At 41.0% G+C, this 72,089-nt stretch overlaps 5 protein-coding genes and 2 pseudogenes across 5 annotated transcripts; all 7 read right to left on the bottom strand.

The window, feature by feature from the left end:
* Nucleotides 1–2,087: 2,087 nt before the first annotated feature.
* Nucleotides 2,088–2,791, bottom strand: LOC128509082 (C-X-C chemokine receptor type 2-like; annotated as a pseudogene).
* Nucleotides 2,792–6,222: 3,431 nt separating this feature from the next.
* Nucleotides 6,223–7,122, bottom strand: LOC128509659 (leukotriene B4 receptor 1-like). The gene has a single exon (XM_053481479.1). It carries the CDS (start codon nt 7,114–7,116, stop codon nt 6,223–6,225), a length of 894 nt encoding a protein of 297 aa, XP_053337454.1. The 5' UTR covers nt 7,117–7,122.
* A 30,004-nt stretch (nt 7,123–37,126) lies between these two features.
* Nucleotides 37,127–38,023, bottom strand: LOC128509632 (leukotriene B4 receptor 1-like). Its single transcript, XM_053481444.1, has one exon. It carries the CDS (start codon nt 38,018–38,020, stop codon nt 37,127–37,129), a length of 894 nt encoding a protein of 297 aa, XP_053337419.1. The 5' UTR covers nt 38,021–38,023.
* A 7,545-nt stretch (nt 38,024–45,568) lies between these two features.
* Nucleotides 45,569–46,468, bottom strand: LOC128509622 (leukotriene B4 receptor 1-like). The gene has a single exon (XM_053481428.1). The coding sequence runs from the start codon at nt 46,457–46,459 to the stop codon at nt 45,569–45,571; it is 891 nt and encodes a 296-aa protein (XP_053337403.1). The 5' UTR covers nt 46,460–46,468.
* A 4,674-nt stretch (nt 46,469–51,142) lies between these two features.
* LOC128509408 (leukotriene B4 receptor 1-like) lies at nt 51,143–52,033 on the bottom strand. Its single transcript, XM_053481144.1, has one exon. The coding sequence runs from the start codon at nt 52,031–52,033 to the stop codon at nt 51,143–51,145; it is 891 nt and encodes a 296-aa protein (XP_053337119.1).
* A 6,828-nt stretch (nt 52,034–58,861) lies between these two features.
* LOC128509409 (atypical chemokine receptor 2-like) lies at nt 58,862–59,496 on the bottom strand (annotated as a pseudogene).
* Nucleotides 59,461–61,473, bottom strand: LOC128509410 (C-X-C chemokine receptor type 4-like). The gene is made up of 2 exons (XM_053481145.1): nt 60,536–61,473; nt 59,461–59,591 (listed from the first exon to the last, which is right to left on the bottom strand). The coding sequence occupies exon 1, from the start codon at nt 61,456–61,458 to the stop codon at nt 60,568–60,570; it is 891 nt and encodes a 296-aa protein (XP_053337120.1). The 5' UTR covers nt 61,459–61,473; the 3' UTR covers nt 59,461–59,591; nt 60,536–60,567.
* Nucleotides 61,474–72,089: the final 10,616 nt, after the last annotated feature.

Here is a 72,089-nt window from a genome sequence, read left to right as displayed (position 1 = left end):
GTGGACATTCTGGGGCCGTTCCCCATCTCCGATCGCGGGAATCGTTATGTGCTGGTGGCCATGGATTATTTCACCAAGTGGCCGGAGGCGTTTGCTGTTCCTGATCAGAGCCCTTCCACCACAGCTCGAGTGCTGGTGGATGAGGAAAGACCCGCACCACGCCCCTGCATCTACAAAGTGACGGCCTCGTGGAACGCTTCAACCGAACACTCACCACCCAACTCGCCGTGCTTACCAGCGATCGCCAGAAGGATTGGGACGAGCATTTTCCTCTCGTGCTTTGGGCTTATCGTACCACAGTGCAGAAGTCCTCACAACTGACGCCAGCTGCGTTAATGTTCGGTCGCGAGTTGCGCACGCCTGTGGATCTGGTGTTCGGGCCCCCTCCACAAGTGGATTTACACACAAAACCGGGTTTGGATTATTTTTTTTCGTTGAAAGACAGACTGTGCCGTGTCCACGAGTTGGCGCGTAGACACTTGGCGGACGCCGGGGTTAAGCAGCGCCGCGTGTACGATACTCACAGCCGGGGGCGGAACTTTGCTACTGGGGAGCAAGTTTGGGTGTATTCCCCCGGAAGGAAAAGGGGGCTTTCACCTAAGCTTATGTCGCACTGGGTGGGCCCCTGCACGGTCGTTGCACAGCTCTCTGAAGTGGTCTACCGGGTGCGGTTGACGGGGCGGTCGCGATTGGTCGTGCTCCACAGGGACCGTCTGGCTCCTTATCAGCCCCACGCCAGGGCATCGTCGGATTCTGTGGAGGCCAGTCCGCCTCAGGAGGAGGGCGACGGCCCCCCTTCCCCCGCAAAAAGTCTCCGGCGTTCCCAACGCCAGCGCCGACCACCGTCACGCCTGTTAGACTGAGTGCGCCGTGGTGACCGGGGACGGTCACAGCTCGGGTGGGGGCAATGTGGCGTGGGCGGGGTTTCGTTTGGGAACCATCATGCTTTGCGGGAGGGGTTGTTATGTTGTCACCCTGTTGGGGAAAGGTGTTTGAATTAGTGGGTTCGGCCAGGTTGTGTGTGTGAGGGCTAGAAAGTGTGTCTTATGTTTGTGACTGTTATAGTGAATGTGCCGTTGTGTTCGAAACCAATTAAAAATACTCCCAGCCATTGCATTGGGCAGCCAGGAAGCTCACTTGTCTCTCCAAGTTTCCTTGTAGCAGTGAAAAACGCTACAATATATATATATATATATATATATATATATATATATATATATATATATATATATATATATATAGTAAAACTTTCACTTTCACATTTTTTTATTTTTTATAGTAGTTTAACCAGAATTGGCTTTGAGTCTACCTTGGAAAATATTAAGTGAACACAATATACTGCCCTGTATATTTGGATAGACATTACACAAATGTAAAACAAAATGTAAAATTAAACCATAAAAGGAACCAAATAGACAATATTGCATCCTTATGCATGCCATATAGGTTGCAGTTATAGCATGTTACAGTTGTGCTGCAAGATGCACCCAATTAGAAAATTGTCAAATGTATTGTGGTTTATAGCTCTAGATCTAAGTATTTAGAAATCTTAAAAACATTTTAATGTCAATCAAACCCATATAAAGTTAGGAACATACAGCAATATATACTGTATCATACAAACCCGCACACTTCTGTACTTTTAACAATGTTTACCCTTAAATTCAAAGTGACATGAATCTAGAATTCATGCCAGAATTGCAACAGTAGTGAAATCTTAAGCCAGTTTTTTGTTGACAGTCTTCTTTATACAGTTCAAAATGAAATACAGTAAATTCCATCATATTGAACAATCCAGAAACCTGCATACAGTATATTCATTAAAACCTAATAATGCAAAAAGTGCTAAAAATGCTCTGGGTTTTAAACTGAAAACAATCACCCGTTATAATGCAGACTCACTAAAAACTGACTTCATTAATCTGCTATAGAAGATGCTGTAAGCTATGATAATTGACTGAAAGTATAAGCTATTTTTAGGTATATCTTTATGTAGTGTATAAACTGTCTATCTTCATGTGTAAAATCTGTCATTGGCTTTCAGAGAACATATACAAAATCTCTAAAACCTCCAAGTAATAAGAGAACTAAATGTTTTCTGTTCCAGCTGTTTGCTGTCGTGGAGCCCGAGCAGAAAAGGCATATACTGTAGAAAGGGGTTCATAGAACTTTTAATGAAAGTCAGAGCTTTCTGACCAGTCTGACCAGATTCTGCTAATTCTAAGAGACTGTTATTCCTTAGCAACATAGCAGTGATGATTACACATTGGAGATGTGAAACGAGATTCAATAAATAAAGACACATGCCACAATTCTGGTCACCAGCTTTGTCAATGAGCGACTGCTAAAGAAAGCTTAGTTATTTACTTCACAGTAAAGATGAAAGTAGAAGTAAGTGACTGTGCAGGACAGAAGTGCAACAACTGTAATCTCCCAGATTAAAGTAGCCACTCTTTCACATAATTTCTGTAGCATCGCTTGCACTGAAACTGTCCTTCTCTGTCTTGGATTACAGTGCGCTGTACGGGAGTATAGCAAGATAATAGTCCACTTAGGATCCACATTCCACTCAGGAGGATCTTTTTTATTTTTCTGCCAAGCTTATTCCATCTCTCAGGGTGCATCTGAACACTCATCAAGATTACACAAGTATGCTGCAGTAGATACTGAAGTACACCATTTGGGAGAGAAGCTTACACAGGACCAAGCCAACAACCCAGCCATGCAGAGCTTTTCTCTGTGGTACTGTATTAATGCCAAAAAAGGCATGTCTAGTGTATGAGAAATACATTTATGAAAGGCACGTCACAAAATGTACAGTTGAGGAAGATGACCAGAATGTCTATTTTATATGATAATTCTAGATCTTCTGTAATCAATCTATAGTGAACTTAATATCTACAGTACAAGCTAGGTAAAGGTATTTATTCATTTACTTATTAATTGCTTTTTTTTTTCGGGAGTCTACAATGAGTACAGGCAGGTCATATCTGAGCAAAAAATAACCTATACTACACAAATAATTAAATATTGTAGATCCTTTACAACTTATAAAAGACAATACTGTAAAGTACTGTGATATTATCGGGGACTCTAAGTACAGTTTGAAGCAAACTGCCAGCACACTACTGGCAATCAGGTTTTCGATTGAGACAGAGGCAGTGATTGAGCTGTTTGATGAGTTGAGTGGCAGCATTGTTAAATACTGTATTGTGGCTTGGAGGAAACTTTACTTAATAGCGTAAGCAGCACTCTAGCTGTTTGTGGTTTTCAATGTCAATACAAATAGCATTTATGAAGACGAAGGTACACTTCCTGAAGTCATGAAAAAAGATAAATAGTCTAGCAAGGTATTTTGCAGTTCTGAATGCATATGTTTTGACATTGTAAACATTTTAATATTTATACCATTTTAAATTTATTGCAAAATTCATTTACTGGGGCCGTACTCCAGTATTGAGCTGCTGTACCCCAGTGTAAACTCATGTTCAAGTATTTACAAGCTCTACAGTATATTTGGCAGTGGATTCATTTTTATTGATATGATTATTGTGGAATTCAGAAGAAATGCAAATATATAGCAGGTTTACCAAAAGTAAGGTAGTGTTGTGAAAATTTTTATCGGATCTTACCAAAGTTTAAACAAATCCAAACAACTTTGAGGTAGAGAAAAAGCAAAGAAGTTTATTGAAGACACACGTAGACAGCAGTGGGGTGACAGAAAGACAGACACCCCACTAAGCTCTTACAACGAAGTCCCCGGAGTCCATCTCTTACCTATTTTACATAGGTTTATATACCTGACAAGGGTTTCATTGCTCCTACTTGTTTTATTCGATTTTTATTTAACATTCAATAGGTATATGTTAATATGTTCTGCCTAGTGGTGTGGTAACTCCAAGTCCATACTCTTTCCCCTATTACCTCATCTTTTTCTTATTATTTATTCATACCTGGGTCGTGCCTCCAAAAATTACATTCTCCTTTTCCTCTTTTCCTATTTAGGATATGAACAACTAGTGCTGATGACTTAATTTTTCATCTGAGAAAGTTTCGAGCTTTTTTTAAGATGCGTAATAATCTTATTCTTATTTTCCTTTATTCCTATTCCTTTCCCAACAGTCATGTCTTACCTGTCCTTAGTATGCTTAAAATTATTTAAATAATTGATTTGTTAATTCATTTTTTCAATTATTATTATTATTATTATTATTATTATTATTATTATTATTATTATTATACAGTATGTTATTTATTTATTATTTTATGATCTCAAAATTATAGCCTATAGATCATATAATTAACTTATATGTTATAATTAACTTATGGTTAGGGTCAATAAGATTCATTTTGTCAAAGCTTGATTGCATTAGATTATATTATTTTAAATATTATTATAATTGCATAATTATTGTAATTATTTTTTCTTATTTAAAAGACTGATCATTAAAATTTTAATTCATAAAATAATCCTATTTTTAAATCATAATTTGATTATCAACCTATATGATATTAAACATTGATGTACGTATACATTATGGATTAGTAATTATAGTTACATTAGTTCATATAATTTATTAATGAACAACCTTGATTGATTGAATTTTGGTTATGTAGTTCAAAATAGAGTGTAGTAAGGGATAGTAATGGATTTGATTAGTAACTATTGATCCCTTTGTTTCTTAGCTTTAAAAAAGGGAAGCCTGGCCATCTGTGCTCCGTGTCCAGAAAAAAACGGGGAAAAACGTTGTTGTTTTTTTGTACTTTTCCTAAGCGTCTTTGTTAATCTTATGTTGGCAAAGTACTTTCTGCACTTTTCCATTATGTTCTGCCTGCTTAAAAGTTCCTTATTTCTTGCATGCTGTGTATACGGGTCATCCTTTGGTTACGCTCTTGTAGCGTTTTCTACTTGAGTAAAGTTAGAAAAGGGGTGTAATAATATAAAATAAGATAAAATTAGTAAGTATTTAGTATATTGTTAGTTTAGATATTATATTAGATTATAATATTACTATTAAAGTTGTTTGGAGAGTTTGTCTCCGCCTCTTGCCTTTATATCCCTTCACTTCCCTAACTTGAGTGTCTGCACGGCCTACAGTATGGTTTTCTCTAATGCAACAGAAGAACAAAGGGCCTGCTCTTTCACAGAGGCCTTCTGAGTAATAAACATTACAGTAAACCTATTTTAAACAGGACATTGGCTTACTTAGAGTACTAAATCCCTAAAATATAATTGAAATTCAATAAGAATTTCCCACAGTAGTGGCAGTAATAGTGGGTTAAACAAGGAAAGTTTGTGTGTCATACATTCAACATACATTCAAGAAAACATTATTGCATAGTTTGAGTAACAGGGACATGCAACACTGCTGGTAAATCGACCTATGATCTACACGTTTGAAACTGAAATGGTATTACGTTATAGTGACTTTTGAGCAACCTCTTGTACATTAGATAACTGACTACATGCATTTTGGAGGTCAGATTACCTAGGGAAGCAAGCCCTAAATGTCTAATTGAACCACTGTTCATACAAGAATAAAAAAGGGAAAATAAGCTGCTCTACCTGTTCTCTGTGGTTGAGATGGAACCATGTAATGTCCTTTAAATGAGACGATACCAAAAGGCCAACCTAACCTTCAGCTGCCCTGGAAAATATAACATGATAATCCTTTTCCAACATAGCTTTTTTTTTTCTTTGATAAAGTTTACTTATTGCAAGTCGGAAAGTGTTTACCTCTATACCACTCAAGCTGCACCCATGCTTTCTTAAAATTTTACAGATGCACCATTTAGAAACATTACTTTTTTTATGTCTCTGTGGTGTATAGCACCAAATATAAGCTTTCAACCTCTTTTGATTTCACTTAAAACCAAGAAAGGCTAGTAATATTAAGTACACACACATACAAAAAAAAACAACAACAGAAACTGTACTTTTTATAATCAAGGAATTAAACATTTAAACTTTTACATTGCAGGCTGAAAAACGTATAAATCTTGGAAAGATTATAAAATAAAATAAAATTTAAACATACAGCTTCATTATGAACTGATCACAGTCATCTACAAAAATATACACAATTAGAAGGGGCCACAAACAATAATATAGAGAAGCAAAGATGTTGAGAATGATAAGATCTTAAAAATTGCAACAGCTACCAGTGGTTTCAAAGAAAATCCATTTACGCTACTATTAAAAACCTCTTCATGATAAAGAAACTAAGCATTTTGTATTCCAGCTGTTTGCTTCTGCAGAGCCCGAGCAGAGAAGGCATACAGAAATGGGTTCGCACAACTGTTAATCAAAGTCATAACTGAAGTAACACTGTCACCAGCTACTGCAGATTTTAACAGACTGTCATTCCCAAGCAGCACAGCAGCAATGATCACAATGTTGGAGATTTGTAATGGGATCCAAAAAAGAATAAAACAAGTGACAATTCTAGTCACAAGCTTTGTCAATGGGCGACTGCTGAAGAAAGCCGAGTTATTAACTCCCCGGTAAAGATGAATGTAAAGGTAAGTCAGTGTGGGGAACAAAACCACAAACAGTATAATCTCCCAGATTGAAGTAGCCACTCTTTCAGCATTATTGCGACCACGCATGCATTGAATCATTCCTTTTCTGTCTTTTTCTATGGTCCGATGTAAAAGAGCATAAGATGATAATATTCCACTTAACATCCACACCCCACTGAGGAGGATCGTCTGTCCTTTCCTGCCAAGCTTGTTCCATTTCTCAGGATGCAGCACTTGCATGTATCGCTGGACACTCATCAACATCACACACAGTAAGCTGCAGTGGAGGCTAAAGTACACCAAATAAGCAAGACCCTTACACAGTACCAAATTAAAGTCCCAGCCATGCAGAGCAGCCCAAATCCAAACTGGCATAGAAAGCAGAGAGAGCAGATCTGATATAGCCAGGCTTAGCATCAGTCTCGGGGTAAAACTGCCTCCTTTTAGCCATCCAGTAAGACGTACTATTACTGTTATGTTTGCAGGGACTCCCAGTATGAAGCAAACTGCCATCACACTACTGGCAATCAGGTATTCAGTTGGGACTGGAGAAGTGAATGAGCTGTTTGTTTCAGTTGAGTTCAGGTGCTGCATGGTCAAATGTTGTGATGCAGGTGGGTGAACGCTCTAGATAATCAAGTCAAGGGAAGTCTGCTGTTTGTGGTTTTTAAATGGAGATTTAAAAAAAAAAACATTGGTAGGTGTGGGCTGCTGATACTGTGCCTAAAGGGTAACATTCTGTGGTTGTCGTAACTGAAAATGCGTGCCTACCTTATGAGCAACACATTTCCTAAGGTCATAGTGACAAATGTTAAGGTTAAAAATGGAGTAAAAAAAGTCAAATTAATTTATATTTGATCATTAAAAAATCACCATCTAGCAAAGATGAATAGAATCAGTCATCTAAAATAAACATAGCATTAACAGTACAGACTGAGAAGAGTCGAGCAAGAATTAACCTCCACCAAACATTTTTTAGGTATGGTAGATTATTCAAAACTTATAAAACTGTTTTTTATTCACTGATTTTAATGGTGTTCATCAGATGAACAGATGTTTTTGTGGTCATGTCACAGTGTGAATTATTCTTTTATTTATTTCTTTATTTTTTCGTCCAACCTGCATAAAAAATATTTGATTGATAGTTACAAAGAAGAATTATTACAGAATTTATTAACAAAAAAAAGCCTTTACATCAGATTGCAGAAAAAAAGTAGGTTTAGTAGATACTTTAATATGTTACTAACTTTTAGAAAAAATAAAAGTCATAAAATCTCTTAAACCTAAGCATTTTTAACTATATCTGTTCTAGCTGTGTGCTGTTGTAGAGCCAGAGTAGAGAAAGCCTACAGGAAGGGTTATCCAGCCATAATGGAAGACAGAGCTGCAGCCATATTATATTATATTATTAGCCCTCTTACAATGTAATTTTTTTTTTTTAATAAACAGGCCACGTAACGTAAAAAAAAAAAAAAAAGCTTGCACAGCTGTTTTAAGTTTACTCAATTTTTGAGAAATTTGCTGGCCAAACTAAATATTTCACATTGCTGTTTAGTTGACACATTGTGTACCCAGTTCAAAATCTTAAGTTGATCCAAATTGTAACTCAAATAATCAAGTCAGCTTAAGTAGTAGTATTGGTTGTGGGCTCAATCAGTTATATTTCTTTAGGGTTCGCTTAGCCTAAATTTCATCTACTCAAAAAGATAACTTGTCTCCCATTGATGTAGTTTATTAAAGTGATTGTTTTTCTATAAAAACAGGTAGGCCTAACAATACTCCGACAATTAAAACACACAAACATTATTAAAAAAAACTTTAATCCTCCAAAACCTGTCAAGGTTAAAACAGTGATCTGCATAAAACAGAAGAATACACATTCTATTTTGCTTAAAACATAAATAAAATATCTGGAGACCGCCAGATGCTTATCACTATCTTACTGATTCTTTTACATTACATCATAACCATTTTTAAAAACTAGCCTACCTTATGAGCCACACATTTCCTAAGTTCATAGTGACAAATGTCACAGTTAAAAATGGAGTAAAAAAAAAAGTAAAAAATAATTTGTATTTGATAGTTGTGGATGCTCTTCGAGCATCAAAACTTAAAAAGAAAAATCACCATCTAAAAAACCTGAATAGAATCAGTCAAATAAACATTGCAATAACAGTACAGACTGAGAAAAGCCGAGCAAGAATTAACCTGCACCACACATTTTTTAGGTATGGTAAATTATTCACAGCTTATAAAACTGTTTTTATTCACTGATTTCAATGGTCTTTATCAGATGAACATTATTAAAAAATACTTTAATCTTCCAAAACCTGACAAAGTTAAAACAGTGATCTGCATAAAACAGAAGAATACACATTCTATTTTGCTTAAAACATTGATAAAACACCTGGAGACCACCAGATGCTTATCAGTATCTTACTGATTCTTTTATATTATAACCATTTTTAAAAACTAGCAAAGATTTTACTTTTAAAGACTATTTTTCCCAATGCATCAGACATACACAAAAAAAGAGTCTCTATCACAACAGGAGTTTCTCTAAGTCCAATAATAATCATTCGGATGGCTTTATAGGTGTATGTTAGCAAGGCACTTAATGTTTAAAGCATAGACCTGAACAAACATCACTCCCATAGTTGCTGCATTGTCACCCAGACCCTCAAAGACTACAGTCCACTCCAACAGCTTGTTCATGCACCTCATGTAGCTCCAAGGCTATATACAACCAGGGAGTGTAACACACTGTTTCTGGAAGTCTAATGATGTTTTAAAGCTATGCATTGATTTATATATTTTCAAGGGTTTTACTTTGTCATTCTCAGGAGTAACTAACTATATATGTTTGAAGTGAAGTTTTAATTGACCAGGTATTTACTCAATTCGGTTTTCATACAGATAAGTGAACCAATATAACACGAGTAGATGTAGCCAAACTAACACGGATATGATTATGAATATTTAGCTCCTTAGCTCTGTACAGTGTACCTAACATTAGCTAAGCTCATCTCAGTAATGGGTGCCTCAGTATAACAATGATAAGTGAAAACACACCGGCCTCATATATAACACTAACTGTCTAAAATACCTGTAGGCTAACTGAAACATATTTTTATTTAAAAAAATAAAACAAATACTCGCCAGGATAATAAAGAGTCCACAAAACGTCCATCTTTACCCCTTCACTGCAGTTTGATAGCGTCTGTTTGGCAGGGCAGAGTTGTTGATGTGAAAGATTTTTCAAAAGTTTTTAAAGTGTTACTGTACATTTCTGGTCACCAGTTTTAGTCATTAAGTTACTAGTAAACAAAGCTGAGTTATGAACTCTCCGGTATAGGTAAAGGTAGAAATGAGCTATTCCTAGAAAATAATATAATCTCCCATGTAATCTTTTAACATTAGTCTGACAGCCTTGTCCTGCTTAAAGCATACTGTCCAAGCTTAAAGTACACTGTACAAGAGCAGGGGATGATAATATTCCACTTAGGATTCAGGTCCCACTTAAAATGATCTTCTTTTCTTTTATGCCAAACTTGTTTATTTTAACAGGATGCATACATGTGTATGTATCACACGGGGGAAGCAGACTTAGTACTAGTTGGGGTAAAACTGCCTTGCTTTAGCCAGTTATTAAAAAATACTGTACACTACTGACTACTGAAGTATTTACTGTAGAGACTCTAAATACTGCCAGCACACTACTGGAAATCAGGTTTCCAGTTGAGACAGGAGAAGTGAGTGTGATGTTGGATGAGTTGTGTTCCGACATTGTTAGGTGCTATATTGTGACTCTCAGGAAACTTTACCTAATGGAATAAGCAGCAGTCTTGCTGTTTGTGGCTTTCAATGTCAATAAAAATAGTATTAATGACGACAGAGGTACACACCCTGAAGTCATGAGGAAAAAAAATAGAAATAGTCCAGCAATATATTTTGTTGTACTGAATGCATATGTTTTGACATTTAAACCATTTAATATTCATATTATTTAAAATGTATTGAGCTTCTTGTTCTTAGCTGACATGAGTGGCGCCAGGTTAGCCTATCTGCTCAAGCAGAGATGCTCTTTGGGTTTTTTTTTTAAGAGATGATAAAGAGATGTTATTTGCATAACTGGATATTTTCTTTTTTTTTCTAGACCATTCTCTGTAAATCTTGTAAGGGCATGGAAATCTCAGTTGGCAAGAGATGGTTGGGCATAAAAATCTCAGTCGATTAACAGTTTCAAAAATATTTAAACCAGCCCATGGTTGGCACCAACAAGCATAATATGTTCAAAGTAGTTTATATTACATTTCTTCCAAGTTTTGATACTCAGTTTCAGCAGACTATCTTTACCATGTTTACATGTCTAAATGAACTGTTTTGCTGCAATGTGATTAGATATTTGCATTAAGGAGTAGTTGTACACATGACCTTAATGAGGTGTCCAATAAATGTGAGTGTGTTTAAGTATAAGTCTTTGATTTAAACAGGACAGAATTGTATTCTTACACACTCTGTATCAGTATCATCATTTCTTTCTTGGCTATTTAACAGTTTAGTTTTTTAGTGGGTGTGTTTCTTTTCTGCCTCAGTGCTGGTATCTGTCTCTATTCTTAATTTTTTGAGAACCTATTAAGCAAAATGTTGTATCAGTTATACCGTGTTACAATTGTGCAGCAAGTTGCACCAATTTACTCAATCTCTATACTGCTTATTCTGTACAGGGTCATGGGTGGCCTGGAGCCTATCCCAGAAGACTCAGGACACAACGCTGGGTACACCCTGCATAGTGTGCCAACCCATCACAGGGCACCCAAGCACAGGTGCACACCCACCCACCCACACTTACTCACACAATACACAAAATAGTCTAACCTGCATTTCTTGGGCTTTGAGAAGAATCTGGAGTACCCAGAGGAAACCTACCAAACACTGAGAAAACTGTGCAAACTCTATGCACACAGGAATCAAACCATCGACCCCGGAGGTGTGGGGGCCACAGTGTTAACCATTAGACCACCCTAGGTGCACCCATGCTTTCATAACATTTTGACCCATTTAGGAATATCTAGATAATCAAGCAAGAGTTTCTCAACATGTAAATCTGAGAAACTCTAATAATAATAATGTAAGTCTAATAAAAATAATTTGGATGGCTTTATAGGTGTCTGTCCAGTCCTTTTAAAATTCAATGTTCAGATCACCGACCTGACCAAACACCACTCCTAAAACTACTGCATTTAGTCCTAAGGGACTACAGTCCTCTTCAACACCACAGCAACTTTACCAGCTTGTTCATGCTCCTCCAGTAGCTCCAAAACCCCCATCACCCCTCTGACCCATCCTCCAAAGCAGTGTTCTGGTTACAAAAAACAAGAGAAGTCTTAAAAAGATAAAGAAAAAGAAATTTTACAAAACATCTAGTTATAACAAAAATTAAAGATATTAATAAGTCTGTATACCACAAGAAAGTGTAAAAGACTGTTTTAGGAATTCTAATGATGTTTTAAAAAAACTGAATACCTACAGTACAGTACTCAATACGGTTTCGATACAAATAAGTTAACCAATATAGCCAAACTAACCCTGATATAATATATCTCTTAACTTATTGAGTACTGAACTGTTAAATGCTTTAGGGTTTTTCTTGAACTTTCGTTCAAGGCCATGTACTGTATGCTGGGGTGGAGCAACACACTGATGCTGGACAAACTAAGAAATTATGTCAGGGAAGAAGAAACATAGGAAATGTAAAATTAATGAGAGTGTTGTCTCTGCGGCTTTAAATCGCAAGGGAGGCATCCTGGACGGCATTTCGTCTCCAAGCTGTTCTCCATTGTTTTGGACTGTGATTTTTAGAAATTGGGATTCTTCACCATCACATCTTTACAGGACATACATTTTTTTATCATTGTACTCCTGAACTGATTAATTGAAACCAGTGTGGCCAACTCATTTCTCCTGTACCCCCACACACATAAAATATACTGAACATTTTATACATTTACTTACACACTGAAAAGATTGTATGTAATTGTAAATATTGGTATCTGGTGCACTGCAGTGTCTATTTTTTGTAAAATACACGTTTCCGTGAATGAATCCATTGGTCCATTTGTAAATTTGTAACCTAAGTGGCCAAGGCTATGTTTCCCATGTGTTCAACTGGATTAAAGTCTGATTAATATAAAGAATATAGCATCATAGTGGCATGAAGATGTGGGCAGGTCATCCTAGAATAAATTATTCTTACCAGCATATACTGCTTTATCATAGAATAAAGATGTTCAGTGGTTGATTGACAAATGTTTTTGAAATCATGAGTGTACACAAAGTCCAAAGGCACACTTGCAGTATTGAACCACTAGGGGGTAACCCTGACAAATATTTTTTGCCCATGCTCTTAAAGAATACAAATAATTTTAAATTTAACTGCATACACTCAAATGCTCTGTATGCAGGGTAACAGACAAAATATACATTTCCAGGTGAACAAAAATCCCCTTAACCCCTACTGCCTTTTAACTGAAAGGCATTTGAAAATATTTTTTTTTCATCTATAATATTTCTCAGTAAATTTGTCTCAGAGTCACCGCTGAAACAGTGGCTACATGTTATAACTCACTTATGTGATGTTATTGATATGCAGTAATTAATGCCAACCTGGTCCAACCTGGGGTCCTGGAACAGTGCTTTGGGGCACCCAAGACTGATGCTTGTGAGGAGTGAAGACTAGTCCTGTCTAGTGCAATTTCGCCAAAGTCGTACTGTAGCACAAATTGCTGGAAATGTTAATGCTGACTATGACCAAATTTGTGTATTGTTTCATTAACTGGGCTATTTGATCTTTCAAGCTTGCTAGGAATTTGCAGTTGGCAGTGGTAGGTAAAGGACTGCAGCGACTTTTTGTGTGAGGAATGAGAAGTGCATTCAGCCTGCCACCACATACAGTACAGTATGAATTCCTATTTTTTGCTGCCTTCATTTAACCTCTAAACAAAATAGATTCAAATATGATGATTACAGACAGACGGGAGTAAGCAAAACTGAGTTTAAGGCCATTTGCACCTGCTTAAACAAATAACCGGCATTCAGGAAAAATCCATAAACACTATCTCTTTAAACTCTGTTCTAGTGGTGAAATGAAAGTAAAAAATATGCAGCATCCCATTTTTCAGGGAACAGGGTTACAGCAAAGTAACCTGAGACGTTCCCTTTCCAAAGGTACACTCGATGCTGCGTGAAAACGCTATGGGAACGAGAATACCAACGCCGCCGCACTGCAAGTGTCTGGACCCCTAGGGTTGTGTTGCGTTTGCGCACAATAGCCAAGGAGGTCTCAGACCTAGGTCTGGGAGGCTGACTTGAGGACTTGTGAGCCTGGAGTAGCCTAAACATCCAAACTATAAAATTTAACATGTGTGCGAAGAGGAACAACCTGCCGCATCACACATTTGCTGCAGAGGGACTCCTTCTGCCAGTGCAATAGATGAGGCAATCCCCCTGGTTGAATGAGCCCTAATCCCTAGACCATACGCCTCGTAGGCTAGAGCAATGGCATCTCTCACCCAATGTGACAGTGTTTGTCTAGTGGCGGCCGCCCCCCGGTTCCGGCCCCCGTAGCATATGAAAAGCTGCTCTGACTTATGCCACTGGCTGGTGCGGTGGACGTAAATCTGAAGAGCACGTACTGGACACAGTAAGTGAAATTTTTCCTGCTCCGGAGCTGTAAAAGGCGGAGGACAGAATGCTTTGAGAACCACTGGATGCATGGCTGAAAATGGAACTTTCGGAAGATAGTTCGAGTGAGGATACAAAATAGCTTTGACTAGCCCAGGGGCAAAGTCTAGGCAGGGTAGGGAGACTGACAAAGCCTGCAGATCCCCAATTCTTTTCAAGGTAGTAATGGCAATAAGAAAAACCATCTTGAAAGTCAGAAGCCTGGCGGGCGCTGACTCCAGTGGTTCGAAAGGGGTGTTGATCAGACCTTCGAGCACAATAGCTAAGTCCGAAGAAGGGACCGTCGCTCTGGTGGGCGGCCTTAACCATTTAGCTCCACAGATAAACAGGCAACTAAAGAGTGCTTCCCCACAGAAACCCCATCGTTCAGAAAATGACGAGCTGAAATAGTGGCTACGCACCAACTTTCAATACACTCCATTTGAGGGCCTAAGTTCTACTAGTGGAGGGAGCCTTGGCACTTAAAATAGTTTCGATGACACTGGCTGGTAGACCAGCATCTCTTAATTGGTCCCCCTCAGGGGCTAGATGTGAAGGTTCCAGAGCTCGGGATGGGGATAAAATATTGTCCCCTGCGCCTGAGACAAAAGATCCCTCCTCATTGGAATCGCCCACGGCGAGCTGTCGAGAAGAGATATTAGGTCTGAGAACCACACTCTGGTCGGCCAATGGGGGCTATCAGTAAGAGGCGCAGGCGCTGTTGACGGACCATCGCCAGGACTCCCAGGAGCAAAGCTATCGGTGGAAACGCATAAAGGCGTGATCTAAGCCACATATGGGCCATAGCATCCAGACCCAGGGGAGCTGGAGGAGTCAAAGAGTAGTAAAGGGGACATTGTGCTGTTTCTTGCGAGGCAAAGTGGTCCACCTCTGCTACCTGAAATCTCTCCCAGATTTGGCTGACTACTACGGGGTGGAGTTTCCATTACCTGTGTGTTACAGCTTATCTGGACAGCAAATCTGCTTCCACATTCATATGCCCTGGAATGTAAATCATCCTGAGGGACAAGAACTTGTCCTGTGTCCAAAGCTAAACCTGGTGCGCTAGCTTGTTTAAGTGACGCGAACACAGTCCGCCCTGGCTTTTTATATACGAGACTCCTGGAGGAAGTGTTTCAGGGCCCGAAATAGAGCCATCATTTCGTGGCAATTGATGTGCCACGCAAGAAGATGACCTCTTTAGCTCCCTTTGGCTGGACGGCCATCCAAGACCGCACCCAGCCCGTGAGGAAAGCGTCTGTCGCTTGCATCTTGCAATGACAAGACAGACCTAGAGTGGGACCCAGAGTCAGTAACCAAGGTCTGAACCACATAGAAAGGGTACGAAGCCCCTAGCGCGTAACACTTATTTACCTCTGGGGATTGGCCCTCGAGTAAAACCCCCTGGCTTTTAGCCACAACTGAAACGCTCTCATGTGCAGAAGGCCCAAAGGTATCACAGTGGACGCAGCTGCCATGAGACCTAAGGATCTCTGAAAGTGATGAACAGTCACTTTTTGGACTATCTTGATTTCCTTGAAAGTGGATTCGACACGAGCGGGAGACAGCTGTGCCCGCATTGCGATTGAGTCCCATGTGACACCCAAATATGTTGTCCTCTGAACAGGAAAAAGCACACTTTTTGTGGCATTAAGCCTCAATCCTGAAGAAACAGAGATGATCTAGGACGACATCCAATGTCGAAGCGCTAGCTCCTGAGACTGAGCCAGAATATGTCATTAAAAATACAAATGCCCTGGAGTCGTAAAGGAGCCAGAACTGCATTCATGCATTTCGTGTATGTGCGAGGTGAGAGAGCTAGACCAAATACCAGATACTGATAAGCTTTACCCCTGTAAGCGAACCTCAGGAACTTCCTGTGTTGTGGCAATATTTCTATGTAAAAATATGCATCCTTCATACCGATTGTCACAAACCAATCCCTTGGTTGGATTTGAGAAACAATAATTTTGACAGTTAACATTTTGAACATGTATTTTTTCAGATCTAAAAGAAGATCTAAAATTGGACGCAGCCCTCCGTTCTTTTTGGAAACCAAGAAATACCAACTGTAGTAGCCTGACTCTCTGTCTGGTAGGGAAACATGTTCTATGGCCCCTTTTCCCAGCAACGTCTGTAACTCCAGAGTCAGCAGACTTCGCTTTTTGGTTTGACGCAAGTGGAGACCATGCCGTTGAAACACGGAGGGCGATGTGAGAACTCGATCCTGTAACCTCTCTCTACAGTGCTTAGTACTCAAAAAGATATACTTGGCAGTAGCTTCCATGCTGCCAGTTTTTCTGAAAGGGGCAAAAGTGGGTTGGTCACACAGGGGGGTCTTAGCTGTTCGGCATCCTGCAACATGGCAGGAAAACTAACATTTCGTTGTCCAAAACACCAGTGGTGCCGGAGCATGAACACCGACCTTCTGGGGGTGCCAGGGAAAGCACTTTATTCTCGAAGGAAATTCTACATGCCCCTTCCCTTCCTGAGCAAATGAGCGTCTTTGTGAAAAAGACAATACGCCGGTCCGACTTCTTTGAGGCGGATTGCGAAGCGTGGCGCCGCAGCCCAGTATTTACGAGGGGGTGCCCGGCTCAAAACACTTTTCTTTTGTGCTTCACGCCTCGCGAGAGTCAGACCTGGTCGTGACTGGGTGGCCGACAGTCTCGACTCTTGAGCACGGTGGAGAAGGAATTTCCCAAAGGCTTGTTTGTATAGCTTCGCCTCCCTAAACCTGGTGGCGACCGAGTTAATGACATCGCCAAACAGGCCGGAAGGCGAGATGGGGGCATCAAGGAGGAATGCATGATCCTTATCTTTGATGCCCGTGAGATTCAGCCACAAGTGCCTCTCCGCGGAAACGCGTCTATGGCTCTACGTAATTCCAAGAATGCCTATCATCAAGAGCTCCGCCAGTACTCAAGTCTTGCAGCAGGTCAGCCTGGTAAGCCTGCAAAACTGCCATGGTGTGCAGTGCAGCATCAGCTTGACCTGCTGCCTGAAAAGCTGTTCCCCCCCAAGGAGGATGAAAGTCTACACAGCTTAGAAGGAAGTGTTGGCTTTTTCAGGGAGGATGATGTCCCAGGAGAGAGATAGCCTGCAAGCGTTTCTTCTATCTGAGGCATCATCGTATAACCCGCTCTTCCGCATCAATGATATTTGATTAAATCGAAGTCGATGGCACGAAAACACGGGATGAATATGGCTTGCTCCATAAAAGAGTTAACTCATCAGGCCAGTCGAAATGCAGCCGCTTGACCGCATGCGTTAATACATCGAGTAAATTCTCATACGTTCTGTCTTCACTAGAAGAGCGCTCTGAGGTGGCTATCTCCATCTTTGCAGAAGCGAGAGAGGATGTCTCTCCTGCCCATTTACCAGGAGCGCCGGGGCATGCTTGAGAAGCGGGCGGAGGAATTTCCCAATCCGGAAAATCCCGGTCCGTCTGCATGGGTTCCCGAAAGACATCGTCCTGGACAGGGGGCCCCAGTTCACTGCTCGGTTCTGGAAGGCCTTCTGCCGTCTGATCAATTCCACCTGTAGTCTCTCATCTGGATACCATCCCCAGACTAACGGTCAGACAGAGCGGACCAACCAACAACTGGAGCGCTATCTGAGATGCTTCATCACCGATCGTCAGCGCTCCTAAGCCCGCTACCTCATCTGGGCAGAGCTGTCACACAACCTTCATGTCTCATCCGCCACAAATCTAAGCCTATTTGAGGTATACCACAGTTTCCAGCCTTCGATGTTCGAACACCAAGAACCAGAGGTTGACTTACCGTCGGCCCACTTGGTCTGCAAGTGTCGGTGGCTGTGGAACCAAGCCAACCGAGCCATTCAGCAAGCCAACGCCCGCTACGCCACTGAACATCGCCGTCGACACCCTCCGGGACGATTGTACAACGTAGGTGACAAAGTGTGGCTGTCAAAAAGAATCTTTATCTCCACACTTAATCAAGGAAACTGTCACCCAGGTTCATCGGCCCTTACCGCATCACCCCTTCGAATCAACCCTGTCACCTACTGGCTCCAGCTGCCTGCGGCGCTCCGGATCCACCCGGTATACCACACCTCACAACTGAAACCCTTCACCACATCTCCCATGGTTTCACCCACCCCCCTGCTCCTCCTCCCCAGATCATCGACAGGGGCCCTGCCTACACCATACGCTGGATCCTCGATTCGCGCCCTCGGGGCAGAGGCATCCAATACCTAGTCGACTGGGAGGGCTACGGCCCCGAGTAGCAGGCTTGGATCCGGCCCGGTTTATCCTCGACCCCGAGTTCATCAGGGACCTCCGTCGTCGGTATCCCCCACCCCAGGACCAGCAGGAGCCGGTCCTGGACAAGGGGGTACTGTCATGCACATTGACTCCGCGACTGGCACTAGGACCCTGAAGTAGTACAGTCGCGACGTTTACCTGCCGAATCGTGAGTACTCACTATTACTGGGTTTATCTCCTGACCGAGTGTGTGTTGTTAGAACGCGGGTTTATTTGTGTAAACTCTTGCTCTTGCTGCGAGAGAGTTCTAATAAAAATTTGCGTGGTTATCCTGCCTGTTCGCGCTGCTTCCGCGTTTGGGTTTACCATCCATGCTACACGGGCCAACTGCTAAGTCTTCTGTTGTCGTTACAGAGCATCATGTACCATGCGTGCACTTCTTGTTTTGACGCCGAACGTCACGTGGTCACAACTGTGCCAATGGGTTTTCTCTCTCGCTCACTGCAGAATTGTAGGTAATCATCTCCCCTGCTTGGTCTTAGTGCTCTTACTGATATAATAATTATCCGTGCGTGTGTGTACTGTTTACTAGAACACTGTGACTACATGTGTGTGCATAAAAAATATATTTGATTTTGTGTTTGTTTGCATGTGTGTGTGTACAGCACGTGTGTACTGTTTTTTATATCACACGTGTGCGCGTGTGTAAAGCAAAAGCAACTGTCATTAGAGAGGTTAAAGATCCATTTTCTCTCTCTTTGTCAGTCTGCACTTTGAGTCTGTGTGCAGGTGCATCACTGGACGCCGTGCCCCTTAACACACACCCCTTCTTCTCTTGCCTTCACACACACAACCCTCCTCCCCTCACCTTCACACACAGACATACACACTCACTCTCTCTCTCTCTCTCTCTAATGGAATCACTACTCTGTTGCGATTTTTTCCAAAGGTAAAGTGCAGGTTAATTTGTTTTACTGTTATTTTACAGCAGTGATTCCGTTAGCATGCGCTTATTCAAGTGTCATTAGAGATAATTGTTCATTTTCCCGATACGGCAGTGTGTGTGAAAAACTCAAATAACAGAGGAGGAAGGGTTACTATGTAAGAGGGGGAAGGGGCTCATTCAAGGTTCCACTGTATGTCAAATATGCTTGAACTGTTTTCTTGGCCATTGCGAAAATGCGAACAGCGCAAAGGATGATGCACACTTGCATGAGCTTGTGAGCAGTGCCTTACAATATTGAATTCTGATTGGCTAATAGCCATTATCCATAGTTTGTAGAGGACCATACATAGAGAGCTTTTATATTGAATTTTCATGACAAATTTTACATAATACACAGCATTATTAATATAAAACGGATGGCAATGGGGATGGTGGTTTTACATAATATATATAAAATTAGCTGGTCTTTACACTGTAAAACCGACGCCATCTTTTTTATGTAAAACCGCTGTAGCGGTTGACCAGTCATAAATCACCGCGCCATCTGACCAAACTGCTTCACACGAGTCGTTTACGAATCATTTAGAACTGGCCTAAAATTAAATCTAAAGAGAAAACTAAAGTGTTTTTTTGACCTTGCATACATGTAAACCTGTTTTAAGAGACTCATTAAGCAATATTAGCAACCTTTAAAATGGCATAATTGAACCTCTTTAAAGTAACTTGTGTGCAATGATCCAGAAATGAAAACATAAATATGTAAGTTTAAGTGTGCATGAATGTGTTCATAAGTGCCCATGAATGTCCAGGATGAGTGCAAAAAGACAGTGTCATAATTGTGGATGTTTAAAAAAAAATGGTATTAGTCCTGGGTGGTGTTGCAGTTGAGAGACCTTACTTTATCGCTTGCGGGAAGAAGCTCCTACTCAGTCTCTCCTTGTTGCCCTTCAGGGAGCGAAAACGCTCCCTGGAAAGTCTGGTCCTTTTCAGACTGCAACAGAGTCCTTCACAATCTTCCTGGCCTTGGTCTAGCACCACTTGCTGTAGATTGAGTGCAGGTCAGGGAATCCGGTGCGGATGATGCGCTCAGCTGATTGCACCACCCTTAGTAGAGATTGTCTGTCCTGCATGGTGCTGTTTCCAAACCAGGCCGTGATGTTTCCCATCAGGATGCTCTCTATGATGCAGTAGTAGAAATTCGTAAGACCCTGGAGGGCAGTCTAAAGTCTCTTAAGCATCTAAGGTGGAAGAGAAGCTGCCGAGCCTTTTTTACCACAGTGTTGATGTGACAGGACCATAACAGGTCCTGCGTGATGTGAACACTGAGGTATCTGAAGCTGTCCACTCTCTCCACTGGCCTTCTTTTAATGACTGGGGTCTGGTAGTTCCTCTCCTGCAGTCTCCTAAAGTCCAATATCAGCTCCTTTGTCTTGCTGACGTTCAGGAGAAGATTGTTTTGATTGTCTTTTTTTGCAAGATGGCGCCGGTGAGGTCGGCTGCCGTCGCGACTGCTCCGACCACCTTTTCTTTGTTTTTGTTCTTTAAGTTAGTTTACAGCGTTTTAAAACCGGCAAAATTACCACCATGGGGTACATTAGTTATGATAGAGACACTCTTGTTTCTATTGGTATACAATGTACTCACAATTCGACGTTTTTAACTCCGGATCCGAGCTGGCCGAGTGAGATCCTGAGGGACAACAAAGGACGCGACGCGAAGCGGCGGCCCCGAGGGAAACGAGCCGGCGTCAGGAACAGGCTGAGAGCCCGTGCACACCGCACACCTCTGCCTAGCATCCTGCTCGCCAACGTCCAGTCACTGGAAAACAAGCTCGATGACCTCAGGGCCAGGATAAAGTTCCAGAGAGACATTCGGGACTGCAACCTCCTCTGCTTCACTGAGACATGGCTGAACCCAGCGGTGCTGGACCACGCCATCCAGCCGGCCGAGTTCTTCTCGGTTCACCGCATGGACAGGACGCGGGACTCGGGGAAGTCAAGGGGAGGCGGCGTGTGTTTAATGGTGAACAGCAGCTGGTGCAACAGCGCGAGCGTTGTTCCTCTCACACGCTCCTGCACACCAAACCTGGAACTACTGTCCATCATGTGTCGTCCTTTTTACCTTCCTCGGGAGTTTACATCGGTCATAATCAGCGCCGTTTATATTCCACCACAAGCGGACACGGACACTGCCTTATGCGAGCTGCATGAGGCACTCACACAGCACCAGACACAACACCGGGACGCTGCGCTTATTGTGGCGGGGGACTTTAATAGTGCCAACCTCAAACGTGCAGCGCCAAACTTTTATCAGCACATCACCTGCCCCACCAGGGGCGAAAGAACACTGGATCATTGCTACACCACAGTCAAGGACGGCTACAAGGCACAATCTTGCCCACCGTTTGGTAAATCCGACCACGCCGCCATCTTCCTCATGCCAAAATGCAAACAAAGGCTGAAACAGGAAGTTCCGGTTCAGAGGGAGGTCGCGTGCTGGACGGACCAATCGGTGGCCGCGTTACAGGACGCACTCGATGACGCAGACTGGGACATGTTTAGAAACAGCTCCGACGATGACGTCAGCGTGTTTACGGAAGCGGTTGTGGGATTCATCGGGAAACTAGCGGACGATACCGTAGAAAAAAAGACTATTAAAACGTTTCCCAACCAGAAGCCGTGGGTGGATAAAACCATCCGCGACGCTCTGAGATCTCGCACCGCTGCCTACAACACAGGACTCACGTCGGGGGACATGGAACCGTACAAGGCTGCGTCATACAGCGTCCGGAAGGCGGTGAAAGAGGCGAAGCAGCGCTACGGGAGGAAACTAGAGTCACAACTCCAACAGAGGGACTCTAGGAGCCTGTGGCAGGGATTAAGGACAATAACGGATTATAAAGCACCAACATCCGGTATGATAAACGCAGACGTGTCTCTGGCAGACGAGTTGAACACTTTCTATGCTCGCTTCGAGGCTGCAGCTAAAGACGCTAGCGATGCTAATGCTAGCGGCGCTAACGGCTGCAGACAGGAAGTCACTGCCAGCACCGGAAGCGCGTTCATCATCACCGAGCATGACGTGAGGAGAGCCTTCAAGAGAGTGAACACCAGGAAAGCAGCAGGACCAGACGGCATCTCAGGCCGCATTCTCAGAGCCTGCGCAGACCAGCTAGCACCTGTGTTCACTAAAATATTCAACATCTCTTTATCTCAGTCGGTGATCCCCACATGCTTCAAAGAATCCATCATTGTTCCTGTCCCAAAGAAACCTCATCCTGCTTCCCTCAATGATTATCGCCCTGTAGCCCTCACCTCAGTAGTGATGAAGTGCTTTGAACGCCTGGTCAGAGACTTCATCATCTCTTCACTACCAGACACACTCGACCCACTACAGTTTGCTTATCGTCCAAACCGTTCCACGGACGATGCAATCTCTCATCTCCTCCATACATCTCTCACTCACCTGGACTCTCAGAGGGGGAATTATGTGAAAATGCTCTTCATCGACTACAGTTCTGCATTTAATACCATAATTCCCTCCACACTTACCACCAAGCTGGAGCACCTGGGACTCAGCTCATCCATGTGTCAGTGGATCTCCAATTTTCTGACTGGCAGACCACAGGCAGTAAGGATGGGCGGACATGTCTCAGCCTCCCTCACTCTCAGCACTGGAGCCCCCCAGGGTTGTGTTCTGAGCCCCCTGTTGTACTCTCTGTACACCCACGACTGCGTGGCCACTACCAGCTCCTCCACCATCATCAAGTTTGCTGACGACACTGTTGTGGTGGGCCTGATCACGAACAACGATGAGACGGCCTACCTGGAGGAGGTTGGAAATCTGGAGAACTGGTGCCAGAGAAACAATCTCCTCCTGAACATCAGTAAGACAAAGGAGCTGATAGTGGACTTCAGTACAAAGCAGGTGAGGAACTACCAGACCCCCGTCATCAACAGGAGCCCAGTGGAGAGAGTGGACAGCTTCAGATACCTTGGTGTTCACATCACGCAGGACCTGGCATGGTCCTGTCACATAAACACCGTGGTAAAAAAGGCCCGGCAGCGTCTCTACCACCTCAGACGCTTGAGAGACTTTAGACTGCCCTCCAAGGTGCTCAGGAATTTCTACTCCTGCACCATAGAGAGCATCCTGACGGGAAATATCACGACCTGGTTCGGGAACAGCACCATGCAGGACAGACGAGCTCTACAGAGGGTGGTGCGATCAGCTGAGCGCATCATCCGCATCGAGCTCCCTGACCTGCAATCGATTTACAGCAAGCGGTGCTTGACCAAGGCCAGGAAGATCGTGAAGGACCTCAGTCACCCCAATAACGGACTGTTTACTCTGTTGCGGTCTGGGAAGCGATTCCGCTCCTTGAAGACCAACACAGAGAGACTAAGGAGGAGCTTCTTCCCGCAGGCGATAAGGTCACTCAACCACAACCACGAACTAACACAATCTTTCCATAATTGATCAAATCTATCAATCCTTTTACATCCATGAACACTATGGACAATTACACGCTCACCTTCCCTCATATCTACACTACATTTTGTACATCTACATCCTGGACCATTGCACAAAGACACTTTAATAACTTTGCACACCTACCTTCACAACTACACTACATGTTTACGTTTACATCCTGGACCAGTGCACAAAGACACTTTAATAACCTCTGCACAAAGACACTTTCTTCTATGCATATTTGCACACCAGTACAGTATATTTCAATTTGTACAGTATATTTCTATTTTTATGCACATCATATTTCTATGTACAGTATATTTCTATTTTTATGCATATCATATTTCTATTTTTATTTTTAGTTCCATTTTTTTCTAGCACATTTCTATTTTTATTTTTAGTTCTATTTTTTCCTAGTTTAATTTAATTTATTTTTTTTTATTTTTTTTTATCGTATTCTTTTATTTATATTTATTTCTTATTTGTAAACTTTAATTCTCTTTTAGGGTCAATAGCAGTCGTATAATACATTTCACTACATTTCGTACTGTGTATGTTTGTGTATGTGACAAATAAAATTTGAATTTGAATTTGAATTTGTTCCTCTGGCACCATTTCTCCAGATTTCCAATCACCTCTAGGTAGGCCATCTCATCGTTGGTGGTGATCAGGCTCACCACTACAGTGTTGTCAGCAAACTTGATGACAGTGGTGGAGTTGGTAGTGGCCATGTTTCTTTGGTATCATGGTATGTGTACAAAGAATACAGCAGGGGGCTCAGAACACAACCCTGGGGGGCTTCAGTGCTGAGAGTGAGGGAGGCTGAGACATGTCCACCCATTCTTACTGCCTGTGGTCTGCCAGTTAAACAATTGGAGATCCACTGACACATAGATGAGCTGAGTCCCAGGTGCTCCTGCTTGGTGGTGAGTGTGGAGGTAATTTTGGTATTAAATGCTGAGCTGTAGTCGACAAAGAGCATTTTAACATAATTTTCCTTCCGAGTGTCCAGGTGAGTGAGTGATGTATGGAGAAGATGATAGATGGCACCATCTGTAGAGCGGTTCAGGCCCTATGCAATGGGTCCAGTGTGTCAAGTAGTAAAGAAATGATGAAGTCTCTGACCAGCCGTTCAATCACTACTGAGGTGAGGGCTAAAAGGTGATAGTCATTGAGGAAAGCAGGACGGGGTTTCTTCGGGACAGGAACAATGATGGAGTACTTAAGGCATGTGGGAACTGAGGACAGTCTCACCGAATAAGATAAGGAGATGGTAAATATCTCTGTAAACACAGGTGCTAGCTGGTCTGCGCAGGCTCTGAGGACACGACCTGAGATGCAGTCTGGTCCTGCTGCTTTTCTGGTGTTCACTCTCCTGAAGGCTCTCCTCATGTCATGCTCGGAGATGATGAATGCGTTTCCGGTGCTGGCAGTGTCTTTCTGTCTGCAGTTGTTGGCGCTTCTAGGATTAGCATTGCTAGCGTCTTTAGCTGCAGCCTTGAAGCAAGCATAGAATGTGTTCAGCTTGTCTGGCAGAGTCATGTCCGCGTTCGTCATACTGGATGTTGGTGCTTTGTAGTTCGTTATTGTCCTAAGCTTCTTCCTCTTAGTCCCTTCCTATCTCTCAGATAGACAATTTTATATTTCTGAAGGATTTTCGATCGTCATTCCCCTAAAGCGAGGTGTTCCCCAGGGATCTGTTCTTGGCCCACTATTATTCACAATTTACATAATCTCACGCTGTCTGATTCTTCAACGTCATGGTCTTAACGATCTCTTTTATGCCAACGACATTCAACTTTATTCTATCTGTACACCGACTTTATCTGCCCAAATTGACACAATCTTTGCTTGCGTGAAGGACATTAGAGATTGGCTTAACTTAAACTTTCTGAAACAAACATGGACAAAACTGAAATAATTTTTACCCCAGCACTCACCAGCAACCTTCCCACCAATTTCACCTGAGAGATTGGCTCTCACATCAAAACATCTACTTCTGTCAAAAATTTTGGAGTAATCTTTGACTCTCCACTCTCCTTTCAGCCTCACATTCAATCTGTCACTAATACTGAAAGTCTGCTGAATCTGTCATCCATCCATTCATCTGGTCACGGATTGATTTCTGTAATGCCCTTTTTATTGGTCTACCCGCCGTTTTATCTCCGGATTACAATATATTTGCGGCTAGAATACTCACTCATACCAAACGCTCTGCTCATATAACCCCAATCTTGTATGATCTCCATTGGCTCCCAGTTGCCTACCGTATCAAATTAAAAATTCTTCTCTTTGTTTTTAAATCTGTAAATGGCTTAGCTCCCACTTATCTCTTCAATCTGCTTGCCCCTCACATTCCGACTCATTCACTACATTCCTCCGATTGTGGCTTTTTTTGCTGTCCCTCGGTACCGCCTCTCTTCAATGGGCGGCAGATTATTTAGTGTTATTGCACCCAAACTTTGGAACTCTGTTAATAACATATCAGTATTTAAATCTTTACTCAAAACTTACATGTTTTCCGAATGTTTCACCTGAATCCACCTGTCCTCTGCATGTCTGTCCTTTTTTTCTGTTTGTTGACTTAATTGTTTTCTACTTCAGTTCTTTAATGTCTGTTTGTATTTGTATCTTATTTTGTTTTCACTTATTGTAAAGTGTCTTTGAGCTCTGGAAAGGCGCTATATAAATAAAAATTATTATTATTATTAGTAGTAGTAGTAGTCCCTGACACAGACTCCTAGAGTCACTCTGTTGAAGCTGAAGTTTTCTCCTGTAGCATTTGTTACGTCCCAGGTCTAGGGTCCAGGAGCAACATAAATAATAAATCTTTACAATAAATGTGTTGGTTTTCTCTCTTTTTTTTTTTTACAACAAGCTTTTAAGCTTCAGGGTTGGGCCAAGGCCAAAGCAATAAACAAAAATATTGTCTCAAAGAAAAAAGCCAAACAAAAAAACACAGGGACCAAACTGACTCCCTAACTATTCAAACAAAACATGAGAAAACGAGTTTGTTAAAGAAAATGGCACCCAACCCCTACAGCTTCCCAAGCACACACATACACAGAAACAAAGGATGTATTTACACTATTTACAATACATACAACTCAACAGCGGGCAAAAACCTCCAGCAATGCTAACAGAAAGAAAACCATAAGAAAAAAAAAGCTATCACCACTCGGAAATCGTACCACTGGCGCGACACAACAGTATATTTGTAAATGCAAAGAGTCTTGGCACATCAGACCACCATCAACACCCCGCGCACTTCCGGCTCTCGTCGTCACTTTTTTAAAGACAGGTCCAAGGACACCCAACCACGGGGCACGTAGCGGCCTTTCAATTAGGGCGGGGCCACCTGTAAGAAAGGAAGAGCAAGAGAGAGAGCAAGAGCGCGTGCGCGCTGCAACAAGTAGCTATAAATGCAACACATACATGCCACGCTGCCATACAACAGCACGTTGCTTCACCTCTTTGACCACCTTTCAGATGTTGTATGACCCAGTCTTGTACGATGTCCCCCAACGCAAGCCCCGCGTTATAGGCAGCGGTGCGAAGTCCCCCGCCACAATAAGTGCACCGTCTCGGTGTTGTGTCTGGTGCTGTGTGAGTGCCTCTTGCACCTCGCATTAGGCAGTGACCGTGTACGCTTGTGATGAAATATAAAAACTGCTGATTATGACCGATGTAAATTCCAGAGGAAGGTAAAAAGGACGACATTTGATGGTCAATAGCTCCAGGTTGGATGTGCAGAAGCAGTTAAGAGGAACTGTTGCACCAGCTGTTGTTCACCATTAAACACCATTGCGGTAATCAAAGAAGAACTCAACAGGCTGGATGGCATGGTCTGGCACCGCTGGGTTCAGCCATGTCTCGGTGAAGGAAAGAAAATTGTAGTCCCAAATGTCTTTCTGGAACTTTACCCTGGCCCTGAGGTCATAGAGTTTATTCTTCACGGACGGGCACAGGCTCTCAGCCTGTTCCTGACGCCTGCTTGTTTCCTTCAGGGCCACGGCTTCGCATTGCATCCTTTGTTCTCCCCCAAGATCTGACTTGGCCAGCTTAAAGTCTGGAGTTGAAAACCTTGAATTGTAAGTACATTGTATACCAATAGAAACAAGGTGTCTCTATCATACCTAATGTACTCAATGGTGATAAATTTGTCGGTTTTAGATCACTGAAAACTAACTTAAAGAACAAAAACAAAAAAAAGCTATCTTGAATACTAAGCTGAGTATAGGACAATAATGTTACATTTGATACTTGACATAACACATGATATGTCTTGCCATTAGTCTTAGAGTAAAACTACTTATCTCCATCTAGCAAAAAACATTGCTACAGCAATACTACTAGGATCCAGCAGCATGAACCAGCATGCTGCCAGCATGCTGCTGACAATCAAGTAGTCAGTGGGCTGTTGAGTTGTTCACTTGCTGCATTGTTAAATGTTATATTTTGAAGGAAGTGTGAAATGTTGCAAAATGGTTGCATTTAGTTTGCAAGCATAGGAACACATAGCATGTCACACATTACCCACAATATTTCCAGTAGCATGACAATCAGATGAATCTTACCTATAATCGCATTCACTAAACTGCTATTGTCACAGAGGACACAGAATAAATAAATAAATAAATAAATAAATAAATGTAAACTAAAGATATTAAACTACAGAAGTTTTTAAATATAAATAAGTAGGTTTGGGGCATAAATCCTGATGAGATTTTGTAACTGATAAACTTTGGACTCCACAGTAAACCATGTTGACAGATTGATATTTCCACCTTGCATTTCCATTAATTAGTGTAGTTTGTTCCGCTACCATTACAAAGTGACAACAGGGCCAACTTAGACAGAATGAAAAATAGGTGCAATAAACCCAAAATATAATGTCTCAGGTGATTAAAAACTATTTCATATTTATACAGTTTTGTTTTTATCATTAATTAATCTTTAATCACAAAACCTACATGATTACCGATAAAATTAAAATTGAAATGTTAGTGAGATATAATTACTTGCAGTTTGAATAGCGGTAATTACATCAGTGAGACCTTATAAAGCCTATTTTTATCACTGTTTTACAGTTCACCTGACTGAAATAGAACCACCTTATATAGGGAGGTGAGTATTCAACATCACAGATCTCACTGTGAAAGAGTTCCTGTTTTTGAATCATTTACCTTAAGTTTCTCACTTGTATCAGGATTTAAATTATACTGCTTTTTAACAGTTTTATCAAACAATCAACAGTTTAGCATTTTTTATTTATTTTAGTGCATCTTGACCTATGGCCATTTTTGAAGAGTACTTTAGTTGCTCTGTCTAAAAACAGGAAGAGATATCTATCTATGCCAAATCCAACTAGAGTAAATACCAGCAACAAAACCCAGACTAAGGTATGTTACAGTAAATGCTCTTCAAGGCCAACACTGAACTCTGAGTATGTGGAGTGCAGGATGCTTATTCATTCTTCCTCTTTTATTAGTAATCACTGCATCTGTGATAAGTGTTTATTAGTTAGCACTTTGATGGAAAAGAATGTAGAATTTGAGGAGTGCATCTAAACGTTAGACAGAGTGTATGTTTTCTTTGTAGAAGAAACTCTGGGTTAACCATAAAAACAAACCGCTTGAAAGCTAGAATAGTAATAGTGTCAAACTAAATTGGTAGTATTTCAAATACTATAATATACATATAATGTATCTCACCACTCTTATAGGACATTAGAAAAAATTTATTCTAATTTAAGGAATACTACTACCACAGAAACATGTAAGTCAAGTAGTGTGGGCTAACAATATTTAAAATTATCATGCAAAATAATCAGCATTTAAAACCAGACAATTTCAAAAATATTAATGTAGATGATAATGTAACTATATAGGATCAGCTCTTAGAATAGTTAACGTCCCTATACAAGACTGAACTAATTTCACAAATCAACATGTGTACTAGATCCAGTACCTACAAATATAATAAAATTATACAGTACCAGAAATAACTGAACCCTTTTTAAAAATAGATAACTCTTACTGTACCTCAGCAGTGGCTATGTTCCTAACTCTTTTAAAATAGTTACTAAACCCCTAATTAAGAAACTTCACCCAGCAGCTGTCCAACTATAAGCCAATATTAAATCTCTTCTTTTTCTCCAAGATCCTAGAAAAGGTCATAATCCATCAGCTATGATCATATCTACATATTCATTCATGTAATGTATCAGTCACGTTTTAGGCCTTCACAGTGCAGAGAAAGTGCTGGCTAAAGTGGTAAATCACCTACTACTGGCTTTTGGTAAGCATTGTGTCCTTGCTTGTGTTGCTTGTCCTAGACACCATAGATCATACTATTTTGCTTGTTAGTTTTAAAAATGTTGTAGGAGTTAAGGGAATGGCCTTCTCCTGGCTCAGGTCCTATTGGCAAATGATCAGTTTCTAGATGTATTGTAAATGGTGACCATCTATTTAGTACTAACTGTACTAAAGTGAAGTTTGGTGTTCTTCTGTTTTAGACCCAATGTTTTTTTTTTTTCTCTTTTACATGCTTCCACTGGCCATCATAATTCATAGACACAGTATTAGCTTCTACTGTTATGCGGATGACACATCGTTACATGTCTCAACAAAGCCAAATAAGAGACATTACCTTAACAAAGTTGAGAAATGTGTGAAAGACATTAGACACTAGTGCTTATTAACTTCCTCCTTCTTAATCCTGACAAGACAGGAGTATTGGTACAAGGACCATAATAAATCTATATTAATCCCAAGAGAAATTACGGTTGTGCAGCAGCACCGAATAATAGTCAGACAGCCAAAACATACACAAGTACAAAGGGAAACAAAAAAGGATACAATTAAATTAAATAAACCAAGTACACAAAATTACTATTTAAACCTGCAATTCTACACAGTGGTTGTAATTGTAAAAAAAAAATAAAAAATTAAAGGGGGTGGTATGGTCAATTTTTTTTAACTAACCATAAATAAATTATTGCAAAATATGGTTAATTTTAAAAATTTAAAGAACAGTTTTATTAACAAAATATAAGCTTAATTACACATGCATTTAAACATGCACTTGTCAAAAATCAGTTGATCCTTTCCATGGCTTTCATCTGGGGAGGATTATATAAAAATCTACACTTGATAAACATTAGTAATTAACTAATTTAATTGAATAGTATTGTAGCTTTGTATGACTATGCACTAGTGTCTTTGTCTCCATCTATTTCTGACCCCTTTGTACCCAAGCATGTGGGTGAAGCCACAAAGTCTGAAAAAAAAGCTGCTTCAATTTGAGAATGAAGTTACATAAATTGGGTAAAGAACATGTCTTTCATAATCATTAAAGCTGTCAGTTATTTTTAAAACTCCTGTATTAAATTGAATATTTAGTTTTCATCGCATCTCCGCTGAGGGGATTTGTGCGTATGCATCATACCTTCAGTTCTCTCCTTTTTTAAATATGTCAAAAGTCAATTTGCGAAAATGCAAACATCGCAAAAAATTACGCGAACTTGTGTGAGCTTGTAAGCAGCACATTACAGTATTGAATTCTGATTGGTTAATCGCCGTTATGATCACATAAAGAGAGTTTTAAGATATCATTTTTATGACAAATGGCATTCCCCCTCAACTCAAGCCCTGCTTGTACAGGAAAGTAGTATGTCTACAGAACATAATTGTGCAAATATTGTGCATGCTGTTTGTAAGATTGTTCAGCAGCTGCATGAATAAACATATAAAACGGTGGCAATCCTTGTCTCATTAGCAACAAGGAGGTCTATAATATCCCCGTCTTGCAGGGACTCATTAAAGAGCCTAATGGGTGCAGATATAAACAACCTTCCATAACACTTCTATAACAGAGCAGCGAATCTGTCTTAGTCTATTACTGATTATTTCGTTTGTTTTTTGGTAAGAAAACACTGAGTGTTAGTCGTGGCCAATTCCTCCCTGTCACTAGGGGGCTCCCACATTAAGGCTACTACTACCACTCAGTCGGGAGGGCCAAAGACTATCACTTGTTTTCTCCGAACCGCGTGACGCCAGCCGACCAACAGCCGATTGTTTGCTCACACATCGTTAGGGGCGGAGTAACACACTCGGAGGAAAGTGTTAGCCGCTCCTTCCGCGTGCGCGAGCTCACAGTTGCCCCTGATTAATGTACCACAAAGTACCTCTCACCCCTCCCCTCTGAGAGAACTCAGCCAATCAGCTCTCTCTAGACCTCCGGCTGTGAGAGGTAACACCATCACCCAGGGATCGAACCAGCGATCTCCGGATGATAGAGCACTTTACCACTGCGCCACTCGGAGGCCTCCTGAACAGCTTATTAAGCCTATTAAGCTTATTAAGCCTATATGTGCGTCTTCCACACTCAAACCAATGCCCCAGCACACCACCGCATAAAAATTTACACTGACCACAACAGACTGATAAAATACTTCTAGAAATGGACTGCAAATAATAAAGGACTTGAGTTTTAGCAAGAAATCTTTTTTATTTTGTTCTTCTATATGATCTTTGTGTTTGTGCTCTAGTCCAGTTTGTCATCCAAATGCACGACAAGATATTTGTATATCACAACCCTCAATGGCAACAGGAGACAGTTTTCTTTAGTGGTGGTTGTTGTGGTCGGTGGGAATTAACCGAAATATCTAAGAAACAGATAGGTCTTTAGTCGTCACTTAAATAGTGATAGCCAGTGACTTAGCTGTACAGACACCTAGAGGAAGTTCATTTCACCATCTACAGTAATTGCCGGAACAGACAATAACCTTGATGCATGTCTTCCTTGATATCTGAGAGATAGTGAGAACAGTCTGGCAATGCTGGAGGATCAGAGGGAATGTGGTGCTGTGTGGGGTGGTAGAGCTGCGAGGTACTGTAAATGGGAGCTGGACTATTTTTAGCTTTGTAGACAAGCACAAGCAGTACACTTACCAGTGCAAGGGGTGGAGAAGTGGGGTGGTGTGGGGAACCTTAGGAAGGTAAAAAACAAGCCATGCAGCTGCATTCTGGATTAGCTGCAGAGGACAAATGGGGGCAGATCTGCCAGGAGTGAGTTACAGTAGTCCAGTATTAAAAAAACAAGGGACTGAAAAAGCACCTAAGTAGCCTGGGTGACAAGAAATAGACAAATTCTTCTTTTGTTGTAAAGAAAAAATCGACAAGAACTAAGTAAGCCTGACTTACCCCAAGCTTGCGGGCAGTGACTGAAGTGATCTGATTAATACAGGCTACGGCTACTCACAGTAATAGAGGCCACAGCTACTGTATGGGGAAGACGCTGTTCCTCAGTCTGTTAGTGTTTGTCCTGATTGTCCTATATCTTTTTCCCGATGAGAGGGGCACAAAAATTATATGTCCCGGATGGGTAGGATGCTTAATGATGTTGCTATCTCTCTTGTGTAGACAGCTAGCATAAACTTTGTCAAAGTTGAGAAGCTTGGTTCCCACAATCATCTGTGCAGTCTAAACTGTCCGAGCCAGGTATCTCCACTTCTCTGCAGTGCAGCCGGTGTACCACACTGTGATGCAGTGACAAAAAATGCTTTCTATCATGCTCCTGTAGAAATTTACTAGGAGCTGAGAGGGTACATTAGCCTTGTTGAACTTTCTTAGGAAGAAAAGCCTCTGCTTAGCTTTTTCCACTAATTGGAAACTAATGGTTGATATTAAATCCTTTATGTGCAGACCCAGGAATTTGACAGCATTAATCCTCACAAGCTCCTCACCATTTACAGTATGTGGAGTGGTGGTGGTGGTGGTATTGTTTTTACTGTCCACAATCTCCTTTGTTTTAGTGGTGTTCAAAACCAGGTCACTATCCACACACTTAACCAGATATTGAACCTCCTCTCTGTAGTGTGTCTGATCATTTTTTTAGATCAGTCCCACTACTGTGGTGTCATCAGCAAACAAATCATTGTGGTGTTGGTTTTGTTATCATTGTGGTGGAGTGGATGATTTTGTAGTCATGTGTAGGGTAAAAAGGGCTGGACTGAGGACACAGGTGCTCTTGTATTTAGGGTAAGAATGGATCATGTGTGTGCTTGCCCATCCTGACATTCTGTGGTCTGTTAGTGAAAAAGCTCAGGATCCATAAACAGAATGTGGTATTTAGTCCCAGGTTGCTCAGCTTGTTCACCGGTTTGTGGGGTCCACAAATCTACAAATAACATCCTAACATAAGTGTGGATGAGACAGGCTTGTGTGGAGTGTGATTGAGATTGCATCCTTTGTTGATCTGTTCCTACAGTAGGCAAACTGGTGTTTGTCCAGATCAGGGATGTTGGCTTTGATGTGGAACAGGACAAGCATCTCAAAGCACCAGGCATTATTAACATTTATGCACACTACTCCACCTTTGTTCTTACTGGAGTCAGCCTTCCTATCAGCTGGTTAAATAGAGCAACCGGCAACCTCGATAGGCGTGTCAGGGATAGCACTATCCAGCCAAGTCTCTGTAATTACCATCTTGCAGTTTTTCAAACAACTGTGAAGAAATCCTTAGTCTTATTTTTTCCATCTTGTTGACAATTGATTTGGAGTTCGTGAGAAAGAGACTCAGAAGCGTGGTCTGTGCGTGGTCTGGTGTGTATGAAGCAAACACCCAGTACAGTACTGGAAATCAGATTTTTAGCAGTGAGTAAGCTGGTTGATGAGTTCAGTTGCTGCATGGTGAAATGGTGGCCTGTAGTTGGGTGAAGACTCTAGATCAGGGATCTCCAAATCCAGTCCTGGAGGGCCAGTGTCCAACACAGTTTGGTGATTCTTCTTCACAAACATAGCTGATTTAACTAATCTGTTAATTATTAGGTTCAGTGGGTGTGTTTAGGTGATGGTGAATTACAAACTGTGCTGGTCACTGGCTCTCCAGGACTGGATTTGGAGACCCCTGCTCTAGATAATCAAGTAAGGGGAAGTCTTGGTGTTTGTGGGTTCCAATAGTGATTGAAAAAAAAAATTTCTAAATTCATCTAAACTGCAGAAACTTATTGTCACAAAATATCTGTCAAGATATTTTGCATTTTACATCCATCTATTTAAACATTCTAACAATTTAAGGTTTAAAATTGCATCAGTGCTATATTGTAAAATCTAAACAACAGTAGTTGCAGGCATGCACAAGTTGTACTAGAAGGCAGGAGCATGGTCACATCTTTATGGCAATAATACTCCCTTATGGCAATGGCTTCTTTGTTATCGCTTCTCGCTCACTCTATAGGTTCCCTATGTAGGCACCCCCCCTTCTGCAGGTGCAAGGGGGGCACCTTCACTCCTACGTAGAGCCTGCCTTTGCATCCCCGCGGCTGAAGAGGCGCAAGAAGGACTGCGTTAGGCCCCCTGCATGCCAGCTGGCCACTGCCACCGTACCTGCACGTGCAACTTTTAACTCTGTTTCTTATATTTTATCCTTCTTCCCTCCTCCCTTCTCCTCCTTTCCCATTTTTTCTAAATAAATTTACCCTTTTTCCCGTAAGACCTTGCCTCGTGTCCATGTGTCTGTGGTGCAACCCATGCAGAAGGATCGAACTCTTTACAGTATATTATTATACACTTAGCAGCCATAACATTGCAACTAGTAAAAATTAAGTGAATAACAATGATTGTCTTGTTACAATGGGAGCAATTAAGATGTGGGATATATTAGTAGCAAGTAAACAGTCAGTCAGTCACTTTCTAAACAGCCAGGTGTGTGTGTGTGTGTCATGAACGTGGGGAAGAAATGGCATAAGTATGCACTATGCAGGAAGAGGAAGCCAGCACTGAAGACAAATCATGCAGTGGTAGACTAATAATTTTGACTAAGGGGATTTTCAGAGAGGATTCGAAAGTTGGGTTCAATGATTGTGCAAATGCACAGCTTGTAATAGAGACTATGTTAATTGTGTAGAAAACAATTTACTCAACCAGCATGCACAATTTGAATGATTTATGTCAGTTTAAAAAAATAATACTTATGCCCACTTTTGTTTTTCTATTGTTACAGCACTTGTATTATTAACATTAATATCAATGTATATGTGGGTTACTGTGCTTAAAGGCTTATTTTCTACTTCTTTCATGACCACAAAAGGAAATGTGACATTCTGTGGTTTACATGCCAGAAAATGCATGCCTAACGTATGAGAAATACATTTGCTAAAATCATAGTAACAAAAAATGCAGTTAAAAAATAAAAGTTAATTTTATTTGTATTTGATAGTTCTGGATTCTCTGTGAGCCCAAAAATCACTTTATAACAAACCTGAATAAAGTCATTCATCTAAAATAAACACAACATTAACAGTACATGCTGACAAGACTATGAAAGTTCTTTTAATAACTAGTAAATCTGACTTGAGCAAGAAATAACCAGCACCACACATTTTCTTTTATAGATTATTTATAAATTATGAAACTGTTGAAATTAAAGATAATTATCTGATGAACAGCTTTCATCATTAGAGAGATACTAACAAGAGAAAAACACTAAGCAAGCTATTGAATTTGAGTTAAGCCCTTGCATGCTTAGATGCTGTGGTTTAGCTGGGTATATGCTCTAGATTATAAAGCAAGCAGAAGTTATGGTGTCTGCGGTATTCTATATAGACAACATCAAAAGATACAGGTCATGAACCTATAATGTCGAAAATAGGGCTAGCAGGGCATTTTGCTTTTCTCCATATATTTATTATGACCTTATAACAATTTAAGGTGTATGAATGTTTCAATGTTAAATAGCAAAATCTGTGAATTTGTGAATGCATGGCAGAGAAATGTGGCATTCTTTGGTAGGAATAAAAGGAATACAAGGTATGCCTATAGTATGAGAAATGCATGTATAAAAGTCACAAGCACAAAAGGTACAGGTGAAAAGGGAGAACAAAATTTATTTCGCATTTGATAGTTTAAGATCCTCTTTAAAGCATCAAAACCATACTCATATTCCAGCTAAGCTGAAAAAAAAATTACCAATCTAAAGTGAACTTAACATTATGATTTTTTTCTTTTCTTATAAAACTGTTTTGGATCATTAATTTTGAAGTAAAATCATCTGAGGAACCATTTTCATCATGAGAGAAATTGTCATGTCACAGTATGACTTTGTCCAGACTGCATATAAAATGCTCAATTAAAGGTTACTAAGAAAAACAATGTGGGTTGAGATCCATATTCATAAACTTTAACAAGTCACTGGCTTTCATGAAAAATGCATAAACCCTTTAAACCTTAACATCATGAAATACTGTCTGTTCCAGCTGTGTGCTGTCGTAGAGCCCGAGCAGAGAAAGCATACAGGAAGGGGTTCACACAAGTGTTAATGAAAGACAGTGCAGCAGTGATATTATCTCCTGCTTCTGCATATCTTAACAGATTGTCATTCCCAAGTAACACAGCAATGATGAGCACAATATTGTTGATGTGAAATGGAATCCAAAAAATAAAGAAACATGCAACAATTCTGGTCACAAGTTTTGTCATTAGGTTGCCACTAAACAGAGCTGAGTTATGAACTCCCTGATAAAGGTGAAAGTAGAAATATGCTATTATGGGGAATGAAACCACAAATAATAAAATCTCCCATATTAATGTAGCCACTTTTTCACCATCAGTCCGGTAGCATCGCTTGCACTGAAGTCGTCCTTCCCTGTCTAAGCTTAAAGTACGTTGTACAAGAGCATAGGATGATAATATTCCACTTATGATCCACATCCCACTCAGAAGGATCTTCTTTCCTTTTCTGCCAAGCTTGTTCCATCTCTCAGGATGCAGCACTTGCAAGTATCGCTGAACACTCATCAATATCACACACAGTATGCTACAGTACAGGCTTAAGTACACCAAATAGGAGAGAAACTTACACAGGACCAAGCCAAAGGCCCAGCCTTGCAGAAGAGACCAAATCCAAAACGGCAGAGAAAGCAGAGTGAGCAGATCGGATGTGGCCAGGCTTAACATCAGTCTTGGGGTAAAACTACCTCCTTTCAGCCATCCAGCAAGGCGCACCACTACAGCGATATTACCAGGGACTCCCAGTATAAAGCATACTGAGAGCACACTACTGGCAATCAGGTTTCCAGTTGAGGCTGGAGCAGTGAGTGAGCTGTTTGATAAGTTGAGTTGCTGCATGGTTAGATACCTGTATTGTGGCTGGAAAGAACCTTGACTTAATAGAGTAAGCAGAAGTCATGATGACAAAAGGTACACTTCCTGTAGTCATGAGAAAAAAATGAGGAAAAATTCCAGAAAGGTATTTTGCAGTTCTGAATGCATATGATTTGACATTGTAAACAATTTAGTATTCATATCATATTAATTTAACTGCAAAGTCTACCTGAAATCTACAGGATTGACGGCAAAATGGTTGGAGGTATATCGACTTCCTTATTTACTTATATTTACTTATATTTAATCACTGTTCATACAAGGATTGGAAGGGGTAATGGGGTGCTCTACCTGTTCTCCACAGTTAAAAAAGAAACATGTAATGTAAAGTGTGATGCCCTTTAATGAAAGCAACATCAAGGGGCTGACCAAACTTTCAGCAGCCCTAGACAACACATCATACAGACGGTACTCAACCAAAATAATAGTTTTACCTCCGTGTCTACCGCAGCGACGGCATTAGGGGTGTTCGTTTGCTGGCTTTACCGTGAAGTTGCACTATAATTAAAGACTACAGCCTTAGTTTATTCTCTTAAGGGTTAATAAACCGCAGCTCCTTAAGAGCTGGACGTGGTGGCAGATAAATTCAAGTGAAACATTGCAATTATACTAATTCATAATCACAGCATTAAACTCACAGTACAAATTTAGAATTTAAATTAAATGTAGGCATTTCTTATTTGCATTGCAAAGTAAACATTAAAACAGTGAGTCTTTAGATTGTATCATGTGTATCACTAGCGTAGCCAGAAAACACTCTCTGGGTGTGCTTTAGAAAAAGTGGTTGTGCCAAATTCAATGTCAGATTAATGTGCAAAAATTATATAATAAAACTAAATAAGCTAGCCTTTATAAGACTCTTTTATTTAAGTACACTCACAATAATGACAAAATGTTATGACTTTGTAAAATAATGAAAGCAAACAGGGTGCGTTATTCTGTATTGCTTTCTGTAAGCTTGAGTGCATCAGAAAATTAACCGAAACGCTGTGTATTCTTGCCTCCCAGACGTGAAAAATGTATTTGTATAGAAAATGTATAAAAAACAAAATGTCTGATTTTACATGTTTTTTATGTATTTTGTATGAAACGTGAATATAGGCCAATCCTAAGATCCTGGGGAGATGATTTGATGACATGATTACCTTCATCACTACATCTGAAAACAAAGACATCACAAAGTGGGGGGTGATTCACACTGTAACTTTAGATGGCCTTTCTGTTCCATCAAGTGCAACAATAAGAGACCTCTGTGTGATTATAGATTTCAACCTTTCATTTAAAGCACATGTAGATAATATTACTAGGATAGCATTCTTTCACCTTAGAAATATTGCCACAATAAGGAAAATATTGTCACTAAACGATGCAGAAAAAAATGATTATTATTTGATTCATCTTATTCTTTTGTACAAATAAAATTGTCAGCTAGTGAATTTAATTGTCTGTCTAAACGACATTAAACCAATAACTCATCATTGTACAGTAAATTTTAATAGCTCGGTTCAGATTTTTCATATTTGTTGTATGAAGTACTTGGATGTGGAAATTACCATCACTGTAGTATTTCTTTAATACAACATGTTTTTATGACCTAAGATCTACTTACAATAAAAAAAAAAAACTGAGGCAATTTCAGCTGTTTTGCAAAATATCCCTTTGCGCCACCTGGTTAATCAATAAATAGCAGCTAGTTTAAAAAAAAAAAAAACTGGCAAACAAAAAAGTCACCAAGGTGAGGATGTAAGCCAGACCCGCAAGGACAAAAAAGGAACAGAATATTTTAATTTTATATCTGTTTATTCATGCATAATGTATAGTATATACATATAGATACATATAATGTAATACACTCCATAATAGGGGATACATAGACTAGTTAACTATTCACCTATTACAGTACGCTCACTAGTCACTGCTGTAGTGAGGTAAAAAAAAAAAAAAAAAAAAAAACAGGGCAATTGTAAGAGGTCCAAGCAAGTGATAAAAAAAGCAGGCTAAATTTACTTTCTTAGTCTGAAAATACAGTTTTCTGGGTATTATTATTGCACAGAGTGCTTTTGGAGTTTCAGGATTATGACTTCAACCTGTTAATTTATTTTCTAAGATAGATATAATTTAGTGGCACAGTGGTGTAGTTGTTAGCGCTGTCGCCTTGCACCTCCAGGGTCCGGATTCGATTCTCGGCCAGGCTCGATTCCCTCTCTGTGTGCATGATGTTTGCATGTTTTACCCGTGCTTGGTGGGTTTCCTTCGGGTACTCCGGTTTCCTCCCACAGTGCAAAGACATGTAGGTTAGGTTAATTGGTGTTCTCAAATTGCCCATAGTGTGTGAATAAGTGTGTGTATGTCTGTGTTCCTGTCCAGGGTGTACCCTGCCTCATGCCCTAAGTCTCCTGAGATCCAGGTCCCCGCGACCCTAAATACAGGATAAAGCAGTATAGAAGGTGAGTGAGTGAGATATAATTTACAACACAAATCCTCCTCCATCGCCTGCGTCTTTGTTGTGGACAGGGAGTAGAGGTGGCCGCGGGGGGGAACGGAACCCGGCTGGAGCTCTATTGCCAGATCGTAAGGGCGATGAGATGGAAGGTGGGTGGCTCATCTCTTGCAAAAGACTCCAGCCAGGTCACGATAGGCAGGAGGGATGGCGTTGATGTCGACATCGGGGGCCTCGGACTCCGTAGAACACGTCCCAGCCTGGGCCTGTAGGCAAAGTTCAGTGCAGGTCGGTCCCCACTGGAGGATACGGTTCTGGTTCCAGGAAAGGAGGGGGTCGTGCTGCAGCAGCCACGGGTATCCGAGGATGATGGGAGGAGATGAAATGAAGGTGATTGGTTGGGTCTGGTGGGTGATAGGGCTGGATGAGAGGGGCCGACCGTCGACTGAAGTGATTTGAACCGGCTGGGATAACGCCTCGATCTTTAACCCCAATTCTTAGGCATAGGTGGAGTCAATGAAGTTACCAGCGGCACCGGAATCGATGAACGCAGACCGCCGGGGATGTGCCTCTGACCCACAATAGGCACATAACCACTCTCTGTACCGTCGTTCGCGTTCCGCCACGGTCAGGGAGGCGCGCCCTAGTTGCATGGGTTTCTAGGCTCCGGTGTCAACCACGGCAGGAGGTTGGGGTGGTGATAGCGGTAGGTGGTCGTGGTGTGGTGTAGAAGAAGGTGGGTGCAGGCGGCAGGGTCCTCGGGGCTGGCTTCGGGCGAGAGAGGATGCGCTGATCGATATGGAGGGTGAGCTGGATCAGCCCCTCCAGGGTGGCAGGAAGCTCTCGCCTGTCGAGCTCGTCTTTGATGCGTGGAGCCAGTCCCTCGTAGAAGGATGTCCGGAGCGCGGCATCTCCCCAGTCGGTCTGCACAGCGAGGGTCCGGAACTCAGCGGCGTACTGGCTCATGGACGATCCTACCTGCCGCAGATGGTAGAGTTTGGTGTCGGTCTCCACCTCGCCCACTGGGTGTTCGAAAGTAAGTCTGAGTTGGCGGGTGAACTCATTATATGAGTGCACAGTGTCTGTATCCGCCCGGAGAACTGCCGTGGCCCACTCAGCTGCCTGCCCGGATAGCAACGAGACCGGAAGCGCGATGCGTAGCCGAACGGTGGAGTACCTGGTGGCATTGAACTCAAACACCAGATCAAGCGCTGTTAAAAACAGACTACACTTCCCCCCCGTGCCATCCCACTTATCGGGGATTGCCAGAAATACATCAGAAGGAGGGAGGGGTTGGTGCGCCGCGACGGGAGACCGGCTAGCCGCGCCATCCACAGCTGGCCGGAGATCCGGAGGTCTCTGCGCAGATTAGCGATCTCCCCGGTTAGCGTGCTGATCTACCACATCGCAGAGGTGCGCGTAATCTGCTGGGTTCACCGCGGAAGGCTCAGTCATTCTGTCAAGACGTAACCTGGAGTGACCAGAAGCTTTAGCGGTTAGCCCTTTGTTGCATGAATGGTAAACCCAAATGCGGAAGAACACGAGTAGGCAGGATAATCACGCTATTTTAGTCTAAGGACTCTCACGAATGGTGAGTAAGGGAAAGACACAATCTATCCCATGTCCTATAAATACACACTCGATCAGGAAATTAAGCCAAGAAGGTGAGTACTCACAGTTTGGTGAAGGATTCCAACGTAGCATCGGCGAGACTCAATGACTAAGCGAGGTGCTATGGTTTGTTTACTCCTTTTATACTTCCTGGTTCGCGACCGCTTAACTTCCGGGTCCTAGTGCCGGTCTCGTTTCGAGTGTGCATGACAGAGAGTGATTCGTTTATTTTCTACATGTGACTCCCATAGATGCTATGCAGTGCAATAGATTTAAAAGAACTCATACCAGAAGATATGAGAGGTGAGCTGCTTATTCTGATGTTATTTTATTATTTTCCTGTCCTTGGCTGCATTGTAAAATTTTCATTACTAGAACTAGCACCAAATGTTGTGTATGTAGACATGATGGGTGTCTGTTTTTAAAAAATTTACTATTTTATTTTATTTCTGAACAACAGAATGAAATGAACTAAATGATTTAAAAAAAAGATTCAAATAACCGAGTCCCTAAAATGATTCAAACTTCCCATCACTAATCTGCAGCTCCGCCACTTAAGTACCATCCTTCCGCAGAACATGTGCATGCATGAACATGTGTGTTTTGCATGCAGGAGAACTCCAGTCTTACATCCAGATCTTTATAAATTATAAATGTAAACGGATTTAAAAACATTCCTGTTCTAGTAGTAACAATATCTGTAGCAAACTATCCCCTACACACAATGTCTTAATATAAAACAACAGCATTTACATAATTCGTTAGGGGCAGTCAATTACTGCATGTAGCACACTTTACTTACTTCACGTAATCATGTTCCATATATAACACATTGGGTGATGTATTTAACTTTTGTTTGAGCACAATATGCAGTATTTAGGACAAAGTTCCCCTGCAGATAATATGAACACAATACATCTTTCGGTAATGTCAATTAAGGTTTCTAAAGAGATATTGGACATGGTACAGATAATAGTAGTCAGTGAGCTGTTGAGCTGTGCCTGTGACTACTGTGGTTGGTTTGCTCAACTAGTGGTTAAATATAAATGCTATACGTCAATAGTAGTATTTTAAAATCAATGCGAAATTTCACAGGGAGCCAATGCAATGTGGATAAGATAGGAGTGATGTGGTCGTATCTTCTGGTTCGAGTAAGTACTCTCGCTGCTGCGTTCTGGAATAACTGAAGCTTGTTTATGCACCCTGTTGAACAACCAGACAGTAAGGCGTTACAATAATCCAACCTAGAGGTGATGAAAGTAGTGTTTTCTGCATCATTTGGTGACAATACATTTCTTATCTTGGTTTCAAAAGCTTTATGTTGTGATATTAGGAAATTTGTGTTTCTTGTTTCTTAATTTAATATTTTGTAAAGATATTTAGTTTGATTTATTTATTCCATTTATTTATTTTTATTTAAAAATGTTGATTTATCATTTTGTTTTAAAAAAATAATAAACCGGACATTACGATAAAACAATTACCCAGTACTTGAGTAATCTTTTTATTAAACACTTTTTACTCTTACTTGAGTAATATTTTGGATGACTACTTTTTTACTTCTACTTGAGTAATAATATTTTAATGTACAGCTACTGTTATTTAAGTAAAATTTTTGACTACTTCGGTCATATTAAACTACAAATGTTAGAAAGCATAAATAACCAGGTTTTGACCATAAATTTTGATTTTTAATGCTAAATTTTAATTGCTAAAAGTTGTATTTTTATCCAAGACTCTACAGTAGAAAATGCTGAATGAGATTGATGCCCTCTTGTATTCTTAATAATTAGTGTTTTGCTAACACTTGATGGCAAAGTGTCTATTAATTAGGACAACAGGTCCAAGTTATATAGAATGAAGTGCAATGTGCAGCAAACCTAAAATAATTGAATTATTAATTAATTAATAGTAATGACAAACCCTCCATAATTATTTACAGTATTGAAGCTGAAATTGTATTGAGTTTGAATAGTGGTAATTAAGGCAATGAGCAAAACCTTAATGAGCCTAATTTTATGACTGTATATACTAGGAGTAATGGGATGAGCTACATGTTCACCTGACTGAGACCTTTAAGTCAATAAAAGGGCATTACACCTAAAATATGGTGATTCTATCTTAGGCAAGCTTTCAGCGTTTGCCCAATTAGGCAGACTTTGTCATTTTTGATTGATTGTTTGATTTGAAGGAGGTCAAAGGTATTCTACACAGTGATGAATGTAATGAGAATAGGATTGCTGGTGGATTTGTATAAATGGATAAATAGAACTTGCTCAGATTTGAGACTAACAAATCCCATCAATGTAATACAAAAATGTACACATCTTAATGCTAGATCAATCAGAAAAGGCCAGTGTGATATGCTTGAGAAATATAAAGTGAACACAATTACTGTATACACTGTATACAGAAGTATATTTAAAAAAGAAGTATATGAAACCATATTTTTTCAATTAAAAATAGACAATATTGCATCCTTATAAGTTCTGTATATGTTGTAGTTATAACGTGTGCTGCAAATTGCACCCTTGCTTTCCTCATAATTCTGCCAATAAATGAAGTTTTTAGAAAGTCTGACAAATGTGTAGTGGTTCATAATTCTATTATGAAACTTTAACTTACTACTAGTTGACCAAAATATATAAAGTCAGCAATATACTGTAAATGACACAAACAGACAGACTTTTCTACTCATAACAAAGTTAACCCTTAAATTTTGAGTGGCATGAATACATGTCAGAAATGGAACATTAGTCAAAACACTTTAAATGTAAGTCCTGCCAAGGTGTGTTAATGCAGAGGCTTCAGACAGCAAACTATGCATTTGGGATTTTGGATATGTCCTGTAAAGCCAAAGTTATCATTACATTTAAAACATGTCAATTTTACCAATAGCGGAATATGGAAATGATGCCGCAAAAATGTAGAACTCAAAATGCTCATACTATTATTATTTTTTGGTCACAGAACAACCAACCATAGAAAACACACAATCATATGAGTCTTTGGTGTTTATATTTATTTGCCTATCTGAGTTTTATTTTTTGCTCAGTCATGCTTATAGTTTTGGTTCAAATAAATTTCTTCATATTCCAAAAAATTAAAACATATAAGACACTTTACATTGTACAACCCTGAAGTCAGTATACAGTATATTTATTAAACATAAGTAATGCAAAAAATGCTCTGGGTTTTTGTCTGTTCTATTTTTTTTTTTTTTTTTTTGCCTTTTGGTTTAAAACTTACTCCTTTGTTTCAAGCTCTTAAACAAGTTTAAAAGTAAAAATGCAATTCAGCCTTAGGCTACATGTATTTAATTAGCCTTAGAAGGTGCCATAATTATAACACACTACATGTATAAGGGTTTTAGCAATGTCTTTGTATGAAGTATATATCTATAAATGAAAAATACTTTAAAAGAAAATACTTAAAATATCTCAAACAAGGTAATACAAGAACTAAGCATTTTCTGTTCCAGCTGCTTGCTGTCGTGGAGCCCGAGCAGAAAAGGCATAAAGGAAGGGGTTCACACAACTGTTAATGAAAGTCAGAGCTGTAGTAATAGTCTGACCAGATTCTGCAAATTCTAAAAGCTTGTTATTCTTCAGCAACACAGCAGTGATGATCACAATGTTGGAGATGTAAAACGGGATCCAAAAAATAAAGAAACACGCAACAATTCTGGTCACCAGTTTTGTCAATGAGCGACTGCTGAAGAAAGCTGACGTATTAACTCCCTGGTAAAGATGAAAGTAGAAGTAAATCAGCGTGGGGAACAAAAGGACAAATAGTATAATCTCCCATATTGAAGTAGCCACTCTTTCTGCATCGTTACTATAGCATAGACTGCACTGAAGGTATTCCTCCCTGCCTTGGTTTACAGTGCGCTGTACGGGAGCATAGCAAGATAATACTCCGCTTAACATCCACATCCCACTCAGGAGAATCTTCTTTCCTTTTCTGCCAAGCTTGTTCCATTTGTCTGGATGTAGAACTTGCAGGTATCTCTGGACACTCATCAAAATCACACACAGAGTGCTGCAGTACAGGCTTAAGTACACCAAATAGGAAAGAAGTTTACACAGGACCAAGCCAAAGACCCAGCCATGAAGTAGAGCCCAAATCCACACCGGCAGAGAAAGCAGAGTGAGCAGATCTGATATGGCCAGGTTTAGCATCAGTCTCGGGGTGAAACTGCCTTCCTTGGCCCATCCAGTAAGACGTATAATTACTGCTATGTTGGCAGGGACTCCCAGTATGAAGCAAACTGACAGTACAGTGCTGCCAAACAGGATTTCAGTTGAGACAGTAGCGGTGAGCAAGCCATTTGATGAGTTGAGTTGCTGCATGATTAAATTCTGTACAGTAGCTGGGAGTATGCTCTAGTTTATAGAGTGGGGGGAAGTAACAGTGGTTTGCAAAATCGATAAAAATAGCATTTGTTATCTCTAGCAACATATTCTACATTCTATGCATCTGTTTTACCATTATAAATAATTTCATCTTTGTAAGATTATGATACTTCGTGAATTGCAAAACATGACTGTCTACAGGATTGATACAACAGTTATAGTTACCACTGAATCGGCCATTGCACATTTGGTAAATATTTATTGTAGTTTGTATAGTGACGATTGTATCAGGAACCAAGTCCCATTTTATCACTGTTTATAATATGATCCAATGTGAAAATTAGGTTGTCTGATTGGAATACATCAACCTTGTGTAGAGACAAAGCCGTCTCATGCATAAGCAACATAGTTAGAAATGGAAATTGCAGCAAAAGTGGGGCTATGATCTTACAAGCATGCAGTTTTTTAAATCACACCTCTGACCTCAAATATTTCTCCAGGTAATTCCATTGGCCTTTAAAGATAAAATAAATATACATAAAATACTATACCAACTATATATGTTGTGAGCAGAGTGCTGTCCGTGTAGCAGGTTTACGATGTTGACCCTCGCTAAGACAAATTGATTTTACAACACAAATTCAGCAATGCTCCTCTTTGCAAAAAAAAAAAAAAAGTTTCTGATAAGGATCTGTCTGCAGCTTTCTGTTAGTCACCAGTTGGTCGTTGTGGGTATTCTGACTTAATGAATCAGATAAATTGCACTTAGAAAGACAATGTTATCATACTGTAACAGGTTCTACTCTTTTTAAGTATTGCTTCTTCTCTTAAAACTGCTTTTGGTTTCCCATGTGTGTGCATGTTGCCTCATGTGTGGGTAGATGGGGGAGGATGTGTCAGTGGTGGTATGATGCAGCATCTTGACCAGTTAGAAATAAGGTTGAACATTTGTTCTATTTGCTGTAGTATGCTTTTTGTGAAGACAAAGCCAAAGCCATATATATATATACTCAGCAAAAAAAGAAATGTCCTCTGACTTTCAACGGTTTTTCTCAGTAAACTTAATGTGTAAATATTTGTATGAACACTAAAAGAGTCAACACCATAAGACATAAACTAAAAATGTTTCACAATGTGTCCCTGAATGAAGGGAGGCTCAAAATCAAGAGTACCAGTCAGTATCTGGTGTGGCCACCAGCTGCTTGAAGTACTGCAGTGCATCTCCTCCTCATGGACTGCCTATTGTGGACAGTCTGAGCACTGATGGAGGGATTGTGTGTTCCTGGTGTGACTCGAGCAGTTGTTGTGGCCATCCTGTACCTGTCACGCAGGTGTGATATTCGGATGTACCGATCCTGTGCAGGTGTTGTTACACTTGGTCTTCCACTGTGAGGATGATCAGCTGTCCTTCCTGTCTCCCTGTAGCGCCGTCTTAGGCGTCTCACAGTGCGGACATGGCAATTTATCGCCCTAGTCACATCAGCAGTCCTTATGCCTCCCTGCAGCATGCCTAATGCACGTTCACGCAGATGAGCAGGGACCCTGGGCATCTTTCTTTGGGTGTTTTTTACAGTCGGTAGACAAGTCTCTTTAGTGTCCTGCATTTTTAGAACTGTGACCTTAAATGCCTACTTTCTGTAAGCTGTTAAGGTCCTAACAACCATTCCACAGGTGCATGTTAATTAATTGATTATGGTTAATTGAACATGCATGGAAAACATTGTTTACAATGAAGATCTGTAAAGTTATTTGGATTTTTACAACATTATTGTTGAAATACACAGTCCTGAAAAAGGGATGTTTTTTTTTTGCTGAGTGTACATATATATATACACACAGTGGTGTGAAAAACTATTTGCCCCCTTCCTGATTTCTTATTCTTTTGCATGTTTGTCACAAAATCTTTCTGCTCATCAAAAACCGTTAACTATTAGTCAAAGATAAAGATAACATAATTGAACACGAAATGCAGTTTTTAAAGGATGGTTTTTATTATTTAGGGAGAAAAAAATTCCAAACCTACATGGCCCTGTGTGAAAAAGTGATTGCCCTCCTTGTTAAAAAATAACTTAACTGTGGTTTATCACACCTGAGTTCAATTTCTGTAGTCACCACCAGGCCTGATTACTGCCACACCTGTTTCAATCAAGAAATCACTTAAATAGGAGCTACCTGACAGAGAAGTAGACCAAAAGCACCTCAAAAGCTAGACATCATGCCAAGATCCAAAGAAATTCAGGAACAAATGAGAACAAAAGTAATTGAGATCTATCAGTCTGGTAAAGGTTATGAAGCCATTTCTAAAGCTTTGGGACTCCAGCGAACCACAGTAAGAGCCATTATCCACAAATGGCAAAAACATGGAACAGTGGTGAACCTTCCCAGGAGTGGCCGGCTGACCAAAATTACCCCAAGAGCGCAGAGACAACTAATCCAAGAGGCCACAAAAGACCCCAGGACAACATCTAAAGAACTGCAGGCCTCACTTGCCTCAGTTAAGGTCAGTGTTGACGACTCCACCATAAGAAAGAGACTGGGCAAAAACGGCCTGCATGGCAGATTTCCAAGGCGCAAACCACTTTTAAGCAAAAAGAACATTAAGGCTCGTCTCAATTTTGCTAAAAAACATCTCAATGATTGCCAAGACTTTGGGGAAAATACCTTGTGGACCGACGAGACAAAAGTTGAACTTTTTGGAAGGTGCGTGTCCCGTTACATCTGGCGTAAAAGTAACACAGCATGTCAGAAAAAAAAACATCATACCAACAGTAAAATATGGTGGTGGTAGTATGATGGTCTGGGGTTGTTTTGCTGCTTCAGGACCTGGAAGGCTTGCTGTGATGGATGGAACCATGAATTCTACTGTCTACCAAAAAATCCTGAAGGAGAATGTCTGGCCATCTGTTCGTCAACTCAAGCTGAAGCGATCTTGGGTGCTGCAGCAGGACAATGACCCAAAACACACCAGCAAATCCACCTCTGAATGGCTGAAGAAAAACAAAATGAAGACTTTGGAGTGGCCTAGTCAAAGTCCTGACCTGAATCCTATTGAGATGTTGTGCCATGACCTTAAAAAGGCGGTTCATGCTAGAAAACCCTCAAATAAAGCTGAATTACAACAATTCTGCAAAGATGAGTGGGCCAAAATTCCCCCAGAGCCCTGTAAAAGACTCATTGCAAGTTATCGCAAACGCTTGATTGCAGTTATTGCTGCTAAGGGTGGCCCAACCAGTTATTAGGTTCAGGGGCAATTACTTTTTCACACAGGGCCATGTAGGTTTGGATTTTTTTTCTCCCTAAATAATAAAAACCATCATTTAAAAACTGCATTTTGTGTTTACTTGTGTTATCTTTGACTAATAGTTAAATGTGTTTGATGATCAGAAACATTTTGTGTGACAAACATGCAAAAGAATAAGAAATCAGGAAGAGGGCAAATAGTTTTTCACACCACTGTGTATATATATAAATATATATATATATATATATATAGAGAGAGAGAGAGAGAGAGAGAGAGAGATAGTAGATCATCTTTTTTAATAAAAAAAATATATTACAATATTATATTATAAATTATTATATTATAAATTACACACACACGTTTTTTTTTTTTCTTCTGTTATGATATTCACGTCTGCCATGTTCTATTTTCATTGAAATCCAAATGGGTCCGGTGGTAAAACTGTTTCACAAACACATTAGCATCAAATATCAATTATATACCAGCAGACTGGTGACAGAACCATGTGTACCCAAAGCTAATTTGTTGCTGTGGGGAGGGGCCAGACCTCCCTATGTGGCACAAGAGGAATTAACAATTGGTATGCCTTTATGTCATCACCAGCATTGACTTTTTTGCTTGTGCTGCATTGGCTTCTGTGTAATCAGTCCCCACGGGTGTACAGTAGATGGGCCTGCAGTGCTTATGATCCTGTCACCAGTTTACTGGTGTATTATTTGTAATCAATGATATTCAATTCACCAGACGATGGTATTAATGCTATGGGTGATTATAGTATTGCATTTTAGCATGGACTTTATGCAAATGGGAAAAACATGCATTTATTAACAAATGACTAGAAGAGACTAAAATATGAAATCCTTATAAGTGCTAGGTTGCATGTTTTCCTTAACCATTACGCGCATGGATTTGATTGGTTTGTGTCTTTTCTGCCTTAAACTTTTGCCAGCAGATGCACCATTTAAAAACACTTAGAAATTCACTTTGGTTTATAGCTCCAAATCTAAGCATTTATTGATCACAATCCCTTTCAGTTTTAGTCAAAACTATGTAAAGCCAACATTATAAAGTAAACAAACAAACTAACAAACACAAAACAAGGTTAAATTAAATGTAATTAACTTTTTACAGTGCAGGCTGAGGAAGGTATGAATCTTAAATACTGGCAAATAGTAACCTATTTTATTAGAATTTTTTTTTTTTTTTTTTTGCCTTGCATGTTAAGACATAGTTCTTGATTCAAGCCATTTTGCTTTAGCATTGTCCAAATTGTACTGGCATAAAATATGCAAAATTGACATAAAAATTATAACATAGGGAAGCAAGAAAAGCAAACCTATAGGTGTATCTTTATAAATGCAGCAGCTGTCATTGGTTTACAGAGAAATTAGCAAAGATCAATTTATGTTACTACTAAAAACCTCTTTACTAAGAAGGAACTAAGCATTTTCTATTCCAGCTGTTTGCTGCTGTAGAGCACGAGCAGAGAAGGCATACAGAAAGGGGTTCACACAACTATTAATGAAAATCAAAGCTGTAGTAATATTGTCACCAGATTCTGCAGATTTTAACAGCCTCTTTTTCCCTAGCAATGCAACAGTGATGATCACAATCTTGGAGATTTGTAATGGGATCAAAAAAATCATGAAACATGCAACAAGTTTGGTCACCACTTTCGTCAATGAGTTAGTGCTAAAAAAAGCTGAGTGGTTAACTCCCCGGGAAAGATGAAAGTAGAAATAAGTCACTGTGCAGAACAGAAGTGTAAAAACTGTAATCTCCCAGATTAAAGTAGCCACTCTTTCCACATCATTTCTGTAGCGTAGCTTACACTGAAGCCGTCCTTCTCTGTCTTGGCTTTCAATGCGCTGTACAGGAGCATAGCAAGATAATACTCCACTTAGTATCCACATCCCACTCAGGAGGACCTTCTTTCCTTTTCTGCCAAGCTTATTCCATCTCTCAGGATGTAGCACTTGCAAGTATCGCTGGACACTAAACAGCAGCACACATAGTATGCTGCAGTAGATACTCAAGTACACCAAATAGGAGAGAAGTTTGCACAGGACCAAGCCAAAGACCCAGCCATGCAGAAGAGTCCAAATCCAAACCGGCAGAAAAAGCAAAGTGAGCAGATCTGATATGGCCAGGCTTAACATCAGTCTCGGAGTGAAACTGCCTCCCTTTAACCAGTCAGCAAGACGTACTATTACTGCTATGTTAGCAGGGACTCCCAGTATAAAGCAACCTGACAGTACAGTACTGGCAATCAGATTTTCAGTTGAGACTGGAGCACTGAGCGAACTGTTTGATGAGTTGGGGTGGTGCATGGTTGAATGCTGTGATGAAGGTGGGTCTATGCTCTAGCTTATGAAGTAAGCAAGTGTAAGTAAGTGTTGGTGTTTGTGGTTTTAAACAGTCTGTTTAAAAATAGCATTTATGATGTCACCTACACTTCAGGAAGTCACAAAATGTCCAGCAAGATGTTTTGCATTTCTACATGCATCAATTTTGACATTATAACAATGTAATCAGTAATGTAACCTGTAATTAGGTATGTTTTCTGGTATTGTGTGGATGTACATAGTGGGTTTCTCTCTATCTAGGTCACTCTATTCCAGATCAAGTCCAGGCATCGCTGCCACATTTCAGCGACCACTTCTGTGTTTGCCGCTTCTGCCCCAAAGTTGATGTCATCACTGAGCAGCTGCATTTAAGATACAGCAGAAGCCAGCACCAGCAGCTTTGATGCTTACTTGTTTGTGTTTATGTTGCAGTCTCTTATCCATTCCATGTGTTCATCCATTCCATGTGTTCTGCGGATGGGTCCCATGCTGCTTCTGGTTCCTCTCAAGGTTTCTTACTATTGCCATCTTAGGGAGTTTTTTCTTGCCACTTTCTAGCCACTTGGAATGTGAATGTGTAAATTCATACATTCCCATTCCATACAAATTTAAATAATTCTTTTAATTGTGTAAAGCTGCATTGCGACAATGACAATTGTTAAAAGTGCTATAAAAAATAAAATTGTATTGAATTGAATTAAAGGTACAGTAAAGTGCAGGTTTAGTTGTTTGTTTGTTTGTTTGTTTGTTTTACTTTACAGCAGTGATTCCGTTAGTATGCGCTCATGCGAGTGTCATTACCGATGTCTCTTGCTAATTTTTAGAACAAAACAGTCTTTCCATTAATTTTGTATGTACACAAATGTTAATGTACACAAACACACACAGACACACACACACAGAGCCTGCGTGCATAAACAGAAACACTTATCTGTCAGGACTTATTTTCACTTTTTTTAAAGGGAAAGTAAAGGTTAATTTGTTTTATTTTTACTTTATATTTTGTATGAACTATTTTTATGTATTTATTTTTTTGGGCTGTGAAACGAATAATTTAAGTTTCCATTATTTCATATGGGAAAATTAGATTTGGAATACGGGCCCGCTTCCGGAACGAATTATGCTCGTAATCCAAGGCTCCACTGTATACCACCACAATGATTTTGAATTGAAACATTTAAGGTGTGAGTGAAGTTAATACTTTTTGCTTTAATTCGCATTAACCAGTCAGAAATGCCAGCCATTTTAATACACGCAAACACACACTGTTATGATTCACAACCAGTCTAGCATTCCTTGCTGTTCAGTTCAGCACTTAAGCACGTGCTGCTTAAGCGCTGGATTGTTGTCTTTTTTTTGCCTCAATTCTCTCTGATTTTGTTTCAAAGTTTTCACGTTGTCAAGTTCGCTTTGTTTTCTTGTTTTCTCTCTTGTTTTCGTTCTTTGATTTCCCGGTTTTTTAACATGCTTCCTCTTTTGACGTTTGACGTCGCCTTGCTCTTTGATTTCCCGGTTACCGAACGTATACTTCCCTTTTCACTTGGGCTTACATGTTGCGATTTGGCTCTGACACCTTGCTGACTGACTTCCCGGTTTTTAATCCTCGCTTCTGCCTTTCGACCACGCTTTTGTCTCATGCTGCAGCCACTCGTCTGTGCTTGGATTCCTCTCGTTTTGCACCACACCATGAACACACACACACACACCATTTTGGGGGCTTACAGTATAAATGATGGAACAAACTAACATAATTACAAAGATATTAAAATGAATGATTACTGAAATGAAAACCCTTGAAAGTTCCACTTGCAGCCATATATGGTTATGCCATAACACTGCCTCCAATTTTTAACAGATGACACAGTATGCATTGTATCACAAGCTGTTCCTTCCTTTCTCTATACTTTTCTCTTCCCATAATTCTGGTACACGTTTATTTTTGTTTCACAGGTCCAATCAGGCGTTACTGATCTTGAGCATTACCAGAGAGTTGACCCTTGTTGTGAAGTATTTGTCCTTACTTCACATACAGTGGTAGCCCTTTAAACAAATAGCTGGTCCAGTCTATTATTTGACGGTAGACTTTGACAATGACATACCTACCTCCTCAAGAGTATTCTTGACTTGGCTAAATGTTGGGAAAGGGTTCTTCTTTACCATGAACAGAAGTATGAGTTCAGTGAACAATCAAGTGAGCAATCAGTTCTCTAAGGTAATGTTATGGAAGGTACCTGTGAATGTGATATCTGCAAAAGTATTTACACCCCTTGAACCTTTCCATATTTTGTCATGTTACAATCACAAACGTACTGTAAATTTACTTTATTGAGATTTTATGTAATTTACCAACACAATGGCACATAATTGTGAAGTGGAGATGAACGTTAAATGTTTTTAAATTTTCCCAATAAATATCTGAAAAGTGTGGTTTACCTAGAGAGTGACATTTTTGCCCATACTTATTTGCAAAACAGCTTAAGCTCAGTCATATTGGATAGAGAGCATCTGTGAACAGGAATTTTCAAGTCTTGCCACAGATTCTTAATTAGATTTAGGTCTGGACTGGGCCATTCTAACACATGAATATGATTGTACCTCTAGCTGTATGTTTACGGTTGTTGTTCTGCTGGAAGGTGAACCTTCGCCCCAGTCTCAAGTCTTTTGCAGACTCTAACTGGTTTTCTTCCAAGATTGCCCTATATTTGGTTCCATCTCCCTATCAACCAGCTTTCCTGTCTCTGCGGAAGAAAAGCATCCCCACAACATATAATCAATATAATCAATGCTGTCACTCCCATGGGGGGATGGTGTGTTCTGTGTGATGTGCAGTTGTAGGATTACAAATTTATAAAATCTTACATCTAGCTTTCAATGTAATAGTATATAAACTGAAAGAGTTATGTACATTGGGTTTACATTTTGAGGTAAAGATGATGACATCCTAAGAAGATCAAGTTTGGTAGCCCAGGTGTTTGAGACATTAACCTTTTGTCTTTATGTACTTCCTGACCACTGGGTACGGTCCCAAGGTAAATGTGATTGCTAATCTCAAGGCCAGGCTGTGCCTTTGTCTCTGTGATAATGTGAAGGTCTGGGCGACACTGTCAGGCTAATTAGATGAGCACCTACGCATTTAAAAGGCACTGTTATGCTGATAAGATCAGGACTGGGAAACTTCCGCTACCCAGCTGATAACGGTACTACATTTCTATGCTTTGTTTAGATTAACTTCACCTCTTTGTACTCCTCCCCCTTGAGAAGTATAAACTCTCCAGTGCTGAGTTTTAGTTAGACTTGGATGACTACAGTGACGCACAGCGAGTTCTCAATAAAGAGTAATTTCTGCTTGAAAGATATCCCAACATCACAGTATTGACATTTAGGCCAAAAAATTCAGTTTTGGTCTCATCTGACAGGAGCACCTTCTTGGCTGCTCTTACCTCACATGACTTGTCCAAATGGGACCTCTTATGGTTTTGCTTCAACAGTGTCTTTCTTCTTGCCGCTCTTCTACAAAGGCCAGATTTGTGGAGTGCATGACAAATAGTTGTTCTGTGGATTACTGTTCTCCTTGGATGGCCTCTCAGTTTGGGTGGATGTCTTAGTATGTCTTGGGGTATTTTTTTACAACTAAAACCTGCTTTAAACTACTCCATTAAATTATCCCTGATCTGTGTGTTGCTTGGATTAATTGATGCTGTTCGTTCTCTAATGTTATCTGAGGGCTTCACAGAACATCTGTATCTATACTGAGATTAAATTACATACAGATGAACTTTATTAACCAATTACAGTAGGTGACTTTGAAGGCAATTGGTTCCATCAGATTTTAGTTAGGGGTATCAGAATAAGGCCTTGTTCACACGGGCATTAAATTTTTGGATAAACGAACGCGCTCTTAACGTCCTAGATGTTTATGTTGCGTTTTGTAGTGGCGCTCGATTGACTTCTACACTGGCGTTCGTTTGGCTCTGTCTAACGTCAGCCTGCAGCCCAAATTGTAGTTTGTGTGTTAACCTGTGGAGGCAGTGTCGGGAACTGGATATGAAAGCCCTTGTCATTTTATTTGAGGCTGCTCCTTTTAATATGGACCATTTTGCTATATTAGACATTAATCTTCTTGTTTTAAAAATTCTCGTAATACGGCGACAAAGGGGGAGAAAAAATCCCCGCCGCTACTGGGTTCACCCTCTTTATTTTGCTTTTTTCCCACATTTCCCTATGTATAGCATGTAGGATCATGGGATATATCCGGTCCCCCGAAGCGTAAAATGAACGTGAAGAAAAAGCACTAAAAGCGTTTTTCTTGCGTTGGTTGGGATTTAAACGGCAAGAAAAAGCTGCATGCAACATTTATTTGACGCTGTATAAACATGCAGATGGACAAACGCACGTCACCAAAGCCCGTGTGAACACTTTCATTTACTCCTACTGTATGTGTAGAAAACCCTCGGCGCTTGATCCGAGCTCACCGTACGCTATGAACGCCCAAAAAAATGCTCGATTTTAACACCCGCGTAAACAAGGCATAAAGGCATTTAAAAAAAAAAAATTTGTAAAAAAAATTTAAAGCCATTCATCATTTTCCTTTCACCTCACAATTATGTGCCACTTTGTGTTGGTCTATCACAAAAATAAAAGTCCCAAAAAAGTACATTCATGTTTGTAGTTATAACTTGACAAAATGTGGAAAAGTTTAAGGGGTATGAATACTTTTGCAAGGTACTGTAAAATGGGCAAGCATAAAGAACTTGGCATCTTTGACCATGCTAGATGGTCGGAGCATCTCCAAAATGGCAGGTCTTCTAGGGTCTTTACAGTATGCAGTGATAAGAACCTATCAAAAGTTGCACAAATAAGCATAACCAGTAAAGCTATGCCATGGTCATGGACACCCAAGGCTCATTGTGCTAGCAATTCTGATCCAATCTAACAGAAAACTACTATAGTAGAAATTGCTGAAAAGGTTAATACTGGCTATGATAAAAAGGTGTCGGAACAAGGTGAAGAACACCTGCAGACCAGTCAAGAGAGCTTATGCTCTTCTATCACACCTACAGTATCAACCAAAAGCACCACACTGGCACATGAATATCAGAACTGGACCATAGAGCAATAAAAAAATGTGGCCTGGTCTGATGAATCATGTTTCCTTTTACATCATGTGACAGGCTGAATGCATGTGTGTATATATCGCTAACCTGAGGAAAAGATACGACCAGGAGGCACTTTGGGGGGAAGGCAAGTCGGGGGAGGCAGTGTGATGCTTTGGGCAATGCTTTGCAGTAAAACCTTGGGCCCTGCCATTTATGTAGATATTAATTTGACATGTCCCCCTACCTAGACATTGTTGCAGACAAAGTACAATCTTCATGGAAACAGTATTTCCTTATGGCAGTGGTTTCTTTTATTAATATAATGTGCCTTGACACACTGCAAAAGTTTGATTAAAGAGCTGATGTGGCTTCTGAAGTCCCCGGATTTCAGTCATAATAATCATCTGAGATCATCAGCTCTTATACACAGTAAGAATAGAAGAAAGGAAAGTAGGATGATGAAAGAAAGTAAGTAAAAGAAAGAGAAAAGCCCAGAGGAAGAGAAAGATGAATGAAACATAATAATGATGGAAAGAAAAACAAAAGATTAAGAAAAGAGCATAGGAATAAACAGAAGAAGCAACAATGTAAGAGCAAAATGATAAAGACAGGAAATAAAATAGATTGCTTTTCTTCTACTTTTTAAAATCACTTTTATTATATATTTACAATATCAGTTTACAAACCAGTCTTATGACTTATCACTTATTTTCCAAGAAGTAAAATCTAGGTTACATGATGAAACATGTAAAATTTACACAATGTTTAATATTAAAAGAAATACAAAGTAGGTGTGGGTTTTCATGCAAGAAAAAGCATGCATGAGAAATACATATCTTAAGGTCAGAAGGTGAAGTCACCCTGGACAGGTTGCCAATCCATTGCAGGGCAAGCATGAACAGCTTTTATTATACATTCTTGTTGACAACAAGAACACTAAGCCTGCTGTTCGATCTGAGTTAATCTGCTGCATGGTTAGATGCTGTGGTCTAGCTTGGTCTTTGCTCTACATTATAAAGCAAGCACATGTTCGTGTCTGTGGTTTCCAATGGAAATTACATCAAAGATACACTTCAATAAGTTATGGTGAAAATACATTTATTTTGACCTTATACCCATTTAAAAGGGTTAATTTAAGATGAATGTTAAATAGCACAATCTATGCAATGGCAGATAAACCTGTAAATGCATGGTGGCCCTTTTATGGCAATGATATTCTCAAATAAATTTAAATAAAAAGTAAAAAAAAAAAAAAAAGTCCTAGTTCTATGCTAAGTTCTATGCTACCTACTTCACTTTTAACAATGTGGTCACTACCTTGGATGTAAAGGCATTTTGCTTCTTTTATTTTAAAACTGACCCATGAAACAGAAGTGTGATGTTCTGTGGTATTAAGTATGTATTGTATATATGGTCATGTCAAAGTGTGACTTATATCTTCATGATATGTTTATTTTTCTTTGTTAAATCTTTATATAAAATACTTTACTTTTTTTACTTTGCTTGATTAAACATTACAAAGAAACACAATTTAATCTGGCTGCAGAAATAACCAGGTTTAGGTCCATATTTATAACCTTTAACAAGGCATGAAAAACACAAAATTTCTTGACTTAACAGATTGTTATTTCCAAGTAACAGCAATGATGAGCACACTGTTTTTAATGTGAAATGGAACCCAAAAAATTAAGTTTTTTTACAATTTTGTTCACAAAAGTTTTGTTATTACTGTAAGCTTGTACTTTAAAAAAGCTGAGTTATGAACTCCCCAATAAAGTAGAAATAAGATTATTATGAGGATCGCAACCTCCAATATTATAATCTCCCATTTTAAAGTGGTCACTTTTTAACTATCATTCCAATAGCATTGCTTGCACTGTAGTCCTTTATTACTTGAAGTAAGTTGTACAAGAGCAATAGATAATATTCCATCTAGGATGCACATTCCTCAGAAGGACCATCTTAAATTTTCTGCCAAGCATGTTCGACTTCGCAGTATGCAGTATTTCAAGTATCATCAGACACTCATCAACATCATGCACAGTATGCTACAGGACACCAAATAGGAGAGAAATTTACACAGAACAAATCCAAAGACCCATTAAGCAAAAGAGACCAGATCCAAACCTGCAGAGAAAGCAGAGTTAGTAAATCAGATACAGCCAGGCTTAGCATCATTCTTGGGGAAAATCTGCCTCCCTTTAGTCATCCAGATAGACACACCACTACAGCGATATAACCATGGATGAAGCAAACTGCCAGCACACTACTGGCAATCAGGTTTCCAGCTGAGACAGGAGCAGTGAGTAAGCTGTTTGTTGAGTTGAGTTGCTGCATGGTTAGATGGTGCATTGTGGCTGGGAGAAACTTTACGCAATAAAGTAAGCAGAAGTCTGTGGTTTCCAGTGTCAATAAAAATGGCACTTATGAGGACATAATTACACTTCCTGAAAAACAAAGTGAAATACTGTAGTCCAGAAAGGCATTTTACAGCTCTGAATGCATATGTTTTGACATTATAACCCATTTAATATTTATATCATGTTTAAAGTAATTGCAGAATCAGTGGGTGTCACTAGACCCCTTTTTAGTTGCTGAACCCCAGAATAACTTCATGTTCAAGTTTTACTGTCTGGGAGCATACAGCATGGCACACGCTTTGTCGCCTTTAAGGCCTTTGAATCAGGATTAAGTGTGATCACAATGGGACTTAAATAAGTTTTATAATTATTACCGACAATCTTATCTTAAAAAAAGACTGTACATGATCATCAAAAAATTCATTAGATGAGACACAAACATGAAAGCAGTAATAATTCCTCTAATTCTGTAAGTCCATTGATAATTATTTGCCGTTAGCCATGCCAGATTTAGAGCCCCCACTGCTAAAGGAAAATAAGAAGCAAGGAAATAAAAAAGCAATTGTTTCTCATTACCTACTTTTATGCAGAAATGTTTAGAAATTTATAACATCAGTATGTTAAAGAAGTAACAGTCAAACCACATTGAAACTAACTTGAAAATATAGAAGGAAATCATAGTTTTCTGATTATTAATTCAAATTAATAATCAGAAAAATGTGTAATTGACACACACACACATGTATGTTTCATTTTCATCTGCTAAGCTTGACGTTTATAATAAAGCTGTCAAAAAATGTGATGTGTGTCCTGTGGTTAGTTGTGCAGGTAAACACATTGCTTACAATGTCACAATGCCAAAAGTCTTTCTGACAAAAAAATTGTTAAAAACGAGGGCTATAACAACCATTTAAAATAGTCTTTTAAATTTTCAACAAAGAAAAATGCCAATAATATTTTGCAATAATAATAAGCAAATATAACACAGCAACTCAATGACTATCAGCAAGAAACAATAAACTGTATCAAACCTCTACATCATGAAGGTATTTCATCATCATCATCAAGTATTTTCTGTTCCATCCCTTTCCTGTCGTGAAGTCCGAGCAGAGAAGGCATACAGAAAAGGGTTCACACAACTGTTAATGAAAATCAAAGCTGCAGTAATATTGTCTCCAGATTCTGCAAACTCTAACAACCTGTCATTCTTCAGCAACACAGCAGTGACAATCATAACATTGGATATTTGTAATGGGATCCAAAAAATGAAAAAGCATGCCACAATTCTGGTCACCAGTTTTGTCAATGAGCGACTGCTGAAGAAAGCTGAGTTATTAACTCCTTGGTAAAGATGAAAGTAGAAGTAAGTCAGTGTGGGAAACAAAACCACAAATAATATGATCTCCCAGATTAAAGTAGCCACTCTTTCCAAATCATTATGATAACGTAGACTGCACAGAAACCGTCCTTGCCTGTCCTTACTTACAGTGCGCTGTACAAGAACATAGCATGATAATACTCCACTTAGGATCCAAATACCAATCAGTAGGATCTTCCTACCTTTTCTGCCAAGCTTGTTCCATTTCCGAAAATGCAGCACTTGCAAGTATCGCTGGACACTCATCAACATCACACACATTGTGCTGCAGTAGACACTGAGGTAGACCAAATAGGAGACAAACTTACACAGGACAAGGCCAAAGATCCAGTCATTCAGAAGAGCCCAAATCCAAACGGGCAGAGAAATTAGAGTGAGCAGATCTGATATGGCCAGGTTTAGCATTATTTTCGGGGTGAAACTGCCTCCCTTAAGCCTTCCGGCGAGATATACCAGTACCGCAATATTACCAGGAACTCCCAGTATGAAGCAAACTGCCAGTACACTACTCCCAATCAGGTATTCAGCTGAAACAGGAGTGGTGTGTGAACTGTTTGATAAGTTGAGCTGCTGCATGATTAGACACGTCTGCAGTGCACACGGCTGAAAGTTCTAGATAAGCTACAGTAGGAGGAGGAGGTGGAGGAGTAGAAGCAGAGATGATGGTTTCTGTGGTTTCTGAATGCAATCCTCACTAGAACCAAAAGATATGAGCACATCTCCCCCATCTTATCCACACTGCAATGTCTGTGAAAGTTTGCATCAATTTTAACCCTCTGTGGTTTGAGGTGATTTTAGGGCCCCTGAGATGTTTTGACATGCGCTGACATTTGTGCTTATTTCAGCTACTTATTACGTAGTATTGGCCAACACATATATTTTTGTTGTATTCAGCACAAATTTTGCTACAATAATATGTGAAAAAGAAGGATGTACATGCTTGCGTTTTTAGAAAAAAAAATTAAGCGTTGGTAAGTAAGTTTTGGTTAGTAAGTTTTGGAGAAAATAGTAGCTGGAATAAGGTCCAAAAAAACACACTGAATGGGCCTAAATAAGACTTTTGAGTAACCAGTCTTGTAGGCTAAAATATTTACTTCACAATTACAGAATGTAGAAATTATTCTGTTTTCTCATTCACAGAAAACATTACAATGATTTACATTTTGTAACGTCATCTGGCGTAAAAACTTGTGCCAAGTTATTGTGCGGACTGGGTATTCCGCTGTGGCGACCCCTTGCCGGAAGCAGCCGAAAGACCAACAACAACAAAAGTACAGTACATTTTGTATCATCAGTACGTTTGGGTCAGCACTGCTGTATGCGTGAGAGTGACAATGGTCATGAATATTTATGCAATTCACACTTGGAGAGACAAAAGACAATCCCCCCACTGGCTAATGTTCCCCAACAAGATGACAAGACTCAAAGACTCTCTTTTTTATTGTAGTTGCTCTGTGTTTAGGAACTAAATGTCTCACAGGACCATGGTGCTACATATGTGAAAATGAAACAAGACAACATATTTTACAAAATATTATACAAAATTAGTTTACATAAAAGTTTTATGTAGTGGTACAGAAATACTAAAACAAAGGCAAAAAAACAAGGCAAAACAGTGCAAACAGGGACAATGCAATGAAAACCAATTGTGTTTAGTATACACAAGGAGACACGAGAGTATTACAAAAGGCCGATGGTTTGTAAAAGCCTACCCACCCTCCATATTCGCAACCTACTCGCTCACATGGTGTTGTACATAAATACATGTTGTGTTACAGTATGTGTATGTTTTATGTAGTGGTACAAAAGAGACATTCAGGGCATCTATGTGGAGAGAGAGACACTGATGATCTTTGCAGCCCGGTGGTCAGTGGGAGGTGGTCAACAGACCACACACACACACACACACACACAACTAAACACAGTCACACATCTTTGTGCCACTCTAAAAAACAGTTTCTGTTCAGCTGCTTCAGGAGCTTGGGGCATGTATAAAAATTGTCCATGTACACATTGTACCCAGAACCCATATATGTATGGTCCAAAGAGATGTCACAGCATCATATGATGGTCCATGGTCTGTAGAAAAGCTGTTCTTTCCTGTGTACACAAAAAAGTCCAACGTGTGTCCATTTGAAGAGTCTGTAAGAACAAACAACTTGAAACTCCACCTGGTTGGCTTGGCTTTCATGTACTGTCTCATTCTTGTGTTTGCTTTGCATGCCCCCATTCTTTAATCCACAGTTAAATTACTTCTAGGATGATAGATCAAATTTAAATTTTATTTGTCACATACACAGTCATACACAGTACGATATGTAGTGAAAGGCTTATACAACCGCCTGTGACCTTAAAATTTTTAAAAACAATTGACAAGAAATAAGAGAGAAATAGAAAAAAAAGCAATAAATGAATAAATAGTTCAACTATAAGAAGTTAGACCAAAATATAAAAGTTTTTAAAAATATATAAGAAATCTAAAACTTTTCTGTATAATACAAAATAAATTTAAATGCAAATAAAAAGTGGAATGAATGAAAAATGTCCAGAAGTGTGCAAATGAGCATCATGAGTGCAAGTGTGCAATATGCAATATGTGTGCAAATGTTATAATGTGTGTGCAAATATGCAATGTCCATGGTTGTCTGGTCTACAGTGGGGTGTCTTATTGGGGTGTGTGAACAGATAAATAATGCCCATGAGTGACCATTTCTGTGCAATGTCGGAGATTAGTCCTGTGTGTTAACCTGGTTGAGAGACCGTATCGCCTGCGGGAAGAAGCTCCTCCTTAATCTCTCTGTGTTGGCCTTCAGGGAGCGAAAGCGCTTTCCTGATCGCAACAAAGAGAAAAGTCCATTGTTGGGGTGGCTGAGGTCTTCACGATCTTCCTGGCCTTGGTCCAGCACTGCTTGCTGTAGATCGAGGTCAGGTCAGGGAGATAGGTGCGGATGGTGCGCTCAGCCGATCGCATGACCCTCTGTAGAGCTCGTCTGTCCTGCATGGTGCTGTTCCTGAACCAGGTTAAGATGTTTTCCGTCAGGATGCTTTCTATGGTGCAGAAGTAAAAGTTCCTGAGCACCTTGGAGGGCAGTCTAAAGTCTCTCAAGCGCCTGAGGTGGTAGAGACGCTGGGCCTTTTTTACCATGGTGTTGATGTGACAGGACCATGACAGGTCCTGCGTGATAAGAACACCGAGGTATCGAAAGCTGTCCACTCTCTCCACTGGGCTCCCTTTGATGATGGGTATCTGGTAGTTCCTCTTCTGCTTTGTGCTAAAGTCCACTATCAACTCCCTTTGTCTTGCTGATGTTCAGGAGGAGATTGTTCCTCTGGCACCAGATTTCCAACCTCCTCCAGATAGGCTGTCTCGTCGTTGTCAGAGATCAGGCCCATTACGACAGTGTCGTCAGCAAACTTTATGATGGTGGTGGAGTTTGTAGTGGCTGTGCAGTCATAGGTGTACAGCGAGTACAACAGGGGGCTCAGAACACAACCCTGGGGGCTCCAGTGCTGAGAGTGAGGGAGGCTGAGACATGTCCGCCCATCCTTACTGCCTGTGGTCTGCCAGATAGGAAGTTGGAGATCCACTGACACAAAGATGAGCTGAGTCGTGAGTGTGGAGGGAATTATGGTATTAAATGTTGAGCTGTAGTCGATGAAGAGCATTTTAACATAATTCCCTTTCCTAGTGTCTATGTGAGTGAGGGATGTATGGAGGAGATGAGAGATTGCATCTTCCGTGGAATGGTTCGGGCGGTATGCAAACTGTAGTGGGTACAGTGTGTCGGGTAGTGAAGAATCTGACCAACGCTCAAAGCACTTCATCATTACTGAGGTGAGGGCTACAGCGTGATAGTCATTAAGAGAAGCAGGATGAGGTTTCTTCGGAACAGGAACAATGATGGACTCTTTAAAGCATGTGGGGATCACCGACTGAGATAAGGAGAGGTTGTATATCTCTGTGAACACAGGTGCTAGCTGGTCTGCGCAGGCTCTGAGAGTACGACCTGAGATGCCGTCTGGTCCTGCTGCTTTCCTAGTGTTCACTCACTTGAAGGCTCTCTTCACGTCATGCTTGGAGATGATGAGCGCGTTTCTGGTGCTGGCATTGTCTAATTGTCAGCAGTCGTTAGTGCCGCTAGCATTAGCATCTTTAGCTGCAGCCTCGAAGTGAGCATAGAATGTGTTCAGCTCATCTGCCAGAGTCACATCCGCGTTCGTCATCCCGGATGTTGGTGCTTTATAATCCGTTATTGTCCTTAGTCCCTCCCACAGGCTCCTAGTGTCACTCTGTTGGAGATGTGACTCTAGTTTCCTCCCATAGCGCTGCTCGCCTCCTTCACCACCTTCTGCACGTTATACGACGCAGCCTTGTACGGTTTCATGTCCCCCGACGCAAGTCACGCGTTGTAGGCAGCGGTGCGAGACCTTAGAGCATCGCGAATGGTTTTATCTACCCACGGCTTCTGGTTGGGAAACGTTCTAGTCTTTTTCTCCACGGTGTCATCCACTAGTTCCCTTTCAAAAGCTACACTCGATGCTGCGCGAAAGCGCTATGGGAAACGATTCCTCGTGACCGGATTGTAAAGCACGTGTGTGTCAAACACGCCAAATATTTTGGCATCTATAACCTCAGGCTGGTGACGTCAACCGATGAGGTGCACCTGGAGGTTATAAATAGGCATGAACCGGAAACACCCTCAGATCATTTTCTCTTCAGAATCCATGTTGGGTGTGTGCGTGTGTGCAAGCATTTTTTTAACAGAAAGCGAAAATAGAAGTGTCTTACTACTCACCAGAAAGATGGCCGAGTTAGACACGAGTCCGTCCCTGCGTGTAGAAGAATATCTCGCTGAGGGCGATCTTCGCGTTTTCTGTTTGAGTGTTTGGGAGAGGAGCACGCTATCTCGGGCTTCAGGGAGCAGGTAAGTATTGCGATATTGTATTTTCTCCCTATTAAAGTCCCGCGCGCTCGGGTTCGCCGTCTTAAAGCGAAACCGCGACCCGCAGCGCATTTCTGGCGTGCAATCTGGCCGAGGCGCACGAGACAGGATTTTCCTTTTCTCTCGCTCTCTCGCCGGACTATGAGTCTTTGACCTTCCACTTCTCCAGCGCGCTTCGGCGCTTCTTGTGAAGGGGGGGGGGAGAACTTTCTCTCTCGCTCCCACGGAGATGGAAACTATCACTCCAGAGCGCTCCTCTAGTGATGAGCCGGTGTGTTAGTTGGTGTTAGAGGTGGTAACACGCGGTCCAAGGCGTACACCTCGATTCGCGGTAAAAATAAATAAATTAAATAAATCCCCCAAACGCTCACGGTCAGCCGACAGGTGTCTGTCGGGTGGCCGGAGGAGGAGGGGCCTCAATGATGGCCCCTCCCCTCCTGGCGACCTCCATGCGTTAACTCTTTCATGGAATAAGCCATATTTATCCTGTGTTTTTGTGCTATTGACATTTGATTTATTCCAATGTCATGGATAAAAGTGCGGTCCTTTATGATGATGTCCCAGATCAGAGAGACGCTCACGGGCTATCTCTCTCCTGGGAGCTCATCCTCTTGGGAAAAATCCACACTCCCTGCCAAGCGTGTAGACTAACATCTTCGTTAGTGGGAGAAGACTTTTCAGGCAGCGGGTCAGCAGGGAACCTACTGCCAGCTATGTCTCCTTAAGCATGAAGCACTGTGGAAAACCAGTATCCTCAGGACAAAGTGTTAGTTGCTCGGGTTCCTCCTGCTGTGTTTCAGGAAACCGAACACCTAACAGCCACCACCATCACCATCACCACCTCTCCGTCGGCGTCAATACATCGCCCTAGCTCACCTCACTTCTTAGGGTGGAGCCCTAACGCCATAAAGCGTTCTCCTTTCTACACGAGGTATGAGGTTGAGTGTCATGTGGAATCCGAGCGCAACGCGGGCACAGCTGTCTCCTGCGTGCGCCGAACTCATTAAAGCATACTCTAAAGGTGTATAAGCTAGGCGAGGTGGTAACATCACCGCTCCCAGAGTGGTTTCAGTGGTGGCTTAGTGCCGGGGGATTTCATCCAGGGGCCAATCCCCAGAGGCAACAAGGGTTACGCGCCGGGAGCTTCGTACCCTTTCTATGTGGTTCAGACCCTCGTCCTTGACTCTGGGTCCCACTCTAGGTCCGTGCTGTCGTCGCGAGTTGCTAATGGCAGATGTTTTTCCCTTAGGGGCCGGAGCGCGACCTTAGATGGCTGCCCAGCCCAAGGGAGCTGTAGAGGTCATCTTCTCGTGTGGCACATTAATTGCCCCGAAACGATGACTGTATTTCTGGCCCTGAAATACCCCCTCCAGCAACTGAGAGGCAACAAGGGTTACCCGCCGAGAGCTTCGTACCCTTTTCATGGAGCTAGCGCCTTGGCATCAACATGTCGTCGTAGCTCACCTCATTTTTTTTAGGATCGAGTCTCAACGCCACGGAAAGCGGTCTCTTTCCTACACAAAGCATACATTGAGTGTCATGTGAGATCCGACCGCAATGCGGGCACAGCTGTCTCCTGCGCGCGTCGAGTCCATTTTGAACACTCTAAAGGAGGTTCAGCTAAGCAGGAAGTAACTTTTACCGCTTCTGTGGTGGCTAAGTGCCTGGGGATTTCATCCAAGGGCCAATCCCCAGAGGTAATAAGGGTTACGCGCCGGGAGCCTCGTACCCTTTTTATGTGGTTCAGACCCTCGTCCTTGACCCTGGGTCCCACTCTAGGTGCATCCTGTCGTCGCAAGTTGCTAACGGCAGACGTTTTTCCCTTAGGGGCCGGAGTGCGGCCTTAGATGCCCGCCCAGCCCAAGGGATCTGGAGAGGTCATCTGCTCGTGTGGCACATCAATTGCCCCGAAACAATGACTCTATTTCTGGCCCTGAAATACTCCCTCCAGCAGTCAGGAGGTTAACATGTCCTAGCGTGGAAAACTATACTAGGACATGGCGAAAAATGCAGACCCAGTCCACTGCCGAACCGCTTCAGTGCTGGAGCTTCTGCAAGAAAGTTGACCTCAGGCTTAGTGCACTCAGAACATACGTAGCCGCTCCTCGCCTACGTCCTGACTGATGGGGCTGGTGGAAAGCACCCCTTAGTTGCAGGCTTATTCACGGGCCTCATCAGCCTTTCTATTGTGCTTAGGCTTTGCCATTGGCTAGCTAGAGCTATTCTGCATTCTCACCCAACTATTTTCTGCAGTTGTCTTCGAAACTTCTGTTCTCCGCAGTTACAGCTACGGGGCAGTAAGACTTCATTAACTGTGTCTAGTTCATGCTCCTAAGGATTTACAGTACACCACCGCACTAGCCAGTGGTGTAAATCAGAGCAGATTTCATATGTCTTGGGGCCGCAGGTGAGGGGCAGCCGCCATTAGACGAGTCGGGTTAAAGATGCTAGCGCTCTAGCCTAGGAGGACAGGACAAATTCTGTCCTTCAGGATCTTTTACATTCCAGGACATAAAACATGTAGACCCAGTCCACTGCCAAACTGTTACAGTGCTGGAAGTTTCTGCAAAAAAAAAAAAAAAGCCGTTCTGCATTCTTACCCAACTATCTCCCACAGTCGAAGCCTTCGGTCCTCCGCCGTTAGCTCCGGAGCAGTAAGTCTTCATTTGCTGTGTCCAGCTCATGCTCTTCAATTTACAGCGCACCTCTGCATTAAGCAAGAGCCGTAAATTAGAGCAGGGTTTCATATGTCGTGGGGCCACGGCCCAAGGGCCGCCGGGTTAAAGATGCTAGTGCTCTAGCCTATGAGGCGCGTGGCATACTTCGCCTCTAGTGATTAGGGCCGTTCGACCAGGAAGCTTGCTTTATCTATTGATCCGGCAAGAGGGGCTTCCAAACATGGCATGCGGCAGGCTGCCTTTCCGCAAGACATCGGTTAGGCTTCATGGTTGGATGCCAGGGTCTAGGACTCCTTGGGGGTACTGTGCGCACACGACACAACCCTGGGGGTCCAGACACTTGCAGTGCGGCGGAGTGGGTATTCTCGTTCCCATAGCGCTTTCGCGCAGCATTGAGTGTAGCTTTTGAAAGGGAACGTCTCGGGTTACTTTGCTGTAACCCTGTTCCTTGAAAAAGCGGGAACGAGATGCTGCGCTCCAATGCCGCACTGCATGCATGACCGGACATCCTTCAGACAAAATTGACCTGAGGGTGTTTCCGGTTCATGCCTATTTATAACCTCCAGGTGCACCTCATCGGTTGACGTCACCTGCCTAGGTTATAGATGCCAAAATATTTGGCGTGTTTGACACACACGTGCTTCACAACCGGTCACGTGGAATCGTTTCCCATAGCGCTTTCGCGCAGCATCTCGTTCCCGCTTTTTCAGGGAACAGGGTTACAGCAAAGTAACCCGAGACGTTTCCCAATGAATCCTACAACCGCTTCCATAAACACGCTGACGTCACCATCGGAGCTGTTTCGGAACATGTCCCAGTCTGCATCATCAAGTGCGTCCTGTAACGCAACCACTGATCTGTCCATCAAGCGTGCAACCTCCCTCTGAACCGGAACTTCCTGTTTGAGCCTTTGTTTGTATTTTGGCATCATGAGGATGGCGGCGTGGTCGGATTTCCCAAACGGTGGACGAGATTGTGCCTTGTAGCCGTCTTTGATTGTTGTGTAACAGTGGTCCAGTGTCCTTTTGCCCCTGCTGGGGCAGGTGATGTGCTGATAAAAGTTCAGCGCTGGGCGTTTGAGGTTGGCACTATTGAAGTCCCCCGCCAAAATAAGCGCAGTGTCCAGGTGTTGTGTCTGGTGCTGGGTAAGTGCCTAATGCAGCTCGCATAAGGCAGTGTCCGTGTCCGCTTGAGGCAGGATATAAACGGCGCTAATTATGACCGATGTAAACTCCCAAGGTAGATAAAAAGAACGACACATGATGGACAGTAGTTCCAGGTTTGGTGTGCAGGAGCATGTAAGTGGAACAACGCTTGCGCTGTTGCACCAGCTGCTGTTTACCATTAAACACACGCCGCCTCCTCTTGACTTTTCCGAGTCCCATGGCCTGTCCATGCGGTGAACCGAGAAGAACTTGGCCGGCTGGATGGCGTGGTCCCGCTGGGTTCAGCCATGTCTATGTGAAGCAGAGAAGATTGCAGTCCCGAATGTCTTTCTGAAACTTTACTCTGGCCCTGAGGTCATCGAGCTTGTTCTCCAGTGACTGGACATTGGCGAGCAGGATGCTAGGCAAAGGTGTGCGGTGTGCCCGGGCTCTCGGGCCTGTTCCTGATGCTGGCTCGTTTTCCTCGTTTTCCTGAGGATTGTCCGGAATCTATCCCTTGTCATACCTGTAGCTGCAAAAGGCAGTAATCACTGATGGAGCTCAGTTTCAACATGGCCATGTAGCGGTACATCTCACTGATGCTTACAACTGTCTATATATTTTTCAGCCCTTTGCAATTGCCTTGGAAGCCTGAGTTTTGGTGTTGTGGCACAGAAAATAAATATAAGTTTTATATAATCAGACAAATTATAACATTAAATAACTTACTCCTTAGAATCTCCAGTGGGATCAGTTCGCTGTTCAAAATGCAACCTCATATAATCTGAATCTTCCTCAGAGGAAAAGGTGAATTCTTCCTCACTGTCCAAAATCATGTGAAGGGCCTCTTCACCGGAGTAGCGTGTCATCCTCAAAATGCAATGAACGTTCAGTGAATCTGATGTAAAAAAAAAACAGCATGCTTCTTATGCCATTGAATGGGGGGCAATTACATGTCACGCGCCTCTCACATGAATAATTGTATTAACAAAGCCAAAGTAGCTTGTGGACGATTGTAATAACAAAACCAAAGTAGCTCATGGGCGTGGTCGCGTTAAAAATAATTAGATCAGTCTGTGAAACTAGACATAGTGTTGGTTTCATACTGATTACTTTATCAAACAATATTTGGTTTCAACATGACTTATTGCATTTAAAAGTAAAAACTTTAAACTGTCTATAGATATATGTCTTATGTCTTGTTTTCACAGAGTTTACGTTTATTTTACTGACGTTTTTAAAAACATTATTCACATAACATTGTTCACAGAAAGACAAACGAAACACTGTCTATTTTCCTTATTTTGCAAAAGCACACACTTTTGTTATTGTGAGTGTAAACAAAAAAAGTAGACACCTAACAGATTCGAATAGTGTATAACACTTATTTGTGTGACCAAAATCAACAGGGTTTTTCTTACCAACTTATGAAATAGTCTTCCAATTAGTGTTTAGGACTTAAACACAGTCTTAGTGTTTAGGTCTAGGCTAAAACCCTATTTATTTAGCTAAGCATTTTTTACACAGACCATGTAAGTGTAAACAGCTGAGACATCAATAGGAGTCCTATGGAAACCCAGTGTCACCTGAGCCAGGTGTCAATAGGTCACGCATCAGTTAGGCACATCAGTCACTTTAGCCCAAACAAAAATTTCTTTGAGTATTATGATTTAGTTGTCTTATTATGGACACACATCAAAGACTTTCATGAACTCAGTTCTGTGTTCAAAACAAACTGCCAAGTTTGTTTATTCTTCAGAGAAAACAGAAAAAAAAAACATAATACAACTGTCCACAAGTTCCCCCATCCTCTGAAACCCCACCTCTGGTCCACACAGACTCCTCCAAGACTGAAGAACATCCAGTCCCGTATATGGGTTGAAAACTTTCTTGGACTGCTCTGCTGTGTGCATGGAAGAATCAGGGAGCCCTAATTCACCAAGCCTGAATGCAGATAAATAAGACAGAATCAGAATGGTTTTCTCTCAATGTTTCTTCTTATTGCCATTGATCGCCCTCGGCTTGCTCATCAGGGACAATCTAAACATTTTGATTCATACACATTTACATACATTTTATACACATTTACATAATTTTCTTTGGATTCTGTAAAGCTACTTTGCAAGAATGACCAATGTTAAAAGCACTATACAAATAAAATTAAATTGAATAGATAATCATCTACAGCCCAGTCCATTGAGTAGGTTCTTTCGATTTAAGTTCTCATGCCAGTCTCCTATGTTTGCAGACTCCAAAAAGACTATGTCACAGAGAAAGCAGCCTGCACACCAGCGTGCCTCACCTGATCGTAAACACAAGGACTAACTTTGCGACAGACTTTGCAAGCTGGACACCAACACCTGTTCCAGGCTACCCAACTGGACTGCTGCTGCTTGAGAGAGTACAGTGGTTAATCAATCGGAATGTAGGTCCTACCGTCG

Source organism: Clarias gariepinus, chromosome 21 (genome assembly GCF_024256425.1).
Source record: "Clarias gariepinus isolate MV-2021 ecotype Netherlands chromosome 21, CGAR_prim_01v2, whole genome shotgun sequence".
Classification (NCBI taxonomy): domain Eukaryota; kingdom Metazoa; phylum Chordata; class Actinopteri; order Siluriformes; family Clariidae; genus Clarias; species Clarias gariepinus.
This window is presented reverse-complemented; position numbering and strand designations above follow the sequence as displayed.

Bases quoted from the DNA above. Each gene is read 5' to 3' on its own strand.
- LOC128509659 (XM_053481479.1), bottom strand. From the start codon at position 7,116: ATGCAGCACCTGAACTCAACTGAAACAAACAGCTCATTCACTTCTCCA.
- LOC128509632 (XM_053481444.1), bottom strand. From the start codon at position 38,020: ATGCAGCAACTCAACTTATCAAACAGCTCACTCACTGCTCCAGCCTCA.
- LOC128509622 (XM_053481428.1), bottom strand. From the start codon at position 46,459: ATGCAGCAACTCAACTCATCAAATGGCTTGCTCACCGCTACTGTCTCA.
- LOC128509408 (XM_053481144.1), bottom strand. From the start codon at position 52,033: ATGCACCACCCCAACTCATCAAACAGTTCGCTCAGTGCTCCAGTCTCA.
- LOC128509410 (XM_053481145.1), bottom strand. From the start codon at position 61,458: ATGCAGCAGCTCAACTTATCAAACAGTTCACACACCACTCCTGTTTCA.